The sequence below is a fragment of the Dermacentor albipictus genome, chromosome 1 (assembly GCF_038994185.2).
Source record: "Dermacentor albipictus isolate Rhodes 1998 colony chromosome 1, USDA_Dalb.pri_finalv2, whole genome shotgun sequence".
In the NCBI taxonomy this organism is placed as follows: domain Eukaryota; kingdom Metazoa; phylum Arthropoda; class Arachnida; order Ixodida; family Ixodidae; genus Dermacentor; species Dermacentor albipictus.
In genome coordinates this window covers 280,980,617-281,052,705 of record NC_091821.1, presented here as the reverse complement: position 1 = coordinate 281,052,705, position 72,089 = coordinate 280,980,617, and the positions used below count along the sequence as shown (strand labels likewise).

Here is a 72,089-nt window from a genome sequence, read left to right as displayed (position 1 = left end):
ATATGTGTTAAATGTCACAGCATTCGATATTATAGCATTGACATATATCAGTGGGGTGGGCGGTCCTCATCTGGATAGTTCATTTCTAATGCATACATTTTGCGTGGCTTGTTCGCGTTGCCAACACCTACTGTATTACTTTGCAATTAAAACCTTCACAATTGTTTTTCGCACAAAAATAAAACAAGCAGTCTAAAAATGTTCCTTTGTATCATGCAATATAGCGCTCCTCTCACCTAAAGCTGTATGTTCTCGAGACACAAGTAAACAGCTACATGTTAGCTGCAAAACCTCTTAAATTTGCAACAATATCGAATATATTGAGACAAAAAGAATATCTTGGTGAACATATTGCTGCAGATGCGGACCAGCACATGAGTAGTTCTTCTTTTATTACAAACATTTAATCACATTGCAGAGAGCATGTACCACTTAAATCACAATCATTTTATTGAGATATTTTTGTGTCATTTGCATGTGGCAGAAGCAGGAAATAGTAAGCTGACTCTGCATGAGATATGCATGAGAGGGCGCTTAAAGCATTACTTGTTCAAACCGAGGCTTTGGTGTCTAGACTTCACGACGAAGAGAGTAAAATGTGTGGTCACTTACCCTGTATTCTGAAACCATCTATGACTGGAAGCTTCATTCCACTGAGCTGAGTGCAGTGCCACCCCTCGACTGAAGATGACGCTGTGTTTCACAGTAATTGACATGAAGTTTAGTTTAAAGCTAAGCAACCGCCTCTGTCAAGGAGTGGGGCTGCTGTGCATTTGAATCCAGGTGGAGTGTTGAGTGGAGAATACGGGAATTAGTCATCTTTACCTATCCTCGAGCCTCTTAAGAGATTTCCTACAACATGTAAGCTCAGCCTTTCTGTTTTCTTACAGCATGGTTATTATAGGTGGTACAAAACATTCCATTGTGCAGTTTCTATAATTCTTTGGGAAAACATCCATCACCTCACTAAACAGGAATAGGCTCAATAGGTTCACTGGTATCATATGTAGTGTTTCCATCCAAGACCTATTGCTATTACAAGGCGTTGCAGACATTCAGTGACGTAGCCAGTAATTTATTTCAGGGAAGGATTCTCCACTGGCCACTACCACTCCCCCATCACCTCTCTCTCTAGCACTACATAAATGTGTGGAGCGTTTTACATCACACCAAGACAAACTCCTAGCACTCCCTGGACAGGAATGCTTTAACAATGAGGATGCACATTTTTACGTTGCCAAAACAACTTTGCTTAACTTCTGACAAAAGTTTTTCATTGCTAAGGCATGCAGCCACTACGCCTAAAATTATGCTATCATCCTTGTGCTGTTTTTAAAAATGACTATATTAAAAATAACATTTTGTTTACAAATTGATGTATTTATATAATGTATATTATGACCTTGTTGGTACATTACTTAGGAAAGCGAACTGTGCTAAAAACATGACAGCGCTCTGTCTTGTGTCTTCTTGTTCACAGCCCAGACTTGTCGCAGCCCAAGTAACAGGGGAGGTCAGCATTATTTTCTTACCAGATTTGCTAGTGAGTGGTTCAGCCATGGCTGTGTATGGAAGAGAGCGGGCACTATTTTGCAAGTCGCCTATTACTTAATTGCAGGCATTATGGGCATGCTTCCCTGACACCTGCCTATTCTAAAGACTGCAGAGCAGCAAGCACAGCACTTGCTATGACAGGGTAGGTGAATCTCGGCTAAGGCAACTGGCCACGGCTATCTGGTGTTGAGCGATCGAGCAGTGATGAGACAATCCCCCTATGTTCCATAATTTTTCACTTCATTCTTGATGCCCTTAATGCGCGTCACCACCCTAGCCCCCTTACCGTATCCACCTCCCCACTTCCTGGAGCTCTCTGAAACTCTTTTCAGCTAATCACTGTCCCACTTTTCAACATTCACGGGGTTGTTGACTGACGCAGCATTCTCTAGCATTCCTTTATTTATGTTTCTGTGTGGACATCGAAGCCATTCACCTAGCTCCCCTAGTTTGTTGTGGCGGCTTCTTAGCTTCCCTGGTCCAGCACCCCGTCCTTGATATAAATTGCCGCGCGCAAATCGGCATTCTGTAGGCTAGAAGTGAGGCGTGCAGACGGGACACAAGAGTAGAGAAGTGGACAACACGAACGCCGACTATCAACTGAAGGGAGCACTGAGGCAAAAAATGAAAGAAGACACAAAACTCATCTGCGCATGCTCAGGAATGGTAACACCACGTGTCAATCGGGTACACGTGCTGGTCTACGTGAGAGATAACTGTTAAGACACTTAATCTCTTCCTTATGTAAAGTAATCGAAGGCTGACTCACGCACGCACTTCCACCATTATAGATATGCCATGCCTCTACCATAAGACGCGTATCTTCATTCTTATGCCTGTACAGTATCGCGCATTCATCTAACTTTGGCTTGCAGTTACAATCTCGGCAATGTAGCGAAAGATTAGAAGGCGATCCACCGGTTAACGACCTTTTATGCTCCATTAGCCTCTGATTGATACACCGTCCCGTTTGCCCTACGTAGAACTGGCCACAGCTAAGGGGAATTTGATATACCACACCCATACGACATTCTGTAAAACTGTTGTTCTTATTGTGCTTCACTGGACAAATATCTGTTCGTTTTTTACCTCTAACCCGCTCCTTTTTATTCTGTACGGCAGCGCATATCTTACCTAGCTTATTGGGAGCAGTGAAAGCAACATTAACATCATATCTACTAGCAACTTTTTTAAGCCTGTGCGACACTGAATGAATATACGGAATAGCCACTACTCTTTTTTTGCGATTACTGCTTTCTGTGATTACGTCCGTCCCCCTGGAAACCGACTTCTTTAGGCGCTCAGCTACAGTGGCCACCGCTACATTAGGATAACCTGCTTCTAATAGGCGCCGGACCTGCGCATTAAAACTGGCGCTCATTTTGTGCGTGCAGGATCTTGTGAGGGAAGACTTAAGGCACGACATGGCGATTCCGTTTTTTACTAATTTAGAATGCTTGGATTGAAAGTTTAGCAACGGCTTCGAAGATCTTGGGGAATACTGCCAACAAACATGATTTTGTTCGAAGATCAAGGAAATGTCAAGAAACTGAATTACGCATCGCTGAGGTAATTCCTTGGTAAACTTTAATCCTCCCCCATAAAGTTTAAATTGCTCACTTACTGAGGTAGCAGCCGAGTCTAATTCTTCCCTATTGCAGAAAATCAGGTAATCATCAACGTAACGAAATATCTTGATAACGCTATCACCTAAGGCTTTCTCTAAGCAGTTGTCAACCTTACTCAGGTAAATGTTGCTAAGAATAGGGGCAACCTTTGAGCCGATGCAAATGCCTGATTTCTGCAGAAAAACGCCATCTCTCCACCCAATCAGCGTCGACTTCAAGTACATTGAAAGAATTTCTAGAAAAGCTCCCGTGGAAACACCGCATCTGTCAATAAAAGCCGACTCTTGCACTTGTTCTTTAATGCACTCATTTACGGAATTTAGCAACCCGTCATGCGGCAAGGAATAATACAAGTCTTCGATATCCATACTAAAAGCTGTACAATCACCCGGATTCTCCTCTCTTAAATAGTGAACTAGCGCCTGAGAATTACGTAGGCAAAAGGGATCTGAAAAAATTAGTGAAGCTAGGCAGTTCTGTAGGTAACTAGCGACACAGACCTGCCACGTCCCTTTCTCTGACACTATAGCACGAAAAGGAATTTCTTGTTTATGGGTCTTGGCCGAGAAAAACAGTTCTAATGTGAGGGATTTAGCTTTCTTGACATTACAAACAAGCCTATCAAGATTATGTCTTGACAAGAGGTCAACCGCACGTTGCTTAACTACCGAAGGCTTGAGTTTGACTGGTTGCAAATTCTTTTCTATGGCTGAAATCGCTTTTTCTGAAAACACGCCATCTGGCATAATTACGAAATAACCTTCCTTGTCAGATATTACAGGTCTAAGTTTATGCTCCACAAGGTAATCAACTAACGGTCGGACAGGGTCAGGCGTCTTAAAATGGGAATTAGATTGTTTAAGGCTAGCAATGCAATCCGAAATACAGCGTGAGCGTTCTTCTTCCGGAACGAACCTAGTAATGCAGCGCGGTAAGCTTAAAACTTCAACGGGTTTTATGTTTGGCTTAAAACAGTGCTTAGGGCCTAAAGCAAGGGTTCTTCTATGGTTATCACTTACTATGGCGTCTCCAAGAACCAGTACATTATTTGACGGTGAAATATTATCCTTACCAACTAGCTCAGCTTTCTGTCGTTCTAAGATTCTGTAGGCCTTTCTTTCTTGTCCCATTTTCTCTCCATTTTTTCATTCTTAGCAGTGTGTACAAACTAGCCTGAGAGCAAGCTCTTCTGAAGTTTGTTAGCATAATGAAAGTCAGAGTCAATGGAAAGTAAAATAAGAAAAAAAAAAGGTGGGGGGAGTGTTTTTTATGAGTTTTCTAAACAAGCAAGTTGTAATATAAGTAAGTTGTATAATAGCAAGCACCAAGTATGAAAGAATAAAAAACGCATTTGCACTTCTCGTCTGATTAAATTTACTGTGCTTTTACAGAAATGAAAATCATTGAAAAGGAAGTAAGTGTTTACGTTGAGATACGAGGATGTAATCTGTAAGCCTCGTAAGCTTATGTCAAGTAAAACAACATGAAATCCTGAGAGATTGAGCTTCTTAAGTACACGTGTTATAATAGGAACACCAACCTTCTTCAGGATGATAAAAGCACTGTAGATCAAGGTTCTCCACGTAGTGGAAACATTGTTAAATCTGTTAAGATGTGAATGTGGGCAAGTTGGTAACAAATTTCTAACTTGCTAAAGCACATTACTGTCCTCATCAAACTAATAACTATAGTTTCTTATACATGTGTCTTGATCACATTCAGCACAACATTATGCATTTTTATCTTTCTTTAATACATTCTGTAGCCCCTCAATGGATTCAAGATGCTAGAAACCTATGTTGAACTACAAAGTGCTTGCCATCAAAAAAGACAAGAAGTCAGTTCCTGTGTCAGAAATATCTATTAGTTAGAGAAAGGCTAAAATTTAGTATGAACATTAGCCATGTCTTGAAGTTTTCATCCTACTCATTTTACAGTTGAAGCTAGCTTGCTTCTCAGGTTACTTGTGCTTAGAATTAAAGCACAACAAACAGATGAATGGCTTGCCGGGGCGTTATTCACAGAAAGTGGTCACTTTTCTCACTCTCACCGTAGTGTTTGGGCTACTGCTGGTACTGTTGGCCGCATAGCAGCCAGTGCAGTGCCACTGAGTGTCGTGTGCCGATGTGCCAGTTTTTCTTAGCATGTGAACACTTCTCCCACGAGTTTCTTTGATGTTGTCTTGACGAGGGCCGAACAGTGAGTGAGCCAGTTCAACTTGAAATTTTATAATTGGCGTAGAGTTTCCTTCAAGCATGCCACGAATGTTCCACGCATTTATGATGGCACATCCAACAAGCAACTCAACAGCTACCTTTCTGTACCACTGGGGCCCTTTCGAAGGCAGTTGTGGTATAACAACATGTGGTCACTATAGTCAACGCCCTTTTTTTTGCTGCATTGTAATCGAGACCGGCCTGATGTTTCATGATTGGTGCGCCGTCCCTTGTTTTCTTCCCGCTGTCCACCCAAGTTGCTTCATATTTGGCGACAGATGTGAGTATCAGAACGGGCCTCTTGTCCATCCACTTCAGTGCCTTCACTCCATCTTTGGACTGAAGTCCTGTAACACTGCCATTTGCAACCTTTACTTCAGTGACATCATTTGGCAGCCCTTTCCTCACTGAGCGAACTGTGCCACAAATGAAAGTGTCTTCCTTTAGAAGGCGAAGAGTGAGCGGCAAGCTCATGTAGAAGTTGTCTACGTACAGCGGGCACACGACTTCCTTGTAATATTGCAGGAGTTTCAAGCATACATCTTCGGCATGTCCGATGCCAACTGTTCAGTCACACTTCCCGGCATATACATCAACCTGTAACTGTCTTTGGTACATGCCTTGAACAGCCTGACTCTGTAAGAACAAAAGTCTACCACGCCATGGCACTATTGTTTCATCTATCACAACCTCCTTTCCCGGCTCAAGCACAGTGGCAAAAATTTTGGTTCACTTTCTCTACCAGAGGATGGATCTTAAAGACATGATCCTGCAACTCTGCAACCAGTTAATTGTCCGCAAAATGCCGGAACCTCAAAAGTAGGGAAAAGGCGGTCACGGCTCATATTTTGACGAATGAGTTCAACACCATACAGGTTACTTTTTGCCCAGTAGTGACTCAGATAGGAAGATGGACGGGATTAATACAAATTGGTATTCCAACAAATGCTTTCGTTTGTTGGAGATTGGTTTCCATCCAATTTTTCAACTTTGATTTAGATTCGGGAGTAGGAAGACAGAGGAGACCAATACAAATCAGTATTCGAATAAATGCTTTAATTTCTTTGGCATTGGTTTCCGTCCAATTTTTCAACCGTGATTTAGATTTAAGAGTAGTTGACTTCAACAGTTGTTGTGTGAACCTGTTTGTTTCATTGACCATCATTTGCCAAATGTCATCCGTAATAAAGAGTGAACATAAAGATGGGGCATAACGGCTAGATGGCAACTGAATGATAGTGGGCGGCCTAGAGAGTGGTGTCACACTAGGCGAAGTGGTTGTTGCCGGTGTCCATTTCTCTAGAGATGGGCAGAGAGAAATGAGAGCATCGTATCCTGAATCATTCACCTCAGAATCATCAGTCAGGTCTGACTCTCCATTCGACATGCTGGCTGAGGTCTGTGATAGTTCGTAAGCACTATCTTTGTCACTGATTTCACTGTCTGTCCACTGCTGAACATCTGACACTGAAGCACTTGACTCATCCGCTGGTGATCGCGATGTTGCTGGTGCATTCTTCTGGTCCAAAACTAAGTTTATTTGTTTCCTCTGCATTGTGCTTTTTTTTTGCATCCGTAAGGGGCATGAGGATCTATCTATTAGACACGCTGAAAAGTTTGGGAGTAGCAAGAAAAATGCAGGTACTTATTCCAACGGCACGTATTTCAAAAACTGCGGCGAAAGTTTGCAAGAAACCCAACTGAGAAATGCGCCGCCACTCCACTCTCCGAAACAAACATGCCACCCCATGTCCATTAATGCAATAAAAATATATATTGGTTGCAATTTCAAACCTCAGATGGCAACACAAGAGCGAGAATTCTTGCGTATGGGTCACTGGTGAGTCACGCCGCACACATCATAAAAACATTTTCATTGAGTGCATTGTGGATTGCCAGTGGGTCATAGCATTTAACATCAGACAAGTAGTCTACTGGCTATCTACAACCTCTCACAACAAAAATCGTACCTCTGAGTACAAGTGTCATAATGTTATCGCAGCAGCAAGCAGATGAATGCCCCTAACTTTGCTGCTGCATAGGAGGAGCACAGGCTGTGCTGTGATGTCATTCAGAGTGACACGTGACTTAGATTCAAGGCAGCATCAGTTATTTGTTGAATCTGTTTCTTCAGTGGACTAATTAAAGTTTAGAGAAATAGTGAAAAATACAACCCGAACGTCTGGGTGCTTTTGTTTTACTTCGCACTGTAGCAAGAGAGATGAATTTCCGTTTCGTCTCCTTTTTCCGACGTTTGCACGCGCGCAGAGAACGAAACTATACGTCATTGTCTACTGTGTTCCAGCATTGCGATCATGCTCTTTCATCCTCTCGCGTTTGCCTCAGTGCTGGGGCACTGACTTATACCGCTAATCACGTGTTCTCGTGTAGAGCGCGCATTATCGTCCACTGCGGGAAACGAGACAAGCGCAACAGCTCGCGCGACACCGTCACCGGATTAAGTATGCCGGTGACGGTGAAAAAAAGAAGACGGCAGGGTATACCCGCCGCGCGACCCCTCGGCTCCGGTATGGGAGAACGCAGTGAAGGAAATTCGCTTACACAGGCGAAACGGGGAAAGTCGAGAGAGTGTTTATATAGGCGGCGACGCTCGCCCCCTGAAATCATGTGTTCGCGGCGCTTCAATCATTCTCTCTCTGCTGTTAATGAACCAATTTGAAAAATGCTTGCGGTAGAACACTTCTTAGAGGGCACGTAACAACTTTCAGCGTATAACCAAAATTTGTTATGTAGCCTGTGAGGAGCCCTTTAAAACAAACTCGGTAAAAATCGGGTGTACAGTGGGATGTTGTTACAGCTGCGTCGAGCTTCACAGCCCTCTACACAAGTATTGCTGTGAAGCCTGTAGCAGAAATAGAGTTTTATTAAATCAAAGGACTGCATAGAGCGCGCTCTCGTGTTGTGCTACGTGAATTAAATCATACGTTTCCTGCCTGCACAAACGTTTGCATCTCGAGTGATTTCGAGCACACCGTATAATAATGTGCAGTTCCGTCGTGCTTCGCAGCACTGCAAGCACTGCCGTAAAGCTAGTGGCAAAAGTACGATGTCATGAAACCAGATCAATGCATATACCACGCTCTTTTGGTGCTCTGCGTGAATGGAAATATTGCTTGCCTGCCTGCACAAACGTTTGCATCTCGAGTTAATATCAAACAAACCATATAATATGTGCAGTTTTGTCGAGCGCTTCACCGCACTGCATGCAAGCATTGCCGTAAAGCCTGTAGTATAAATAGGGTTTCATGAAGTCAAATGAATGCGCAAACCTCGCACTTGTGGTGTACAATTAAGGTAAACAAAGAATTCGTTGCCATGTCTCCGCAGTAGTTGGTCACGTTGATTTGTGTGAGCATATAGGTTCATGTGCCCCATCTACCTCTGTGATGAGAAAATAAGCAAGAATATGTATATGCTTTTTATTACAAGGTGTAGAAGCAGTACATCTTACTGCATGAGTAAACCACTCATGGAAACAGTACGTTCCTTGAACATTGTAGCTATTTAATAGCCTAGGAAGCGCGCTATATTGGAAGTTGCAATTTTTTTTTCTTTTCGCAAAATTCAATAACTCAATGCTTTTTCTAAAAGCGAATTTCGCACGTGTGCTGCATCAGTAAGTTAAGTATAGGCAGCACATAATTAGGCTAAACCAGAGGAATATCTGCAGGTAGGGATTTATACAAGTGTACAGAGTATTTTTTAAAAATGTTTTCTCAATTTTTTTCAGTGTGGACTAAGGAGTTGCATATGCGTCCAGCGCTGATTTCCAGCTAGCGCTTAATTTTTGTTGAACCTTGATGTAACAAAGACGTAACACCTGCAGCACTCTACTTTGTTACATCAAATTTTTTTTACAATGGAACACTGCATTCTGCTATTACAATGGAATACTGCTACTATTTTACAATGGAACTCTACTATTTTTACAATGGAACACTGCATTTTGGGGCGCATGAGCGTGCCGCTCATGCGCCCCAAAATTTTGGCCCCTCTAAGGAAGTCACTGTTTTAAGTCACTGTTCTCTAAGTTTCGTCCGAAACTTCGATATCGCTACTTCCAACACTCATGAAACCAGCAGCCACGTCGGCTTGCCGCCTTTACACCGTCCGCAATTTACATTTAAAAAATGTGGCACGCGCGGGCCGTGTTTATGCAGCCTGCGTCGCGCGCTCTCCTACCCTAGCGCGCGCTTGATCACGGGACGTGGACAGCGCGCATAAAGCTGCCATCCTTCTCGGCTCACCCTCGCACCCTTTCATTCGCAATTAACCCCAGCATGTGGGATGCAACGGGGCACTATAATTTTTGTCACACTTGGACTTTAAACATCAGGGCGATGGCGAAAATTCGCTTAGGGTGTCCAAAAATTGCTGTCGCAATAATACACTATGGAGAAAGGTATTATGGAAATTATCTGTGGATGGGGTCGAAACCCCCTAATTTCCCAAACACGCACCCATCCACTGGCACGCTTCACACATGGATCCCGCGCGGCACGCTGCATCATTAAGGCGTATCGTTCTGCTCTAGCTCGATGATCATTTCTGCAGTAGTCACTTGGCGAGAAGCTTAATTTCCAACCTATGCGCAAGTGTCGTACCTGAATTTCGAAAGTACACGGACCATATATATGTTGGCAAAATAATAGGAACTCCCTATTTAGACTCGCCAAAATTATACTTAGCTGCTCATTTGAACTCATAAGAATATACTACTCAGCCAAGCTCCCTCAGGCTCAAACTCGCCAAAATACTGCTCAGCTGGACACACTCAGACTCGTGGGATGATCTGATGGAGTTGACTCATCAGTGAGTTTGCCAGCGCATGATGTGTGCTGAACCACAAACCTGGCTTTCTTGAATAAAAACAGTTGTTCGCTGCAGCGTATGGATGCACATAAGCATAATTCAGATAACGTGGCATTGTAAAGGCTGCCACAGTTACCATGCCATGCTGCAGCTCATTTCAATCATGTCAAATGCAATACCCCTGCCAGCTTTTAGTCACTCGATCAAATGTGATTGCTATTTATCTCATCACAACACCTCATTTTCCTGCCTAAGGCTTTGGGTGAATTTTCCTTGGCATCCATTTTGTTACTCTAAAAGGTTACCAGTTATCTGTTGCCTATACGAAATTTGAAGTTGTGCACATGTCATGTGGACTCCATGCCAAACTCGTAGTACTGCATGCATTTTTGCAGTTACGTCTAGAGTTACAGAATCACATGTGGGAGTTACTTTAGTTAGCAACTGTAGCTTTGGAACAAACATGTGCATGAGAGGGTGCTTAAGTGTTACCTGTCAAGACTGGGAGCACCAAGGCAACTTGTGCGGTAAAGGCATGGGCAGTACAAGCCCACAGATTTTACTAAGTGTGGCTGAGGTGATGCGTCTAGACTTCACTATGAAGAGGGCCAAATAAAAGGTTGCCTATCCATCATACCTATTCTGGAGCGTTTTCTTGAGCTTTTCTAAAACATTAACCTCAGCGTGTACACTTTATCACAGCATAATTATTACATGTGATATAAAACATTGTATTGTGCAGTTTCTCCAACTCTTCGTGAAGGCATCTATCCATAGATTAAACAGGAATAGGCTCAATGTTGACATATCTCCACAGTAGCATCTCCAGGACTTCGTACTGTCACAATGCATCACAGACATTATTTAAGTGAACTCCAAAAGTGAAGCTCTTCGTTAACATTGGCTAAAATTGTATTTTTATATAGCAAAGTGATCATGCATAAATGTGTATGTCATGACAGAACACTTCGTTTCTTACGGACTTTAGTTTGCAATTGTTTTCAAGTTCAGGAAAATTGTGCAGTGGGCTAGTTGGTTCGACATACTTAACATTGTTGTGCGGAGTGACGAAGGGACAGGACTTCAGCGAGAAAACAACGCACGACACCTGAGCACAAACTATCAACTGGTGATTACCACAAGACAATGATTCTGCTGAAAAGTAGGAACCAAAGGAAAAGAGAAGTCGTGGAAACATACAACCTCAAGGTGGACCCACAGGGCTCATGTGCCAGCCCGCCGTCTATTTCACTCAGCAATAAAGAGATTAGCATAATCGCTGACAATAGAGGGTGTAGGTGGACCGGGAAGAGGACTCCTGTGCATGTGTGTAGGCCTTATGTACGCTTCACTTGCAGAAAAATAAACCAGTTCATAGTTTGCGCTCAGGTGTCGTGTGTTGTTTTCTCGCTCAAATCCTGACCCTTCATCGCTCTGCGCAACAGTGTTAAGTTTTCAGGTTGTTCACTATGTGATGTAGGAAGGGTTAAATTGATGGGAAATCCTAATATTATCGGGCATATTGCGAAAAATATGGCCCAAGTCAAGTGTCATTTTAGGCTTCACTGTCCCCTTTTATAGGGCAAATAGTAATAGTTTGAATTCTATGGATGCTGGTTGCTTATTCTGACTTAACCTAGGCGGTGCTCAGCTCTCAGTTGAAAGGAACAGGTAAACAGGAGGACTTGCCACATAAGCAGGAGGTAGCATTCCACACACACTTAAGCTTAATATACTGCATGCATCCACAGCCCTAGGGGGCTAGTCTGTAAGTGTTGACTAAGTGGACTGTCCATTCCAGTACACGCTGAATGAATAGAGCACAAGAGCCCGCAGTGATGATTGCCGCTTGCTCTACCAGCTTAGAGCTCTACCTAATCAGTGTGTGCCGAAATAGTCCACTTAGTGGATCCTTACAGAATCCTTCCCTAGACTGATGTTTGTGTTGGTAGGTTGCAAGTATTGCACTTTCTTTCCTTTCATGTGGGCAGTTCCCACATATGGATGCAATTTAACATATCGTATTCATATTGCCTTTGGTCTATAGATATCTAATTCATGCTTATAACCAGGCCTACCAGCTCTTGTCCTGCATATTTATATAGCCTTCTCACTTCTGCATCAACACTGCACATATTTATAGCAAATTGGAGTCATTCTCCATTACACCCTCAAGCACTTGAAGTAGACACTGCAATAACCCCAAGGGAGGGGGGACAGTAACGCAAAAACCTTATTGGGCTTGTAGTGCTGCTGAAGGATGCACACATACCATTTATGCTAAAATTCTCAGCAGACATTCCAAAGTTTCTACGAGTTCGACTTTAGCTGGCTAAACTGAATGATTCATATTGAAGGCAATTCTTGCAACACTTGGTCAAACTGAATGAAACTGGACAGCACAATTAGCTGTGTTCATCTACCATTTATACGACTGCTGCCCCGAGCATTTGGCCTGTTACTTTGCCTTTCGTTTCTGTACTATCAAGTTCAAGTACACATGTACTTTATCACTGTACAAGTAGAATGGCTTCAAGGCTTTTCCTGGGCATTGAACAGTCACTATTTGTTCCTATAAACCTTCCTGCATGTGAAGGCAAAAGAAACTTATTAATTCATGCTGGAAGTATAAAAAGACAGGTATTTGCACAGAAAATGTTTATTTTGAGCACCGAGGTTCTTGCTGATGTAGATATGGTGCTGGCTCCCTCCTTGCCCGAAGCATGTGCTTGCTGTACACAGATGATGGCTTCCTAGGTCAAAAGATCAAATTGAAATAAGAGGCATTTTGTTTTAGCTCCGGAAAGAGGAAGCAGGATTGAAACATTAACATGTATAAAAAATACTTGCCTAAAGAAAAATTAATACACAAGCAAATTCACTAAAGAGGTTCACTTTCAAGAGCAAAAGTATGGTTACGATGAAAATTACAAGGAAGCTTCACTGCTCATTGAGGTTTCGCTTCAGTAGTTGTTGAGCCACGAGGGTTAGCATCCTACATCTTGCATATTATGTTTTGTAGAACAATATTGCACTTTGAACAATGTAGTGCCTATTTAAATGAACTGACAAGGAACGCTGAAACTCCAGGCTAGTTTGGTCTGCACAAGATATGATACAGACACTGTACTGCATTCATTTAGTGTTTTTGTCACTGATCTCATGCACAAAGTTCATTCACACCTATCCTACATGAAATGCAGTTACTTCTTTGAAGCTTCATCTAGTCCTTGAATTTGCTGCATGCTTATGTCTAAGGGAGTTCGTTTGGTTCCTGTTAATGTAGTACATCTAAGCAACTGCTATCAAATGCCCATAGTGTTCCCTTGCATGTACAAAACATTTTTGGCCCTTTCAATGCACAATACTCATTACATTGACACTTGGGACTCGTGCAAGGCGCCATTTAGTATTATAAGCTTGTCCACATCTGGTAATACCTTCATAGCTGGGTCATTCCCATGCCAAATGCCTTGGTTATTACTGTGACCATCTCACATTTTTCCTTTAGAATCTTCTTGTCCACTTGTAAGGAAGCATCCCACGACACAATGTCTCCATCCTAGTGGTGCTATGGAGTTAACTTATGTGCTAGTTGTAGCAGATGACGTCAACTGAAGGCCACTGAAGATAAAACTCTCTGCGAGAATTCCTTTTGCACAAAAAATTCGAACAATACAGAATAGTCAAAATGTAGTTATCTGGCAAGACTGGCTGCATCCATCATCTTTGTTTGGTGCAATTCTGAGGTGGCTCCATGTTACAAGACCCTTGGCAATTATTGCCATGTGACTGTTCGGGACTCTATAAAACACAATTGCCTTACTCCGGCCTTTCTCTTTGTGCAGCGGCCAACGTTATTATTCGTCCAATCACACCGTGTACTGTTCGTGTGTCCATAGACTAAATTCTCCACCACATTGTTTTTGCGGTATTTCGTGAGTGACCCATGAACTCATTTTGGGGTGGGACTTCTTATCTTTGGCGTCCGCTTCTATCTCTTGTCGTCAGCGCCTCACACAACTGGATGCCACTGGCGATTCTCTTCCTAACCACTAAGATACATTCGTCTCGTCACCTCTTCCGGTTACATTCTTTGGCCACCTAGAGAAGAGATTATAGGTGTCAACTCCTGTAACATTGTGGATGGCGGCATACTCATTCTACCCTATGACCATACCCTATCTCGAGCAATTCTGATTACCCCTGGTCTTATTTGCTTCTCTGAGGGGTCTGCATTGCTTACTGCAATAAACCAAACTCTCGAACCCCAACTGTTGCCTCGTGGATCAACTGTCACTTGAGCTGTTGACACTCATGTCGTTGCAATTGTCACGAAGACAGCTCAGTGTGTTCTTGCATCTATTACCGTGCGCTGAACAAAATTGTGCGCAAAGATGTTTACCCCGTGTCACAGATGGATGATGCACTAGATTCACTCCACGGTGCTGAATATTTTTCTAGCCTTGACTTTAGACCAGGCTACTGGCAAATACCGATGTCCAAATCCGACAAAGAAAAAACGACATTTGCTACCCCTGATGGGCTCTACGAGTTCAGTGCGATGCCTTTTGGACTCTGCAATGTGCCTGCCATGTTCGAACGCATGATCGATAAGTCTTGTGTGGCTTGAAATGAAAAACCTGTCAGTGCTATCTCGACGACATTGTTTTTTCAACTATGTTCTCACAACATTTGCAACGCCTTGATGAAGTCCTTGCCTGTCTTGCAAATGCTGGTTTGCAGCTCAACGCACGCACAAGTACACACACACACACACACACACACACACACACACACACACACACACACACACACACACACAAACACAACACACACACAAATGCAGTTTCGCCAGCAAGGCCATCAAAGTTCTGGGGCACATAGTCAGCAAAGAAGGTATTCGACCGGACCTCGAGAAGCTTACTGCCATCCTCGAATTTTGTCTCCACTGCATCAAAAAGAAATGCACAGTTTTCTTGGACTTGCTTCTTCCGGCACTTCATATGCAACTTCGCTATGCTTACGTCCCTGCTCCATCAACTCCTCGCCAGTAATGCACCCTTTGTTTCGTCCGACGAATGTGAACATGCTTTCCTGCTTTTGCACCATGCCCCGACGTCTGACCCAGTACTGTGCCACTTTGATCTGACCGCGCCCACCATCTTTCACACCGACGCTAGCAGTCAGTCTCGGCGCCATTCTACTGCAATGTGACAACACATTCCGCGAACGAGTAATTGCTTATGCTAGTCGTGCACTAACCAGTGCAGAGAATTACTACACCATAACCAAGCAGGAGTGCCTTGTTGTTGGGCAGTGCAAAAATTTCGCCCATGTCTTCATGGCCGCCATTTCACAGTCATTACCGACCATAACACACTGTGCTGGCTTTCATCGCTAAAGAATTTATCAGGTCACCTGGGTTGCTGTGTGCTTCACCTACAGGAGTACGATTTCAATGTCACCTACAGGGCTGCAAAGAAGCATCAAGACACCGATGCTCTCTCTTACTACCCTCTGCTGAATCATGACGATTCACCATAACCTCTCCGTGATTGTGTACGTCCGGAGTCCTCTTCATCGGCTTTACCCATTGTAACCCTCGAATGGCTAAGACACGACAGCCCATCTGTCCTTGTGTCCCACCAACGCATCGACCCATACTGCTTAACTATTCTCCAACGCATGGAATATTCTTGGTCACCTCCAAACGCCTGACTTCGTCGACAACTTAATCAATTCATGCTGCACAATGGGGTTTTACATCGCAACATTTATCACATCGATGGCAACAAATGGGTCCCGGTCATACCATGTTCTCTGCAATGTGAGGTGCTTGAAGCCTTTCACGATCATGCGATGACTGGTCATCTAGGCTACCACAAGACTTACAACAGAATATGAAGTCGCTGCTCCTGGCCTGGCCCATCTTCAGCCGTTGCGAAGTATGTTGCACCCTGCATTCATTGTCAAAGCCGCAAACGACCAACAGCTCCTTCTGGCTCTTTACAACCTCTGCCTTGTCCCGCTTCGACTTTTGAAGTAGTTGGAATAGACTTGTACAGTTTTCTTCCCACGACCTTACATGGCAATCGTTGGATTGTAACGGCCATAGACCATCTAACACACTATGCGAAGACAGCATCTCTACCATCCGGGACTGCTGCTGAATTTGCCGATTTCTTTCTACCCAACATTATCTTACATCGCAGCGCTCCGCGCGTTCTCCTCAGTGGCCGCAGCAGTCTTCCTCTCTTCTATCCTTACCGAAGTTCTGTGCGCCTCTAACACAATTCGCAAGACGACTTCCAGTTACCATCTGCAGATCAACAGCTTGACGAAGTGTTTTCACCGTACCCTCTCTGACATGATTGCGATGTACAACCGCCCTCGCCACACGAATGGGAATGCAATCCTGCCGTTCATGACATTCGCCTATAACATGGCTACGCAACGTACTACTGGCTTTCAGCATTTTTTCTTCATCTATGGCTGTTCACCAAGTTTCATTCTTGATGTATCATTCCTTTCGACTCCTGTACCCCCATCAGTTCCTTTCTTGGAACAGTTTGCGTCTCGCCTCGCGGAGTGCAGTCGCCTCGCCCCGCTTAACACCGGCGTCTCCCAGGACGCTCGCAAGTTTCGTTACGACTCGACCCACTGTGATTTGACTTTTTCTCCTGGTGACAAAGTTCTTCTTTGGACTCCTGTGTGCGTTCCTGGCTTATGCAAAAGATTTCTCGTGTTTTATTCGACTTTCCGCGGTCACTGAGCAGACATCACCTGTCAATTACTATGTCTCGCTTGTTAGAACGCCACCCGATTCCCGTTGCTGTGGCACAGAGATAGTGCATGTCTCCCGCTTAAAACCAAATACTTGACGCATTTTATAGTACTTACGCGCAGCCAGGCGGCCGCTTCCACAGCGAGAGAGAATTAGCATGGGCACAACACATGCCTGACTTTCAACTTCATCATCTGCACATCTTTTCCATCTGCATATATTATCACCAGCAGCACAGTTTAATCCTTGAGGTAGTAGTCCGAGCTTCGCTGGAATAAAGCGGTTCCTTACGATACATATATATATATATTTCTTGCACTTCAAGAAACTTCGTTTGACCTCGAAGACTTGAGCACTGAAGTGACGGCACTAAGTATATACAAGACCTCATAGTAGGAGACAGTTCAATTTCACAGCCAGAGTCCCCTTGCTGATGTAATCTTCCTTCGTGTAATTGTCGCATACTTGGCTATCACTAACACTGCTTCGCCTTTCTGCAAAACTGCAGCCTCTCTCTTTTTTTTTCTGATAGTCTGAGCATAAGTGCTGCCGCACATGACTGCTGTTGATTCTGATTTCGAGTGAATCTGGCTTGGCCTCATTACGGTTACTGAGTGAATTATAGAGAGAGAGAAATAGAAGAGAGGAAAGGCAGAGAGGTTAACCAGACGCATGTCTATTTTTCTACCCTGCACTGGGGGAAAGGGGTATAGGGATGAAGAGAGAGAGTGTTCCACAGCTATCATGCACTAAGAATAATAATAAAAAAAAAAACAGTTCCAGTAAAATGTAGTAGTAGCCAGTAATTCTTTCGTTACTGAGATTTAATTTGGTAATTACAATGATCTAACTCGAGAAGTACTCTCATAATTTTCAAAGTGTCAATGAGGCATTTGTTGGCATCCCAAAATGACATCTAACTGCAGTGTTTTCAGCGACATACTAATTGCGTACAATTTTACCGACTGGAAAATAACCTCACAAACTATGAGAAATACCATGTGAGTGAACTCTCACCTGCATCATAAAGCAGTGCCCTCAAATAAGCTGATTGAAAGTAACTGCATTGCCTATCGCAAACCCGAAGAGACAGCGCACCACCTTGATAATGATAAGGAAGGAGCCCCAACAGCAGGTTTCACAGCTTCGCAGCTACTCCTTTCTCTCTACGTCACACTTATTATCCCTCTCTCAAGGCCGACTGATAAATGATAACAAAAGCACCTTGATAATACAGCCAAAGTGCAGCTCTGACCACACACGAATTGTGAAGAGCAATGTAATAGGCACAGAATGTTTCAAAATCCAGACTGCTCGCACCGCATTGAAAGAGTGCGGGTGAAGTTATATTTCGCACCAGAAACTTGCTTCGGACCAAAGCCAATATAAAGTGAGCGTTTTATTTTTCATGAAAGTGTATACGTGCTGCAAAAACAGGTTCGTGTCAACAAATAAAAGCGAAATAAACACACTGGAAAGCGACCAACTTGTAGAAAAAAGGCAAAACCAATGCGTTCACGAAATTAAATATATCACTTCTATGAGCCGAACTGGCAATCAGAATGTCGGCACACACACACACACAGACAAAAAAAAAAAAACTGTGTGCTCTTACTATCTATTAATTCGTAAGCTCTGTTGAACATCAGCCTAGAGGACATGTTCAAAGAGGTCTCCTTTTGCAGCTACGCAGTACTGTCTATTTTATCACACCTTTAGTGGCTTTCTTGATGACCGATGCCGTAATTCTATGGCAGACATCCGTTATCCTTACCTTGAACTAATCTGACGTCTGGAACAATCTTTCACATAACCCCAAAAGAAACTTAACGGAGAGAGGTCAGGTGACCTAGCCGGCCTATTTACAGGCTCGTGCCTTCCAATCTATTTGAAAAGTAGCACCCAACCAGTTTCGTGCTCGGCTGCTGCTGCATGCAGGTGGCCCATCTTGCTGATACAGCAGAAGTGGAAGATGTGACAGTGGGTCTTTGCTGAGAAACTCATCAACCACTCAGTCCTTCAAGGATTTCGTTCACATAACGCTGTCCAGTCAGTGCGTGATTGAAGATGGTACTGATTATTGCACTGGCGTAAATTCCAAACCACACATTGAGCGACCACTGGTACTGGCGCCGATTGCGCTGTACTTAATGTAGATTGGAGTCCCTCCAATAGTGTGCGTGAATGAAAATAAATGTATATATGATGGCACCTGCACTGTTCTTTTGCGCAAACTCATCATGCCACAGGTTCTTAGTGTCAAGATGTAAAACTTACCAGACCCAACTTGTCAGTTAACAATATACACTATAGAATTAACGTCTAAGGTTATCACTAAGATGAGTGCTAAAACCCCTTAATGTTTACATTAGGACCAGAATTCACAAGTGGCTGTAATATCAACGTGTAAGCGCTCTGAGGGTTCCTGAAGCACTGTTGAGCACATGAACATAACTTCCAGCCGGGATATAGACGTGCGATGGGAGACAATGTCACACTCTTAAAAGTCACACGTTACAAAGCAATACACGACACCCTTTCTCACAAAACCTTATAACACTAGTAAAATTTGTTGGCCAAGTTTCGATTTATCCTGCTTTGAAGCAAGCACATAAAGAGAACATCTCAGTCTTCATCCACGATTAAATCACCAGTATTAAATGGACCTACCTTAGGGGTTATTTGGCAACAGCATGTGTATATCCATGCTTGTATCGTTTTTTGATTGTCCCGCTTTAGTAGAACGGACGACCACGCAGCCTAACCATGCATTTTGTAACGAAGCTTTTTTTCTAGAAAATCACAAATACCGACCACACACACAACCTTTGTCACATCTGCACAGAGCACTCGAGCGTTACGCTGCGGAGAAAGGTTACCAGAGAATGGCTGTTGACAGCGCAGCGATATTGCTATGTAAAGGCTCATATTACTATGTAAACGAACGCTGTTTCCCGCGCGTGCAATGACGCCGCAAAGCACTCAATTAGCGACTTCATTCACTACCGCCCTTAGTCGGCGGACGGCAGACCTGAACCATGTGTCAGGAATGTGCGTTTACATTGCGAGATAAATGATGAATACTCTTTATTTTCTCTAAACAAGTGCGCGCACATGCCGCACTTGGGTCATCTGCCATTTACACATTCTGCCGTGTAGCAGCACCGTAACCACGTAATGTTACGTTTAAGTGATTGTGAAAAAGGCTCTTACAAGTTTGAAGGTACCTAAGATAAACAGTGTCGTCTAATATGCGTTCTCGGCGCTAGTACACTGTAGCACTGGCTGATCGGTGCGGCGGTCCGCGGGATGCGTCACAAGGAAAATAAGCTGGTAAGGAACCTGGAAATGGAGTATCAGGCAGCCGAAAGCGTAGGTTTGCATAGTAGAGGCACATCGAATGGAAAAGTGAAGTACTTACGATAGCTTACGCTAGCACAAGCCCCAAAAAATAAACGATCCACATCTTTGTCCAGTTGTTTGAGCGTAGCTCACCCATTGGCTCACCTTTGAGCTTGCTATTCTGTCGCCAAAACCAGACGGATGTGAGATCACGGACGTGAAAAACAAAGAATAAAGGTAGTGACTACAGTGACGGGGCCCGGCACTTTAAGATCTGTACTACAGTGACGGGGCCCGGTACTTTAACATAATCGTGCACTACAGTGACGGGGCCCGGCACTTTAACATCTGTACTACAGTGACGGGGCCCGGCACTTTAACATACACACTACAGTGACGGGGCCCGTCTCCTTAACCACAGACGGGACCGGCACTTTACGTCGACACTGTAGCGACGTCAATGGCCGCACTTCTTTCAAACATTCTATGCAAACAACTTCGAGCACTTCACGGCAGGCAGTGAACTTTATTAAGGTCCTGAGGAGCGACTCCGAAACCCCCTTATGAGGGAGGGGGCCGCCGCGAGCCGTTCCGACGTTGGGACGGGCAGGCCGTGCCTGACCGCCTCCTCCCACTCTTCATCCGTGGTGAGATGACCGTGGTCCCCGTCACCGCCAGAGCATGTGTTCTAAAGTGCAGAATGGATCTCCGCAATCCGGACACCTGCCCCGCACGGACGCGGCATTAGGTTGCCCCTGTGATCCACCACGGCCGCCGCGAACCGGTCGGACGAACCGTATTGGGCGACGTCGACGAACGCGACCGATCGTGGTTCGTCGGCGACGGATCCGAGAAGTGCGGCCCGGGCCCGGCGTGTGCCTACATTGCGTTGCGGGTGCACGTTGCGCGGGAACGGCGAGACCGTGACGGCCTCCCGCGACCACGCGTCGAGCACACACTGCCTTTCCCTGACGGGTTAAAGTCCAGCGGACTAACTTCTGTGACCCAACCTCATCGAAAGTGTTGTGGACCCCCAGCTGCATGAGCTTCTCGGTGCTGGCGCCTATGGGGATGCCAAGCACTTTACGGACCGCGGTATTTTATTCCAGTACTGTCCACAACACCACGTGAATTTCACGATGTCAGCAACTTCCGTGCAGTAATCGAATACATGATTGCACACATACGGATCGAACGACCGCAATGGGTACTTGTCCACGAATGTACAATCTTTTGCGTATGCACTGTAACACGTATGATGATTATAATAAAGAAAGTTCACTCTAATGGAAGGGGAACGGTAAAAACACATTTAAAAAGTCACGGCCCATGTTCCTGCTTGTGAGCACCTGACAATCAATATTCTACTGAATTAAGAAAAAGAAGCAGCGGGTAATTGCTCGCTTAGAAGACCGATAAACATGCAGTTCGATGAAATTTGAGAAATAATGATATTGAAGCTTCCAAGACTTTAGAAGAAAAGAAAAAGAAAATTAAGACTGAATCATCGCGACGGAACATCACAAGTCGCTGTAGGCGTCGAAGACCCCTGGCTATAACGAAATTATTTTTGAACAGCTCCGATAGTGTCCATGCAACAATGGTAGCTTGCGTACTGTCAAATGCTCATATGCTGCGGCATAAAGCTCACGGCACGGTGCGAAAACGTGCTCGGAGCGAAAGCGAAACATTGCGCGAGGACATGCATGCAGACGCGAAGTCTGTCACCGCGAACCCGTGCGATCGCTGCATTGCAACTTCATTCTGTTATGCTACATTTATTTACACAGACAGCCATCCCACTATAAGAACATATTTCACATAGTTTTCTCAGCGATTGCTTACGTTTCACGCAAACCGGTTCGGTGGAATCGATTGCGGCGACCGCTCGCAGTCCCAGCTTACTGTACGTAGTAGGCAAAGAGATAGCGTTTGTAAACCATTATGTGCTTTCTGTTTGTCCAACATGATTATTTTAAAGGTAAAATACTGCCATTTCGAGAGTACTTGCAAAATTGTTCAGGAGGGCTGCCGCGTAGTATGTTTATTTAACCTTTATTTAACGCCGACGCATATGAGGCGCTTCCGACAGATGGCGACTCCGTAAGTCGACCTCGCCCCCAATACCGACCACGACCTACTGAACTACAGACCTGCACAGATCTCCCTCCTCCAGCACGCCTGGTCTAGTTCGCCCCTTTTGCCGCTAGGGAAAGAACGTACGAGCAGAGTGGCGCTAGTCATAACCTGTTCACTGTCGTCTGCTTCTGCGATCTGTTCAGCGCTTGTCTTGCCATTTCGGCAGGCACAAAGCGCTTGTTTTGGCGGTAAATGAATAAATTCACAAATATACAAAATAAGACATATTTGCGAATGCTTTGCGTTTGAATAGTGAAACTAGAAGAGGATGAGCGGTGCAAGAAATGTAAACAACGAGCATAGGTGGCCGCTGCAATGCTAGATCAACGGCATAAATTTCCCTTTCCTAGCCTCCTTAAGAGACTGGAAAAATTGTTTAAAAAGATTCATAGGATAATCTAGCTTTCTTTAGTTGATTACAGACAGCCTAATGTCGTAGATGACATTAGGATTTACTACTGTGTGCCGTAGTGAAAGGAAGATGATCTGATAAAAGTATAGTAAAAGTATTCACTAGTAAGTCCTCCACCCGATATGTGCAATAGTCTGATTGATTCTGTTTCAAGGGAAGGTGAGCATATCTTGTTTTTAATATCGTTGGATGTCTAGCTCAGTAGAAAGCTTGCAAAAAATTAAGCGATCCCAGTGCTTTAAAACGTGCTGCAGTGCAGGCCTTAAAAATCGTGTCACGGAACTCTTTTCAAACTGTAAAGCTAGCTTTTCCGCCTAGTACGCGGCAGCATAACGGTGGTGCTGAAGATACGTACGCAGTGCAGCTGTGTGCGTAATTCACTTTTTGAACTCGTGACGCATTCACGGACAACTTTTAAGAGTTAAAATGAGTGGTAATCGTTCTGTCGTCGAACATTACGGTGGCTTCAAGTTTCTAAAGAGCGCAGACGCGAATTTTACAACGTGTACAATGAAACTGTTGGGTACGTTGCGAACTCTATACATAATGCGATTTATAATAATCTCCTTGAAAAAGGCAGTGGGAGCGGCTATTTGACGCTATTTTAGAGAGCAGCGGACTACACGCTCCGACATTTTTTAGGTTCGGGGAGTCAACTTTTGGAGCCAAGTGACCGATCAAAGCCTTGTGACATCTCTGTCACTGTGTTAGCAAAAATCGTCAACTAGAGAAGCAGTTCGTCGCAACACAACAGCTGCCGTACTACTTATAACGCCGCACAACCGCCCACCGCGTAGCAGACGAACAGGTTATAAAAGCGCCACCTATGGCAGTCGGTTGAACGAAAGTGGGCGCAAGCTGCTCCCATAGAAGCCGGATATCTGTGCAGGTCTGGAGTTCCAGTAGGTCGTGATACCGACATAGTGACGGCCCCGTCGGTGTAGTGTTGTTGTTAAAGCGACGGGCCCCGTCACCGTAGTGAGGATGTTAAAGTACCGGGCCCCGTCACTGTAGTGCAGATGTTAAAGTACCGGGCCCCGTCACTGTAGTGCAGATGTTAAAGTGACGGGCCCCGTCACTGTAGTCACTACCAAGAATAAATGCGACATCCCGGACGTGACGTTTGAGTGAACCTAACGCCTGCGTTCCACGACCTACTGGAACTCCAAGACCTGCACAGATATCCGGCTTCTATGGGAGCAGCTTGCGCCCACTTTCGTTCAACCGACTGCCATAGGTGGCGCTTTTATAACCTGTTCGTTTAGATGGCTTAGAACAGGATTTAGATGGCTATACCGACAATAACGGGAAGTCAATGCTAGACCTTTGCGAGCAACATAACCTCGTGATCGTGAATACAGGGCCTAAGTGTGAAGGACAGATCACGTGGGAAGTGGGAAACCGGCAATCGACCATTGATTACTGTCTGATGACAGAAGGAATTCATGATAAGTTGAGAGAAATGGTCATCGATGAGGAAGGGTTTAGCAGCATAGGGAGTGACCATAAACGCATCATTTTGAAAATGGGATATGTAGTTGGGAAAGAGAGCAACGAAAGCAAAATGGCCAGCCCAAATTTGAACGCTGAACAAATAGCAAATATAGTCACTAGAGTGGAGGAAGAAATTGGCAAGTCGCCAAGTAAGGGGTGGGAATATGGTGAGCTTCTAAGTGTAGTAACGACAGAAATACGGAAAGAGAAACAACACGTTCATTGGAAAGGAAAAAAGAAACCGAAAAGCTGGTGGAACAAGGAGATACGAGAAGCGATCGCCGAAAGACAGAAAGCATCTCGAGAGCACAGGCAGGCAAAGAAGGCGCAGTTGCCACAGGATGAAGTAACCGGTAAATGGGAAATATACCGGGAGAAAAAGTCTATGGTTCAAATACTGGTGCAAGCAAAATTAAAAGGTGAAAGTGAAAGTTGGTTGTCAGAAATACGTGAGAAAAAGAAGGCCGCACCTAGAATATTTTGGAATCACATAAAATTATTAGGCAGGAAATCAACAACAATACAACAACATATCCTAGACGAAGATGAAAACAGACTGGAAGGAGAAGCAGCAATAAATTACATCCAAACAGTAACAGCCGAATCTTTCCAAGGCAAGGACGAGGTTGTATTTGAAGAAAAAAAGAGCATGAAAGAGACCCAAGGGGGAAAGGAGCTAGTGCTTACAAATTTAAAGTGGAAGAAAGCGGAAGAGAAAATTCCTAAGCGCACAGCCACAGGGCTAGACGAGGTTCCCGTTAGGCTGATAAATGAACTGGGACCAAAAAGTAAGGAAGCTCTCGTGAAAGCAGTTGAAAAAACTTTAAAAGATAGACGAATACCAGACAGTTGGCGACAAAGTAGAATGAATTTAATTTATAAAGGTAAGGGGGAGAAAGACAGAATTCACTCGTATAGACCGTTGACCATTACATCGGTAAAATACAGGCTAGCAATGCAGGCAATCAAATTAAAGCTTCAAGCATGGGCACAAAATAATGACATTTTGGGAGAGCTTCAGAATGGCTTTAGAATAGGTAGGCGTTTGGATGATAACTTGTTTGTTCTTACTCAGTGTATTGAAATATCAAAAGCAGAAAGCAGACCGTTGTATGTGGCCTTTTTGGACATTACAGGAGCATACGACAACGTAGACCGCAGCATTTTGTGGGATATTCTGGAAGGGGAAGGCTTAGGTAACGATTGTATACAGCTTTTGAGAGAGATTTACCTAGAAAATACTGTTTGCGTTGAATGGGAAGGGATGAGGAGCGCGGAGAAAGTTCATATCAACAAGGGACTGAGGCAGGGGTGCCCTTTATCCCCGCTGCTGTTTATGATGTACACGGTGAGGATGGAGAGGGCGCTAGAAGGAAGTAATATCGGGTTTAATCTCTCATACAAACCGGCAGGTACAGTAATAGAGCAGCAACTCCCAGGTTTATTTTATGCGGACGACATATTGTGTTGCTCGCAAACAAGCAAAGTGATTTGCAACGTCTGGCTAATATCTGTGGACAGGAAGGCAACAATTTAGGTTTGAAATTTAGTGTTAGAAAATCTGGTGTTATTGTATTCAATGAAAACAGTGAACAGACAGTGGAGATACAAGGCCAAGAAATACCTCGGGTAACAGAATATAAATACCTTGGTGTATGGATAAACGAAGGCAACGGATATATGGAAACACAGGAAAAAACCATAACAGTCAAGGGGAAGAGAAATGCAGCCATAATGAAGCACAGAGCGCTATGGGGATACAATAGGTACGAGGTCCTCCGAGGTATGTGGAAAGGGGTAATGGTTCCAGGACTTACTTTTGCAAATGCGGTTGTTTGCTTTAAATCAGGGGTACAATCAGGACTCGACGGAACCAAAGGTCAGTGGGTCGCCTCGCATTGGGCGCTCACGGGAAGACTACAAATGAAGCTGTGCAAGGGGATATGGGCTGGACTAGTTTTGAAGTGAGGGAAGCTCGCAGTAAAATTGAGTATGAAGAACGGCTGAGGAATATGGAGGAAAGTAAATGGGCTGGGAGAGTGTTCAGGTATCTGTACAGGCAAAACATTGATTCACAGTGGAGGAAAAGAACTAGGAAGCTTACCAGCAAGTATGCGGCCTGTGGGGTGGGCAACACAGCAACAAAGAAGGTCAAGCGGAAAGTCAGAGAGGCTGAATTAATCTCATGGGTGGCGGCAATGGAAAAGAAACCTGCCATGAGTAACTACTTAAGGGGAAAAAACGAAATTAGGAAAGAAACCATTTATGATAACTCAAAGGGAAGCTCATTACTTTTCGAAGCGAGATCGGGATGCCTTAGAACACGCACGTATAAAGCGAGATATAAGAAGGAAGAAGAAGCATGTGCTTGCTGCGGTAAAGCTAGGGAAACGACGGAGCATATTTTATTAGAATGTGAAGACATCTATCCAGCGGTCGATTTAGGCACTACTGGCCTCCTTGAAGCCCTTGGGTTCAGCGGGAGCAGTGGTAAAGCAAACAGGTCCGCAATAGACATCAGTAAGAGGCGATTGGAGGATTGGTGGAAGAAAAGTAGGGAAACGACAAAGGACGGAGACGTACAAAAGCACACTTCGCAATAGGGTATCAGAAAATTTGGACGTGGTAGTTCATAGTGTGTTTTTTTTTTTCTCATTGGTTAACCTAGGTAGGATATTAGGCAGCATAGTAGCAAGAGCTTGGTGGCGCAAGCCACCGCCCCGTTCCAAAGGGGACGCTCATAACATCCATCCATCCATCCATCCGTCTGCTACGCGGTGGGCGGTTGTGCGGCGTTGTAAGCAGTACGGCAGCTGTTGTGTTGCGACGAACTGCTTCTCTAGTTGACGATTTTTGCTAACACAGTGACAGAGATGTCACAAGGCTTTGATCGGTCACTTGGCTCCAAAAGTTGACTCCCCGAACCTAAAAAATGTCGGAGCGTGTAGTCCGCTGCTCTCTAAAATAGCGTTAAATAGCCGCTCCCATTGCCCTTTTCAAGGAGATTATTATAAATCGCATTGTGTATAGAGTTCTCAACGTACCCAACAGTTTCATTGTACACGTTGTAAAATTCGCGTCTGCGCTCTTTAGAAACTTGAAGCCACCGTAATGTTCGACGACAGAACGATTACCACTAATTTTAACTCTTAAAAGTTGTCCGTGAATGCGTCACGAGTTCAAAACGTGAATTACGCACACAGCTTCACTGCGTACGTATCTTCAGCACCACCGTTATGCTGCCGCCGTACTACGCGGAAAAGCTAGCTTTACAGTTTGAAAAGAGTTCCGTGACACGATTTTTAAGGCCTGCACTGCAGCACGTACGTTTTAAAGCACTGGGATCGCTTAATTTTTCGCAAGCTTTCTACTGAGCTAGACATCCAACGATATTAACAACAAGATATGCTCACCTTCCCTTGAAACAGAATCGATCAGACTATTGCACATATCGGGTGGAGGACTTACTAGTGAATACTTTTACTATACTTTTACCAGATCATCTTCCTTTCACTACTGCACACAGTAGTAAATCCTAATGTCATCTACGACATTAGGCTGTCTGTAATCAACTAAAGAAAGCTAGATTATTCTATGAATCTTTTTAAAACAATTTTTCCAGTCTCTTAAGGAGGCTAGGAAAGGGAAATTTATGCCGTTGATCCAGCATTGCAGCGGCCACCTATGCTCGTTGTTTACATTTCTTGCACCGCTCATCCTCTTCTAGTTTCACTATTCAAACGCAAAGCATTCGCAAATATGTCTTCTTTTGTATATTTGTGAATTTATTCATTTACCGCCAAAATAAGCGCTTTGTGCCTGCCGAAATGGCAAGACAAGCGCTGAACAGATCGCAGAAGCAGACGACAGCGAACAGGTTATGACTAGCGCCACTCTACTCGTACGTTCTTTCCCTAGCGGCAAAAGGGGCGAACTAGACCAGGCGTGCTGGAGGAGGGAGATCTGTACAGGTCTGTAGTTCAGTAGGTCGTGCTGCGTTCCGTCGACCGGGTGAACGCAGACATTTGAGAACGCGTTATTTGCGTAGCCATATCCACGTTTTAGACGAAGCCTCTTACAACACCAGCCAACACGAGCCTCGCAGACACATATACCGTCATTCCCATGATGGCACGGTTAGCACGGTGCTCCCTTAAGAAACTCCCATAGACGGTGGCGCCAGATTACCCTCTAGGTGTTATAGTGAAAAACTCTATGCTATGGAGCTTATCTCATGATTGTGTATTGTAGCGACCGGCTTGGCTTCGTTATTTTAGCACCGTGGTTAACCTCGGGTGCTGCTTGTTCCAACCAGTGGCTGTAGCAAGTAGCACGTGCCCGCTGTAGTTGTTCAGTGGTAATATCAGTAATAGTTCCAACGATCCGACGGCGACAACGTTGACAGAGGCGAGACTTCACTGTGTCGTAGTAACGAGGCAAGAACATTTATTTGGAACGTCAAGTCGCGGCTACTCGTGACACTGCGCATTTGCAAAGCTACGCGTGTGCGCGGTAAGTGCGGCTGCCTTGATGCATAAGTAACGGGAACGGTTCACGCAGATGTGCGTCTAGCAAACGCGAGAAATGGCAGTAGCACTAGCCATGAATTACCGGTGCTGTGTCCGGGAGCTTATGCGGCTGCCTGGCCGGTGGAGCTCCCTGCCAGAGTTGTGCGCATTGCCTGCAAGAGCTTTGACAGATATGCGGACGTCGGCACTGTACATTCGCGGTAAGGAAGCGCGCAACAGGCGAGCGCTTCTGCTACCATACATTGAAATAGACAAAATAGTTAACGATCTTCCAGCACTGCAGAAGACTCTGCAGCTGAGGGACATCGGTTTGGACATATCTCCTTTGAGTACAAAACTGCCTTCTTTAAGAATTGTGAAGAATGAATTGAAAAGAGTCCAGGTGGAGATCGTACAGCTGACGCGTGCATTGGCAGACTACTGGAAGGCGAGCACTGAAGACCAGGAGCATAATAGCGAATCGGAACTCAAAGCACGGCTTCAAGCCCACTACATGACCGAGCGAGAAGTAAAGCAGTCTTTGTATGCAAAGGAGGAAGAAGTCATCCCCTTAATACTGCGGCTGCCCAACTTTGTCCAACCACCAAGTGAGGTGATGAAGTTGGAGTGCTCAGAATACGGCATTCGATCCACATTTCCGTTTCACCCAGCATCGCACGTCGACATCGGCAGCACCGACATCATCCTGCGGCACGAGCCTCGGCTGTGCTACCTAAAGGGCGCGCCGGCACTGCTACATCTTCAGCTATGCAGGTTCTTTAGTGAACGTTTGATGTCACTGGACAGCGCACTAATGAGTGGACCAGACTGGGTCGTAGATACTGTGTTAGAGGGCTGTGGCACCGATCCAAACAACCTAGACCACACCATGGCCATTGAAAACAAGGAACACAGTGGAGGTCACCACATGCACTTGGTTGGATCATCAGCGCTAGAGTCATTTGCAGCTTACCTGACCCGGCGCCAGCCCAAAGACGTGCCAGTGAGTTTCCACACAGTCGGCCGCCGTTACATAGCTAAGTGCGACGCACGCCTGCCTGGTCTCTTCTCACTCACCCAATCTACGAAAGTGGCTGCTTTCATGGCTTGCCGTCGTGAAGAGTTGATGCCCGCATTTGAAAACCTGCTGGCAGCTGTCAAGCAGTGGTACCAAGAACTGGAACTGCCCTTTCGCCTTGTTCTTGCTGAGCCACCAGAGCTTGGCTTCATTGAAAGCCTACGTGTGTCCATTGAAGTTTGGTCACCTGCACAAAACAGGTATATACCTAGTGGCTTCCTCAGCCTACATGATGACTTTGTGAGCAGGAGGCTCATTATGGTTTCTGGAACCAAGGCATCAGATGCAGAATTTTTGCACACCACTTATGCTTGCATTGCCAATGTGCATGTCTTAGTGGCATGCATTATGGAAAATACACAGACAAAGGAAAAGGCATTCACGTTTCCAGCAACTCTCAAGGATACCTATGGAAGCCCATTTACTTCTCATGGGTAAACCACAGGGGTGTAAAAGTAGCATTCAAGATTGAGAGCCAGAATAAAGTTGCATATATTGTACTATATAACCAGCTTGCCTATAATGTCCATATTAATCTGCCCCCGTCCGCTTCTCTGCATTATTCAGCTATTGTCAAAGTGTGATAAAGTTTTTCTGTCTTGATATAGTTGTGGCAACCAAGGTCATGTGACCTAGCATGTCATATGCCTTTTATATTCCGGCAAATGCATTGTGTCTCTCCAGTCAGGATTAGGAAATGTGGGCAACTGTAGGCACATTATGTTTTTTGATGGTGCTTGATGCTCCTGCACACATATAAAGCAAAATAGACTTCTTCATAAAAACACCATGGTGGCCGTTCAGCACAGTTGCCAATAGAAGTGCCATTCTTGGTGTCACAGGCATAGAAAGAGCACTTATGGCAACACCATCAGTCGCACTTCCAGGTCTGATGACTTATTTAGTAAGAAAGCTGTTGTCATTTTATGTAGTATTATAACAGGCTCACAAACTTTTCACTGGGGCACTTGGCTGTTTGCCAGGCCACTGTCAACCTGCAATTCTTGAACTAGGTTTTCACCAGGCACTGGTGGCAGAAAACTTGCTTGGCTTTTGTCAAAGGGATCCTCAAACATGTTTGCAGCCACCATATTTTGGTTGTGGGTTGCGTAGATTGATGGTAGGAGAGACAATTGCAGGGGAAGAATGGGAGCGATAAGGGTACACAGTCTGAAGTTATTCAGCTGAGAAATTTAAAAAAAAAATGCATGCCATCAATTCAAATTACGCACGGTCTTTCTCCATTTCTCTCACCCACTGATAGCCCGTCGCTACCAATGGCAAGAGCCGAAAATGCCTATGTAGCTGGAGTTCGCACTCCATGCTTGCCTACTTGTTCTCAGATTCCAGTTACTCCGGTGTGCTGGTAATGCTGGTCGAGCAACGTGTGACTGCACAACGGCTCTTTTCCTCAGTTCAGCGGTAATTCAGCGCTGCACCTTGAGCAGCAAAAAGGGTGTGGCAACAACAATGCACCAAGGTGAGGAACCTGCACCGTGAGAACAACGTAAAAAGTGAGGCAGCGAGACTACATGGCTGCTCAAGAGCATACAAAAGCGAGAAGCTTTCGTGTTCAGAGGCCAGAGGTATGCCACCATACCAGAGGCGAAAGAACCAGCATCCCTACCTAGTTTTGTGGTTATATTGATTTTTTTTGTGCAGCCATATTTGTTTGTGTTGATATATAGATTAGAGCAAACAAAAATAAAATCACCTGTTAATTTATTATGTTTTTGCTGCAGTGCAGTGGTTATCTGCAACATACGGTGAATTCCACTGGTAAATCTAGAGCGGGGTGTTGAATCCTTGAGAATGAAATTCGGCACGGAGCAACCCCATCCAGATTGGCCACTGAGAAATGAACATGCTCCGGCAGGGAGCACAGCAGAAGTTGGGTGCCTGCCATATGTGGCAGCAGTATCGCGATTTCATCATTTGCACCTTAAATACCATTTCCTAAGGCATATACAATTTTTTGTCATTGTTGCTGCTACTTTCCGAGGAACTAGAGCTGCTGTCAGAATCGCTCAAGGCAAGAAGCACTGCCACATGGTTGAGCAACACCATTTCGAGAATGTAAACAACTCCACAGGGTTACCAAACAACGCCTCAAAAAGAGCTAAAAACAGCCAAGCAACACAACCAATGCGGAAGTGATGCCAGCACATCGTCGATGTTCCGGAGAAATCTCTGCTCGGCGGATCAATGAGGAGCACTTTGTCGCGGAGCTGGTTGATCCCAGTTGACCAGTGGAAAATTCAAACTTTGCTTGAGTGATTAAAACATTAAATATTTCAATATCGCCACTTTGACCTACGCTAGAAGCAGCTCCAACCATCAGTCTATGCCAACAGAAATATGGTGGCTTGAAAAGTGTTCGAGGGCCCCTTTAAAGCCAATGCACCAGGGATGATATAGGTGGCGTGTTAGAGCTTTGACGATCAGCTGTGATGGGCCACAGAAAAGATGCTTGCGTGAGGTCAATGCTTTCCACTTGACTAGCTGGCTAGCTGTAGTGGAGAGCCTCTGTCACTAGGCAGGAGTGGAAAGGGATTGTGCATGCTTGCATTGCTGCACCAATAGTACGATGGGCCGCACTCTTGCACAAAGTTGTCAAAAACACTTCAGCAGCCTTGCATGGCCTCCTACAGCCATATGATTGGGTACTTACAATTCAAAATTTTCTTCATTTTTCATAACTGCAGCTTTAAAGGGACACTAAAGGGAAACATTATTTCACCTGTATTAGTGATTACCCTTCTACAATACCAAAAATGCCGCTCTTACCGTGAGAAGAGGCTTCGTAAGCCAAAAAAGGGCAAATAGGTGGCAACGCCGTCTTGAAGTTTCTGCACGAGATTGCAGTGATGTTCTGGATTTTGATGGTGTCAGCTAGGGCCTAGCTAATTGTTTATTGATAAAAGGGGACTACATTGTGTTCTCAAGGAGCCAAAGTTTTGAGAACTACCGAGCCAAGGCAGCCCAACTACAAAAAGATACTTTGAAATTTGTTACTTCACACTGGTGTACCGGCACTGAAGCTTCAGTGCGAAATTAAAAAAATGAAATTTCGCCTTCATTTTCTCTTGTAATAATCAACCTCTTATCACCAAAGTAACGAAAATTCAAAGAATATTTTGTCAGTGTAAACTGGTTTAGAAGCTCTTTAGTGTCCCATTAAAGATGCTTGTTCACTCAAAAGTTGAATGTGCAGCTTCTGTGCGGGATCCAGACTCTGAATAATTTACTTCCATGGATAAATGCATTCGGCACCATGCTGCTTGATTTATTCTTGTCAATTATCACTAAACTGCCAGCAAAGTTTAGTCATCTACCAAGTTCTGCATCTCAAATTGTAATACAATGCTTCTGCCTGCTTCACAAAATTTTTCATCGTGATGTTTTTAGCAATTTGCTTTTGGCTAGTCCATTGTAGACATCACAGGCCATATATCATCTTAATCTTAGACCAATTTTCTGCAGTACAAGGATATTCTATTATTTATTCCTACCATATAAATGATTAATGAGTGGAATTCCCTTTGTGAGTTGATGGTTTTCATTTCTGATAAATTTAAATCAGGTTTAAGTATTCACTTTAGTGGCCAAATGTAATCATGCCTAGAACCTGTGCTTTTGTGCCACATGTGTTGTTTTCTTGTTTTTCTTCCTCTTTCTATTTTGTGAACTATTTTGATATGTCACTGGATGTACTGGACTCTGTTGTTGATGTGCTCAGATTTTTTAGGTCTTTATTGCGGTTCAAGGACCAAGCAGGTGGGAGTACAAGAATACAAGAACACTGGAAAACAAAATACAGACATGTGAAAAAGAAAGGAAATGTGTTAACCCTTGAGAAAACATAACTTTGGTGAGACGCTCAAATACACCCGCCGTGGTTGCTCAGTGGCTATGGTGTTGGGCTGCTGAGCACGAGGTTGCGGGATCGAATCCCGGCCACGGCGGCCGCATTTCGATGGGGGCGAAATGCGAAAACACCCGTGTGCTTAGATTTAGGTGCACGTTAAAGAACCCCAGGTGGTCCAAATTTCCGGAGTCCCTCCACAACGGCGTGCCTCATAATCAGAAAGTGGTTTTGGCACGTAAAACCCCAAATATTATAGAGACGCTCAAATACAGCATAAATATAAAGGCTGTGTGGTGCAGCGCAAAGTGGGACACAGAAATGCGAAGCGCCAACTGAGAGTGCTGGTCCTCGTGTTACTGGGTCCCGCTTCGCGTTGCACCACACAGCCGCATGGAAAACTAACTAGTCCCAACCATCATCCCATCAATATAAAGAAAAATAGTTCAATAACACTTTTTCAAATGCTTTCACATCATCAATGATTAGCAGACTTTCAGGCGACACGTGCCAGTGTGGGATAGTGCGAGGGAAAAACGAATGCTGAAAAAGCATAGTGCGAGCAGACTGTGGTACTATCTGAAGATTACGAGTGTGACGTGTTGGTCTTAATAAACAGGGGCGAACATATGAGTTGGGGTTGATAGTAAATTGATTAATGAGCAATAAAAAGGATTTTATTCTAGCAATAGCTCTCCTCATTTTTAGACAAAATGTTGATAGCCATGAGCTGAGTTGGTGAATCCTTGCGACAATAGGAGTTACAATTGAAACAAACTGTCTTTCTTTTAATAATTTCAAGCTTTTAAATGTCTTTCTTTAAGTACGGATACCAAGCTATGCTCACATATTCTAGTTGGGGCCTCAAGAGCATATCATACGTGCGCATTTTTTATGAGATGGGCAGCTTTTAGTTTTCAAAGAAACCCAAGTATTCTCGAGGTGGATGCACAAAATTTATTACTGTGATGGGACCATGATAAATTATTAGTGATAGTAACCCCTAAATGTTTATGTTCATAAGCTTGGTTTTGTAAGTGCTTGTTAAATTTATAATCATATTACAGAGTATTTCTCTTTCTAGAGACCTGAAAAAAAAAAGATTATGTGTCATTTGATTTCATAGAACAAACCTGGTACCACTCTGAACAGTGTTAAGGCTAGTCTGTAAGCATTCTTGGTCGCTCAGCGAAGTGACAGTTTTAAAGTCAATGCAGTCATCTGCAAATAACCTCATGCCTACTGATGATTTCTCGGTTGTTGAGATAATATCATCTATATAGATAAGGAACAGTACTGGGCCAAGAACACTGCCCTGGAGAACTCCAGATGATACCTGGAGGACCCCAGATGAGCAGCTCTGCACCTGAAAAAACTGAAATCGGTTTGAGGTAAAAAATGAATCCATTTGACAAGAGTTAGAAGACCAGTATTCTGCAGTTTTAATGCAAGTTTGTTGTGTAAAATGTGATGAAATGCCTTACTGAAATTAAAAAATACATCAATTTCTTCGCCTTTGTGAAGCGCTAGTGCCAGTTCATGAATGGTTGTAACTAGTTGGGTGGTGGTAGGCAAATGGTTCCTAAAGCTGTGTTGGAAGTGAGAAATAATTTTCTTTTTATCTAGAAATGAACAATGTAATTGTAAACCAAATCTTCCATAAGCTTGGACAGAGAATGTTAGTGAATTTGGTCAGTAGTTAGAAGCATTCAGTTGATCACCTCTTGTAAGGTAATGGCAGAGGGCAGGAAGAAAGAGAAGCTTCTGGTTTGCTACCCAACACTGGGGGAAATGCAAGTGGGAAAGAAGGATGGAAGGAATAGCAAAGAAAGAAAGAAAACGTGTGAAACATACATGGGGTGGAGAATTCCTGGGAGTATCGAGGTGGTCTCCATTAGGCCACTCGAATGCAGAAACTTCAATAATGCCTTGCATAAGTGCCAACTACGTGGGGGCTCTGAGGCCTGAGCCCACTCCAAGATTTCCGAGGGGTGGGGGTGGGGCTCTCCAGCGATGCCGCAGCCTGTACCCTCCCCCCAAAGTGTTATTACTACAGTTCTGCTACCCACATCATTTGATGTTTCTTTTCAGTTGCCTCTACCTTTTCACTTGGAATTTTATTGTGGCTGAAAGCTTACTGCATCATTGTCGATGCGGATGTACACAGCTTTTAATTCATACTTTTGCTTTATTGTGCACATTGCTGCAGGGGCGTCCGCGTCAGCAGTCGTTTGGTGTGTTGTGACACCACGTACCCGAGCACACGAGGGTTGGACCCTCCCGCGTGTAGCCGAGCGTGGCTTAGCCGTGTCTGGGGAAAGGGAGATCCTGGGGGTTGAGCCAATGCTGGGTGTTTAGACCTTTAAGGCCCCCCCAGCGGGGGCAACACACCTCTTTGGCCTCTGCTTCACATAGACGGCACCTCCAGACGGACCCACCTGTAGGAAATCGGCAGTCGCCTTTTCCTGTCCTCCTCTTCAATCTTCGTCTTTCTCTCTAGCCTTTTCATCTTTCCTGTCTCCTTTTCTTCTTACTTCCAAATTTCCTGGCGGAAAGGGTTAACCATGTGTTTTATATCCAATCTTCGGTATGTACATTAGGTTATAGTGGCGGCGTATGGCTGGCGCCTGCAGGTTTTTTGGAACCTGCAGCATCCCTTTGTTGGGATCGGTGGTGGGGGGCTACCACTGCCGCCAAAATTTAAAACAATGTTATGACAGAAGCTTTCCCCGCCTTCCAGATCAGCCTCTGAAACGAGGTCGCACCAAAGTACCTTTCGATTTTACATTCAGAGTAAATACAGGCACGTTCATACGTTATCATGTCATGCACAGCGAAGGAACCACCCCAATGCGACAACTCTACCCTTTCTTAGTGGCATAATGCCCAAAAGAAAAAAATTGGAGAAAGCTACAAAGCCTCTAAAATGACAAGTGGAGACATTCTCCTGGAACTTAAAAAGAAAGAACAGTTAGAAAAGATCTCCGATCTCACCAGCATTAGTGACATCAAAGTAATGATCTCACCACACCAATCACTAAGTACATGCAGGGGCGTGATCTCTGAAGAACATTTCCTTAACTTAAACGACAAAGAACTGCTCGAGGGTTTCCAAGAGCAAAACGTAATCAAAGTGCAGAGAACTATGTGATACTTACTTTTGGCACCAGATTCTTCCCAGTTCACTCGAAGCAGGGTATGTAAAGATCAATGTTAAGCCATACATGCTGAACCCAAGATGGTGCTTCAAGTGCCAGAAGTTCGGGCATGCATCACAATCATGTAGATGTAGAGCAACATGCGCAAAATGTAGTGCCAATGATCACCCTTCGGACAACGCTAATGCTCCTCCACATTGCGAAAACTGCAAAGGAGGTCATGCCGCTTATTCGCGATCTTGTCCCCTCTGGAGGAAAGAGAAAGAAATAATTGCACTCGCAGTGAAAGAGAAAATCTCTTTCTATGAAGCAAGGAAGAGACTATCTCACTTACCTCAAACAAGCTATGCCAGTGTGGTGCGGCAGCACCACACTGGTTCTAGGGGTCTATAGGGGTCACAGCCAGTGGCCCCGTAGTACCTCCATCCTTGGTGGCAGCGGCCAGTGCTGCTCCAGCTAAGGCAGGCCCCCAGACTGCTGTGTCTCAGGGCCCAAGGCTTATTCAAGGCCCGAGACGAGCGTCTCATGGCCTCTTCGATCCTCCAGCACCTCGGAGAAGGCTATGGAGGTCGACCCAAAAACCACGGTGTTGTTGACGCCAAAGGACCAGTGCTCTCTGGAGCGCACTAAACAAGACAAACAGCTCATAGCTGCGCCACCAAAAGGCCAGGTAACCTGAATGGTTACCACCCTCGTTTAGACTAGCTAGCTTATCATTACATGTCACCTATAACCTTCTAAAACACACGCATATTAAAGTGAACAGTTCTAACTGCTTAACAATGGCTTTCATCATCCATTGGAACTGTAGAGGTCTGATACGTAATTTAGGTGACATAAAAGACATAATAAATAAATTCTCGCCAATGGCATTCTGCCTTCAAGAAACAAACCTAGGGCCCAAGAACAGTCAAATCCTTAATGGTTTTACCGTTGTCCGAAGGGACCGCGAACCGTTTGTCAGGAGGAGTCGCCATAGTCGTTCAGGGCGGCACCCCTACGCGGAATGTTCAGTTGAATACTTCTTTTGAGGCTGTCACCATCACCGTTCTATCGCATAAAACCATCGCCATCTGTTCACTATACATCCCACCCCATACTCATTTTACTACTAGACAACTAGAAAATCTAATACACCAGTTGCCGGAGCCTTTTATTTTAGTAGGAGACTTTAATGCCCACTGTACCCTCAGGGGCAGCGATAGTACAGACCAAAGAGGGCAAGTAATTCGAGGTTTTATATTGTCTACCAGCATATGTCTTTTAAACTCGGGTTCACTAACATATTTTTCACCAAGCTCACACAAATTTAGCTGTCTTGATTTAGCTTTCGGCTCACCGTCTGTCTTTAGTGATTTTAAGTGGGAAGTCCTCGCCACTTCATAAGTAAGTGATCATTTGCCGGCATTTATAAAGCTATCATCCAAATTACCTACCATAATCTTTAAGCCACGTCGCTGGAAAATACATCTTGCTGACTAGCTGTTTTTTGTGAAACATGTAAAACTTGAAGAAGTCTTTTCAAATGAACTCAGCTTGAATGAAATTAATGAAAAGTTTGCGGTTTTAATTTCAGTGGCAGAAAAGGCAATACCTCAAACATCTAGCCTTGTGCGAAAAAAAATTACCCCTGGTAGACTCCCGAGTGCACAGAAGCAAAAAAGCTTCAAAATAGGGCCTGGGCCATGTTACGAAGACACCCCACCTATGTTTTAAACAGGCCAAAGCCAAAGCACGATTTATCAGAAGGCAGGCAGAAAAATAATCGTGGAAAAAATACATATCTTCAATACACAGTTTAATCACATCTAAACGAATGTTAGAACAGGTTGGAAAGTTTTGGGGAGATTACTCATCTTACACAATGCCGTTACAAGCCCAGGCACACAAACAACAATACAAGAACAGGTAGATATTCTTGGCGAACATTTTTCTGATGTATCCAGTTCAGTGAATTATACAAAAGAATTTTTACAGTACAAACAGTCTGCTGAAAAACAGAAGCTGCCACTACTGGCGCGTCAAATGAGCCGTACAATTCCCCGCTCACACAACAAGAAATCAACAGATTCCTTTCTGCAGGGAAAGAAACGGCACCAGGTCACGACCGTATTCACTACGCCATGCTGGCTTATCTATTTCAAGCATCTTTAGGCGCTCTCCTTAAATTTTTCTACATAATCTGGGAATCTGGTATAATGCCGGAAGAGTGAAAAAAAGGCAATAGTAGTTCCATTTCTAAAAGCCGGTAAATCCCCAACATCTGCAAGCAGCTACAGACCCATTGCCCTCAGAAGCTGTTTGGCAAAAATCATATGAAAGCATTATCAATATAACACTCTCATTTTAGAATCAAGAAACATCATAGACCCCCACCAGTGTGGATATAAAAAGGGTTGTTCAACTACTCACCATCTTGTCCGTCTAGAACATGAAATTCAATATGCATTTTGACCCAAGCAACACTGCCTTGCAGTTTTCTTTGATTTAGAAAAAGCCTATGGTACCACATGGAGATATGGAATTTTAAGAGATCTGGCTGACCTTGGCATCCGTGGTAAAATGCTGAACTGCCTAGCTGATTTTACGTCTAATAGAACATTTCAGGTATGTCTGGGCTCAGTACATTCTCATACATTTACACAGGAAAATGGCATTCCACAAGGCTGTGTTCTCAGCACGACACTGTTTATAGTAAAAATGAACTCAGTTAATAAGATGACACCGTCGTCTCTTATGCACTCTGTATACGTAGATGATCTCCAAGTGGCTTGCCGCGCCTCAAATTTGCCAACCTGTGAAAGGCAGCTTCAAATCACAATAAATAAACTTACACAATGGGCTAGCAAAAGTTGTTTCCGTTTCTTCACACAGAAAACAGTTACTGTTTTGTTCTCTGAGAAACAAGGGCTACACAGCAATCCAGTCCTAAAATTGAATGACGCCATACTGCCGGTGAAACAAGACGATAAGTTTTTAGGAGTAACCTTTGACACCAAACTAAAATTCCTAGCTCACATAAAAGTACTAAAGATTAAAGCAAATAAAGCGCTAAATATCCGTAAAGTTTTGTCTCATAAGCATTGGGGTTCCGACTTCTGACTGAACGTGTCTTTTATGTATCTACCAGTCTCTTGTGCGCAGCATTCTAGACTATGGCTGCACGGTTTATGGCTCAGCCAGACAGTCTTACATTCGACAACTTGATCCTGTTCATAACCTGGGACTGTGACTGGCAAGTGGTGCCTACCGAACATCACCTGTCCAAAGTTTATACGTCGAGTGTAATGAACCTCCCTTACAGCAGCACAGAGCGTTACTCACTTTTTCCTATGTGCTCAAAGTTCAGTCCTCACCACAACACATATGCCACAACATCGTCACACAGTGCAACTCACGCTTACACTACACAAATAAAATGAACATGATTAGGCCGCTTGTCCTGCGATATGAGCAATATTGTTGGGAGTATGACATACCTTGCAAAGTCCTCCAGGTTGCCAAAAAACCACGACGATTGCCCCCGTGGTACGATTTTACGCAGTTATGTGACTGGACATTAACACATTTAAAGAAAAGAGACGCCCCACACGAACACATTATACAAGAATTCCGGGCTCTTCAGGACAAATATCAAAATAACATGGAATTCTACACTGATGACTCTAAAACAAAAGAATGCGTGGGTGTAGGGGCCATAACAGAAAATTGGGAAACAAGTATTCGTCTACCTAAACATGCCTCTATTTTCCCTGCTAAAGTTTATGCTGTATGGGTTGTAGTTAAAAAGATTATCACTGGCAAACCCAAAAACACACTCACATACACTGATTCCTTAAGTACACCGAATACTCTACATCTGAAATCTGAGTGTGAACCCTTGTTAGGAGATATACTAAACATGGTCGCGCTCAACAAATACGGAAGATCAATCCGCTTCTGCTGGGTACCAAGTCACATTGGGATACCGGGTGACGAAGCAGCTGATAGATATGCATCGATGGCAGTGTACAAAGACATAATAAACACAACACTTCCATATAAAGATAGTATCCGTGCCATCAGCAAGGCCTTAACGTCAAAGTGGCATCACGAATGGGACCAGTGTACAGACAACAAGCTACATCTCACTAAACCTGTACATGGTGAGTGGAAGTTGTGTAACCACTAGGAGCGGTTCTTTGAAGTAGTTCTATGCCGACTACGCATTGGGCACACACACATCATACACAATTATTTACTTACAAAAGAAGACGTACCAACATGCGAAAAATGCCAAGAGCCACTTACAGTTATTACTCACATGCACACATATTGAAGTACAAAGACGAAACCTTTTGCACAACCTATATCAACTGCACATACCTTTACATCCTGCTTTAATTTTAGGAGATGATTCGATAGTCCCATTACCTGACGTCCATAAATTCCTAGACAACACTGGCTTTTTACACAAAATATAGATTAACAGATCCTTTCTCCTATTAAATAGTATTATAAAACACCTCATGTTTGGCACAGCATAGCCTTAGCCACTTTTGCGCCACTAAACCTCATTTAACTAACTTTATGGTGTGCATTCGACAGAGTGCAAAGGTCCAAATAAGTTTCTCGCATCTTCTTTCCTCTCTGCTATGCTCCTTCCATGTATATACACGCTCTGAACCACCCCCAATGTGGGCAAACTTTCAAAAAAAAAGAAAACTTCGCTTTAAAAGAATGCTGATTTGCATGCGGAAAAATATATCAAGGAATGGGGTGCTGGGCCAGGGAAGCTAAGAAACCGCCACAATAAACAGGTGGGAGGGCAGGTATGAGAATGGCCTCGAAGTCCACGCAGAAACAGAAACATAGGAGTGTTAGCGGCCACCGCGCCGTTCAACCGGTGAATGTTGAAGTGTGTGACAGTGACTAACATGAAAGAATGGTAAAAAGGGGACTGGAGTGATGGATACGAGGAAGGGGGTATGTGCATAAAAGTGGTCAAGAATGAAGTTGATGGGTAATTATAAACAGAGGAAGAGCATCTCGTCACTGCCCGATCGCTCAACACCAGACAGCCGTGGCCAGTCGTCTACCTGAGGCTCACCTACCATGTGATAACACGTGCTGCTTGCTGTGGAGAGCGCATCCTAACTAAACATCTCGGCAATTTTCAGAATAGACGGGTGTCTGGAGACACGACGCTTTCAAATTTCTCAGAGCTAATGGCCCTTATTGTATTGCGAGCAACGGATGCTGTAATTTTCACAAAGGCTTCTAAACAGGAAGCAGCTCTGCTCGGACTGTCTGGCTTATCAGTTCCAGAGTATGATCAAATAATATGTGTTGACTAAAATACCATGATCGCAAGTTACTTCCAAACATCTCTTCAAACAAGTCAGACAGCAGGTCACCAAAAATGAATGAAGCTTGCATCATATGATACTATTGAAGTTCTAGCGCCAAGCTTCATTCCTTTATTTTTAAATCTAGAATAATATAGCATGCCCACAATGGTGAAAGCGCGATTGAGTGATAGGAAACTTGTAAAATAGTGCCTGCGCTCTCCTGTAGGAGCCGTGGCCGTACCATTCACTTGAAGGTCTGGCTGGAAAACAACGATGATCTCCATTGTTACCTGGGCTGCAACAAGTCTGACCTGCAAACGAGACGACACGCGATAGTGCACTGTCTTGTTTTTGTATGGCCCCATTTTTAGCGCTGCTCATTTTTCCATGTACCAGCTAGGTCGACATAGATTGTATAAATGCATCAATTCGTAAACGAAATTTTAGTTTTTTTTAATATCATCATTTTTAAAAATAGCATAAGGATGATAGCATAATTTGTGTGAAGTGGCTGCAAAACGTGCATTCACGTTAAAGCATTCTTGTCCGGGGAGTGCTAGGAGTTTATTTTTGCATGGTGTACAACCTCCATATATGTATATATATATACACTGTGTGTGTGTGTGTCTGTGTGTAGAGAGAGAGCGTGTGTACGTGACGGAGGGGAAGCAGTGGTAGTTGTCGGCGGAAACCACCCCTTCCCCTGAAATAAATTTCTGGCTATGCCACTGGGCTGCACCCATGTAAGGGCTGCATCCCCAACTTGACAGCCCAATATTTGAAAAAATACAACCGAGAAGTAATCTCATTTACTGCGCTGATTTCGATCATGCTCAAGAGCGAATTTTTGTGCATCGCTAGATGATGAGGCGATTGCAGTGGTTTACGGCGGATTTCATACAGTAGTTGGAAAAAGTGGGTCAAATGACCTGGTCCCATGTAAGGCTCGTCAAAATTGCGACAAAAAAAAGTGCGGTCCTTACACGAGTCTATGCATTATATCAGCCATATAAATGTAAACATTCACTTACTAATTAAAATTACAAGCATAGTGTAATGCACGGACCATGTAAACCTGTAAATATCTCACTGGATGACCACTAGCACTCCCCGTCAAAACACTGGCATTATGAAAAACGGCTGCAGCGGGGGCAAACGATTCATACAGCCGTGCGATTCTCTGCAACTCTGCAAATTAGTCATCATTATCATCTGCCTATTTTTATGTCCACTAGAAGGTGGTCCCTGTCAGCGATATCTCCAGTTACCACTTGCTCTTAGACTACGTGATCTGCAACACTAGGGGAGCGGAAAGAAAGCCCCAGAAGGAAGACAACGTGCATGAAGTTAGCAGGCATCCCTGCCACTCTTTATCATTGCACTCACCAATGATTATCAACGATTAGATACGGCCTGCGGGCCGTGTAAACATCAGCCACGCACAGTCATCTGCAGCTACAACAGGGATAGAGAAGACATGCGCTCTCCTTCCCAAGCGTGCGTTTGATCACATGAACTCCAACTAACCCGAATATTGAGCGTGTGCCCATATTGAGCATGTGAATATTGAGATAATGCCCATCAATCCGCCATCCTTTTCAGTTCACTGTTACTTGATTTTTTCTCACATTCACAATGTACGGGTCACTCATTGATATGGCTTTTGGACTTTATATGGAACATCAGGCGATGACAAAAAATAAAACGGGAAATAGAAAACATGCATCATGCTCGCTTCTACCGCGGTTGTGGACGTCGAAATGTGCACCGGCTACAAACACAGCATGAGCACCAATGACAAAGCCAACAGCGGGCACGTCGCTTATCGGTACTTCGCCAAAACACGTCTGACGTTGAAAAGGAAGTGTATTTTCCACCGTATAAGCACCAGTGGAAACACTAGCCGCACGGGGAGACAGCACACATGGCAGGACCAGCCATCTCTTATTGCGAGCTTGAAGCCGGCTCAGATTAGCTCCAAAATAAAGCGCGCCACCCGCATATGTAATAATCCTCAGGCGCACGGACAGCCAAGCACAGTCACTACAAACTAAGTGAAAATGTGCGCTTAACTGACTGCTTTGGCATAACTAACCAATTAGGAAAATTGTTCACTCTCGTTCTAATGGAGGGGTATGCCTTCATGAACGTTGAGTGGTGATATGTCTTGATAAAAGGAAGAAGTTGGGAGCTATAGCATAGCTCTGACATGTTCTGTACCAGGGCGCCAGTTTTACAGTGTGTTCTTTTTACAGTAATGGCATACATGAGGTATTCAGATAGCAAAAGTTACTAGGTGCTAATACGAGGCAAAGAAGCAGTGAGGGAAGCTTCAGGGAAGTGAGGCAAGCGTCAAGCAAACTACCTGGCTTAGAAAACAATGCAAAAGTTATCCAAAGGAACGAAAATGCGGTACATAACAGTGCAAGCAGGGTGAGGCCTTTTGGGTACGCCAAGTCGCTTGGTTGCGCTATTTGTAAAACACCATAATCTATGCTGTGCATTTTCCCTATTTTTATTTGTCATATGATTTATCAGCTGCTCAACAACGTAATCCACACTGTTCCTACTTGCTCTCTTGTCCTTTCATGCTTTTGAGATAACGCTGTGCCTTATTCATCATCATCATCATCATCAGCCTATTCATGTCCACTGCAGGACGAAGGCCTCTCCCTGTAATCTCCCATTACCCCTGTCCTGCACCAACCGATTCCAACTAGCACCCACAAATTTCCTAATTTTGTCGCACCACCTAGTCTTCTGCTGTTCTCTACTGTGCTTCCCTTCTCTTGGTACCCATTCAGTCACCCTAATGGTCCAGCGGTTATCTAATCTGCACATTACATGACCTGCCCAGCACCATTTTTGTCTCTTAATGTTTATTAGAATATTGTCTATACCCGTTTGCTCTCTGATTAAAACCTCTTTTTTTGTGTCGCTTAAAGTTATGCCTAGCAGTCTTCGTTCCATCGCTCTTTGCTTGGTCCTTAACTTGTTCTCAAGCTTCTTTGTCAGTCTACAAGTCTCTGCCCCATATGTCAGCACCGGTAAAATGCACTGATTGTATGCTTTCCTTTTCAATGATAACGGTAAGCTCCCAGTCAGGAGCTCACGATGCCTGCCGTATGCGATCCAACCGATTTTTATTCTTCTGTAAATTTCTCATGGTCAGGGTTCCCTGTGATTAGTTGACCTAGGTAAACGTACGCCTTCACAGACTCTAGAGGCTGACTGGTGATCTTGAACGCTTGTTCCCTTGCCCGGTTATTTACCATTATCTTTGTCTTCTGCATATTAATCTTCAACCGCACTCTTAGACTCTCCCTGTTAAGATCCTCAATCATTTGTTGTAACTCGTCCGCAGTGTTGCTGAATTATTTATAAATTTATTTGCTAATATGGTTCTTTATTTGTGCGCCTGATGAATTATTACCTGATAATACTTTATTCTACCACTGGGAAATAAATGAAAACGATGGCATAATGCATGCTTTGACAAACTACTGTGTTATGGAGCCACATTGCTTTATGCTAATAATTCTAGTCATAAGTTGTGTTCAGAAATTGTTATATATTGTATAATTTCTATATATATTATGTCTTATCTTCCCAAATGACCTTTCGTCAAGAAAAGATGTCTTGGTTGTACCTATTTGTATTAAAACTTTCTGAAGTCATTACATGGCTTTTTTTCATTGATGTGTATTTGTGTAACCTAATACACACAAAACACATGTATCTACCTAACGTCCTGAACTGAATCTACTTGAATGGCTCATCCAAGAGATGCCAGTCTCTTGGTGATGCAAGGAGACTCAGGCTGTGATATTGAATTGTCTCCTACTATGAGGTCTTGTAACTACTCATATAAGGCAGACACTTCAGTGAACAATTCTTTAAGGTCACACAAAGTTTCAAGTGCAAGTGCTATTAAAGGCCATATATATATATATATATATATATATATATATATATATATATATATATATATATATATATATATATATATATATATAGACACACACACACACATACATATATGGAGTTCGGAAAGCTGGTCGCCCTGCACAGAAGAATGATGCTTTGACTAACTGCTTACATGTGACGACTGTATAGGCCAGCATTCCCGGATTGTCTGCTTTGAAAGCAGAGCAGACAATCCTTACAAACACCTGTCTGCTACAAACCCCAGGCTTGACCACTTTTCATTGTATGAATGTTAGTTCTGTCAAGCAGTGTCACAGGTATCTGACAGAAATGTCCTGTATAGCTGCATCATTGTGTGTACTGAAGTAACCCAAGTTTTCCCTCCCAGAAATTTGAACAAATGAGAAATGGCCATTGGATGCTTTTTCACGTGGGCCACATGGGGCTGCAATAGAGGTCGTGATCAATGATTACTCCTAAGAATCTGTGCATTCTGAATATGAGATATTTTGTCTGCTGATGAATATGGCATACGAAGTCATTAGCTTTCAGCTAAATGTGGCCAGCGCACATTTTTCTGGCTACATCTTGAGGCTTGTTTACCAAGACATGTTGACATTGAAGCCACAGCTTTCTGAAGCCTCGTACAACATTGATTTCGTACATATGATTATGTGCTTGTACCGCTCCCCTCTATAGTGCTGCATTCTGGCCCTAAGAGGAAGCTTTAGCTTGGCCTTATCTAAATACACATATGGGAAAGGATACATTTTTTCTTGGCAATCACTACATTGATTTTGACTATGTCTGTTGCATTTAAAAGAAAACTTAAGATCTACTATCTGTAGAAAGCAGATTAGTCCATCAATTTAAAAAAAAAAGCTCTTGAAAACTGCAAAATTTCAAAAATTTGAATATCGTTTAACTACTCAGCAATGAAAAATGATATCACAATTTTGTAATCTGCACCTAATAATAAATCTAAAGTGGTCAAAATTGATCTATTAGACACTGCTCTGAAATATACCACTAATTTGTTTTAGCTCTTTTGCAAAATGTTTGTAAACGTCATACCAATGTCATGCAAGCTGTAAGTTTATATATCAGATTTGTCCACTTGAGATGTTCTACAGATAGTTTACAGAATGGCTATATCCGTTTTTGGTGCAGAGTTATGCATTCGTAAACTTCGTGCTTTTAGTATTATTTTTTTTCCGAGTCTTACCAATTTATGGCAGTTCTTATTCAAAATTTGACACCCTAAATCAAAATCCTGCTTCCTTGGGTTGCTTAATTTATCTTCATTAAATGCAACAAAATTTATTTAAATCAGTCCAGCAGTGGTCTCACAAGAATATTTCTGTGCTTTACATCTGTTTAATTAGGGACATGGGAGTTGGCCTCGAACCAACGCTTCCTCTTAAAGGTAACATAAGTATTATGAAGTACAGTGGATCAAGTAAGTAGTCTAGTTCCTCAATCACTGACCTATCCGAAAAATATTTTTTATCATCAAAATGGGCCAAAACAGCTCTGGATGCCTCAGCTCGTGCCTCTTTCTGTTCACTGTTCAAACATTTTGGCACCCACTTTACTGAAAGCTTGTGCATGTGTAGGATATTGGTAGTAACGAAACCAACATGCTCCCGGGAGATGTCGAGTAACTGGGTTATCTTTTTGGTGGATATTCCCCTATCCTCAAAAATCAGTTTAAGGACAGCATCGCTTGTTGCCGGATCTGTTGAAGTTGTTGCATTGAAATTAAGGTTGCAGGGTTCATCTTCAATGGTAAAATGACCGGTCTTGAAATGAGAAACCCAGATGTTTAATGTGTTGCAAGGACCCTTCTCCCCTAATATTTCTGACATCTCAGTGTAAATGTCCTTTGCACTTTCCCAGAAGAAACAAGAAGTTCATGATGCCCCGTAGCTCCACAGATGTGAAATAAGCTTCTGCCTTTGCCATTTCAGGTTCTATATGAAATTAAAATAGTTATGAAAAATCAGACACATCTCATACCTTCACCATTGCTTAAGAAAATATCAAGCTTTTATATGGTGCCAAGTTTGTTTTAATTCTACATGCAAGTTGGCAAAGCCAGGAACTTTTCAACACCCCCTAGTAGTATGTCCAGTGCAGGATGAAAGCCTCTCCCATCCATCGCCAATCACTCCCATCTTGTGTGAACTGACAGAAGAGTCTTCACGGCTATGTTTTTTTCTCGTGGCAACCATTCTGCTGCTCTATTAGCTCTGTGTACCACAAACTCCACTTAATCTCTCGCCAGCTGCCCAAGTTTATCCTCTCTCATTGTATCGTATCTATGCATTGTATCTGGCGCAGTGCTGGCTTCGCATCTACGGCACATATGGTGTGACCGATATCTGTATCGCACATAACACATGGTGGTGAGGGAACACCATCTCCCACTTTGTGTATATATACACGGCTGTTGAATAAATGGGGACGTTTTCCGCTCCCTTTGCTTGGAGCCCCTGGTCATGTCTCGCCTGCGGTACCACACGATACATGGTGTCAGAAGTGGGATTAGTGCCGATGTCGAGTCTTGGTAAACTGAAGATTATACTGCAAGACCAGCTCCATGGACTTCCTGAAGCCACCAAGTCCGCTGAGCTCGGTTGGTGAAATTGCCAAGAACTGGCAGGCATTCAAGCGAAGGTTCGAATTTTTTCTTCCCACATCAGAACAGCCAACCGGCAAGCCTCGAACGGAATCATGCAAGACAGCACTTCTGCTGAGCATTGCAGGAGAGGAAGCCATCGAGATCTTCAACACATTCAGCTTTGGCGAAGACGAGAGCAGGAATGACTACGCCACTGTCATTGCGAAGTTCGATGCATATTGTGCGGTGCAGCAGAACGAAGTCCATGAGCGCTACGTTGTCCGCACGCAAGTCCAGGCCCCTGGTGAGCTTTTCGAACCTTTTTTGAGAGACTTGAAGAACCAAGCACGAGCATGCAACTTTGGCTCCCAAATGGATGCAGTGATAAGGGACCAAATTGTTTATGGAACTAATGACGAGAAACTTCGGGAAAGGTTGTTTTGGGACATTACGCTGAATTTACTGAAGGCTGAGCAGGTTGCTAAAGCAGCTGAAGCGGCAGCAGTGCAACAAAAAGTTTGGGCTTGGGAGGAAAGCCACATTGACACGATGCGTAAGAAACACCCAAGTAAACGAAGTGAGTTGCCCAGACATTACAAGTGTCCTAAGTGCACACGTATGCACCCACCACGAAGGTATCCTGCATTCGGGAAAACGTCGCAAGTGTCAACGCCGTAACCATTTTGCTATCTGCTGCAGACAATTTGCCGATACTGGCAACCTTCAGGGCAGTGAAGATAACTTTGACATTCTGGACGTGTCAGGCTGCACAGCAAGCCAACATGACTGGACAGGTGTCGCCCAAATCAAGAACGTACGACTTGAATTCAAGGTCGATAGAGGAGCGCAAGCAAATCTACTGCCTTTCAGATGCTACTGTAAAATTCGCCCTAAGCCACCCCTGAAACCAAGCAGCGCGGTTATATTCGTTTGGCGGAGGGGGTTATCAAGCATGATGGTGTCATTCGTACAGAATTAGCACTAAGTGATCGTTGCGCCATCCTCGACTTCTTCATGGTATCCAGGGGGTATCAGGGCATCCTAGGCTTACAGGCTAGTGAAAATCTTGGACTTGTGTCATGCATACACGCAGTATCTCAAAACAGTTTTGAGGAAGTCGCAATGAACTTTCCCCATTTGTTCACAGGAACCGGGTGCGTGGAAAGGGTCTTTCGAATGGTTCTTCGTGACGACGCCACGCCAATCGTCCAAGCAGCCCGATGGGTATCGCTGGCTCTACAGGAACCCTTGCGAGAAGGACTGGGATGCATGGAGTGCGCAGGCATCATAGCCAAAGTCACCTAACCCATATACTGGGTAAGCCCATTGGTCATTGTTAGAAAAAAAGACGGGAAAATTCGAGTATGTATCGACCCCAGGAGGATTACCCATGCATCAAGAGAGAACATTACACAATGCCGCAAAGGGAAGGCATAGAAGCAGAGTTAGTGGGCACTACAGTTTTCACCCGTCTTGACGCGAACTCTGGTTTTCACCAAAATCCATTGGACAACGAAACCTAGCGAATTTGCACCTTTGCAATGCCATTCAGGCGCTACAGATTTCTGCACTTACCGTTTGGAATAGCTTCGGCACCTGAGGTATTTCAGAAAACACTAAATGAAATTATTGAAGGCCTTCCTGGCGTCAGAGCGTGCGTTGATGATGTACTAGTGGGGGGGTCGTCGAGGCAGGAGCATGACAGGCGCCTGAAGTCAGTACTGTAAGCAGCAGAATGCAGCGGGCTGACATTTAATCCCATCGGTGCTGGCAAAATCGAGTTTCTTGGTGGCGTCATTGACCAGAAAGGCATCAAACCAAGCCCGTCTCTGACAAAATCAATGGTACAAATTCCACCGGCGACGGACGAGCTCACAATATAGAGGATGCTAGGAACCATGAATTATTTCAGCAAGTTTATGCCGTCACTCCAAAGGACGACGCTCCTCAGAAATTTCATAAAGCAGAATACTGCGTTTGACTGGACGCCTAATCACGCTGAAGAGTGGAGGCAGCTTTGCGAAAGTTTAAGTAGAGAGCCTTTACTAGCCTTGTTCGATCAAACAAAAGCAACAAAGGTGTGATGTGATGCATCACGAAACGGAATCGGCGCAGCGCTATTGCAGTGCCACCAGGACACATGGAAGCCAGTCACGCATGCCTCGTGGGCACTTACAGAGTACGAACAGCGTTACTCACAAATTAAAAAGGAGCCGATGGCGGTCGCATATGGCTGCGAGAATTTTAACCATTTTGTCTATGGTGAGTCGTTTATTCTTGAAACTGATCACCACCCCTTGATCGCCATCTCGCAGAAGGCCATTGGAGACATGCCCCCGAGGTTGCAGCGGTTTTTCCTGTGCCTTCTTCGTTATGACGTAAAACTTCAGTTCACACCAGGGAAGCAACTGCTTCTCGCCGACATGCTGTCACCTGCAACAACCGGACCCATCACGGAAAACGACGTCATCAACGACGACACTGAAGTGCACGCAGTAAGTGTTGTCTCTTCACTTGTCACCGATAACACCTGGAAGAGGTTGGCTATGGAAACTAGGCGGGATGAAGAATTAAAGCAAGTTCTCGGGGACCTGGCGGCAGGAAAAGCACTCCAAGGCCATTGGAAGTCTTTTGAAGGAGAGCTTTCTAACGTGAACAGAGTCCTCTTAAAAGGGTGCAAAAGTGTAATTCCGGCTACCACGAGGAAATAAACTTTGGAACCCATTTGTCAAGGCCATCTGGGCATCAATAAATGCAAATCACGAGCCAGGCAACTCGTCTTCTGGCCAGGAATCAACCGTGACATAGAACCTTTCGCACAGGGAGTTCTGCATGCAAAACATACGCGTACAGACAGCCCCAAGAGCCATTAAAGTTATGCCCAGTACCTGATAAACCGTGGCATTATGTTGGCATCTATATTTTTGAGCATGGTGGACGGTCATACCTGTTTGCCTACGACGCATTATCAAACTTTCTTGAAGTAGAGCTGCTAAAAGATACTACCGCGAAGACAGTCATTGAAGCAACAAGTGCGATTTCTGCGAGCTATGGCACACCAGTTGAAGTTTGTTCGGATAATGGCCACAATTTTCTAGCCACGCTTTTGCTGCATTTGCCCGATGGTATGACTTCAACCACACCACTTCCAGCCCTAGGTACCCCCAGTCCAACGGTCTCGCGGAAAAAGGCGTACAAGTAGTTAAGAGGATTTAAAAAAAAAGCACTTAATTTAATCAAGATTTTTGGCTTGATCTTCTTGCCTACAGATCTACTCCATTGGAATCCGGAGCATTGCCTGACTAAGTACTTCGAGGAAGACGATTACGGACAACGTTGCCCGACGTCCGGCCATGTCCAGGTCGCAAGGTACAGAAGCATTGTCAGATCGACCATTCCAGCCAACAACTACCCCCGCTCAACCCTCGAGACACGGTACGCATCAAAGAAGGGGCATGGGCCACCAAAGGTCAAGTCATTCAAGCTACGACATATCCCCGGTCGTATAACATAATCACTGAAGACGGCACATTCCTGTGGCACAATCGGCGACATTTGCTGCCTACAAGAGAAGCTTTTTGACACAGAGGCCTTTGTGAGTCCGAGGAGGACCTCTGCCAAGAAGATGACGAAAGATCTTCAGCATACAGCAGCAACGATGCTGCAGAGTCACTGGCCACAACTGGCAGCATTCCTGCCTCATCCAATGCTCCTGCAGGCTTGCAGCAGAACTAAGAACCTGCATTCAGAAGGTCAAACCGAGAACGGAGACCCCCACAGAGGCTTACCTATAATCGAAGCTTTGTGCAGGTTCTCTAAGTCGCATTCTAAATGTTTGTTTCTACTAATGTTGTTGTCTGTTTTTTTTCACTTCTTTGAAAGAAAAGGGGATGTAGCGTATGTATGCATCGTAGCTGGTGCAGCGCTGGCTTTGCATCTATGGCGCATGTGACGTGACCGATATCTGTATCGCACATGACACATGGTGGTGAAGGAACACACCCTGTTCCACTTAGTGTATATGTACACGGCTGTTGAATAAACGAGGATGTTTTCCGCTCCCCTTGCTTGAAGCCTCTGGTTATGTCTTGCCTGCGGCACCGCAGGATACCACATATTGCCCTCTTCCCATATCCTAATTTCACACTTTCTGTTTCATTTTTGTTATTGTTAACTGGTTTTGGTGGATTGCACTGAATATTGGCAAGCTGCCAGTCATGACACGACAGTGTCTATCATATGTACTCCGACCCATTTTCATTCATCTGGAAATTTGCTTCTCGTGATACTCTTGTGATTAGCTGGTCTACTATATCAATATACACCGTCATAGCTTCAAGATACCGACTACCTATCACCAACTCTTGTTCCTTGTGAGGCTGTCAGGCTGTCGAACTGTACTTTGCTGCACATTAATTTTCGAACCTGCCTGACACAGAAATATTGTGCCCCATTTTGTACTATTTTAGGTAGTTGCCAACCCCACAATTAAGACATGGAGCCACAATTGCTTGAGCAGCACAAATAATTATTACATTATATTTTATGCAGCTAGTTTAAGATGTATTCAAATTGCACCATTATGTTATACGTCAAGCAAGTGACTATTAACATCACCGAAACCATAGTTGGAATTCAAGCGGTGTCACAAACAACTCGAGCACAAGAAAGTTGGCTCCACGCAGTAGTTGACGGTGATATAAAATGCAGGAGGACTCTCTCCCATTATCATGTCGAGTCTTGAATAATCTGTTTTCGCAGCATGGTCATAGTGTGTGTGCACCCGCCAATTGGGTGAGGCACCACGAGACTGTCACATTGAGTATTCGTAACATGAATAGACTTCTGTTTCACGTCCAAAGCTACACTACACTTCATGCATGTTTTGAGCTGTCACACGGCACTCTTAAAACAGTTGCTCCCTTTGGAGTGTATGGTAAAACCTCGTTAAACCGTACCCGCTTAAAGAGTATTTTCATTTTAAAAGTAGTAAAGTCAAATCCTCGACTCAGCGGTCATTGAACATAATGCGTTTTGTATCCACATAAACCGTACCAGATTATTGCGTACGCATCGGTTAACACGTAGTTGCCACTTTTCGCCGCGCAATCACGGCGGTGCGTCGTCCGCAATGGGCGGCCTGGCAGAACAACAGCCTTAGAGATCAGAACAAGGGCCTCTCCAAACGCCTTGTGTGTTTGCGCATGAAGCCACATTAACATCATTTCGGCGCCATGCCAGAGCTATTGGGGGTGAGGACTTACGGAGTCGCCATCTGTCGGAAGCGCCTCCCTTGCGTAGTATGAGGGATCACGCGGCGCGCTCCTCATAGGTTTCGCTCGGCCCTCAATAAAACCACGCGGCAGCCCTCCTGGACATTTATGTAGGTACTCTCAAAACTAGAAAAGTTTTTGACTGTGGATATAACAATTATGGGCAAACTGAAAGCACAGAATCATTTACGGACGCTATTTTTTTACCAAATACATACAGTGAACGCCACTGCGCGCGGTCGCCACGATGGAGTCTCGCAAACAGGCTTCTTATGTGAAAGGTAAGCAAACGCTGTGAGTAAACTATGTGAAATATGTTCTTATAGTGGGATGTCTGTATAACCAAATGGAGCATAACAGAATGAAGCCTCAATGCAGCGATTACACGGGTTCGCAGCGACCGACTGCGCGTCTGCATGCATGTCCGCGCACATTGTTTTGCTTTTGCTGCGAGTGCGTTTTCGCACCCTGCAGTGTGCTTTAGGCGGCAGCTTATGAGCATTTGACAGTACACTAGCCACCATTGTTGCGTGGACGCCATCAGAACTGTTCCAAAATAATTTCGTTATAGAGACTTCGACGCCTACGGTGATGTGCCGTCATGACGATTCAATCTTTTTTTTGCCTTCTAAATTCTTGGACATTTCAATATTATTTCTCAAGTGGCTCGCACTGTATGCTTATCGGTCTTCTCAGCGTGCGATTTCCCTCTACTTCTTTTTCGTAATCCAGTGCATTAATTCATAACACAAACATGACCATATGCCATATGCCTTTTTTTAATGTGCTTCTTACCGCTCCCTTTCTGTTCCAGTGAACTTGCCAGTATCTATCATCAACAAGTTTGTAGACCAAATCGTCATGACATTAGCCGGGCAGCGGGCACGGGCGAGCGTCTCAGTGCGCGTTTTCTGCTACTCACTGAACATCGCAGTCCCGGCGCCATAGCAAAAATCTTCCTCGCGTTTGTGCTTGCTGCATGCCAGAGTTGTAGCCGATGGCTGTCTGCCGGTTCTAAGTTTCCCGAGCTCCTTCGCGCAGCTCCTTGTCCTGCGGCTACGTGTAAATAAGGCTGACACCGGGCGCTCCGTTGCGTGCATCCGGCACCGAGCAGTAGCCTACCATGCTGCACTCCTCCAAAAGCAGCCACTGCCTATTATAGTGCTTTCAAACGCTGTCAAGCAGATAGCCATGGCGGGAAAACCTCACCACTTAATTAGAACCGCAGCGCAGGTGGGACTGTAAACTTTCGTTTTCAGTTCGCTTCGGCGCTTTGGAAGCAGCCGATGCGGCCATAACGGCCATAGAATAAAGAACCCACGCGGCCGCTGTGTCCACGTGATCCCTCATGCCACGTCACGCCGACAGTGGCGCCAGCTTTTCCAGTGGTGGAGCTCGCCCCCATTGTGGAGACGTGTAATATGCTCCCACGGAGGAAGGAAACTAAGGAGAAGCCCTGACGTCACTCTTTGTGAAGCAAAAGTGAAGCCGGAAGTCGGCGTTGCTCATGGCGATGCTCCGCCTTTTGTGCCACCCTCCTCTCTTGTTTACATCTTTCGCGAAACCACGCCGCGCTGCGCGTGGTTTCGCGCGCGGAGCGCACGCGCTCGCGCAACATCCGGCAGAGCACGGGGCACGTAACACAGCGCGACAAGACACGGTGACTAACGCAAACCCGCCCACACAGCGCCCTTGCCACGGCACGAAACCTACCAGAGCACGGTACCAGAGCAACACGTGTGAGCGCTCAAAATCAGAACAACGCCGCCATTGTGGCCCAAAAAACGTGGCCATACAGGAAAAAAAATAAAATAAAAAAGCAGCAAAAAAATGAGAACCTACTACGTCATTTCCGCCACACTTTTCTTCTAGCGCGCGGAGGGGGTAGGGCCTCTCCTTCCTTCCTCCGTGGGGTAGGGCCTCTCCTTAGTTTCCTTCCTCCGTGTATGCTCCCTTCAATGGTCAGGCGGCGCAGCGATCGGCTCAGCCGTCAGCGCCGCCGTGTCAGTTGCGCGGAACACCGAGGCGGCCACTGCTACGGAGGCGCTCGTTTGAAACCTGTCGGTCGTTCTAAATTGAGGTTTTAAGGCAATGGAAAACATCGAGGCCCATTTTGGACCACCGACGCTTGAGAGAGGATGTCAGATTTGCGACGGTGTATATCGTGTCAAAGAAGTAAACCGCACGCACATCACAGGAAGGTGCTTAAATTAAATTATGGTATTTTAGGTGCCAAAGTCACGATCGTATTAGGAGGCACGCCGTGGTGGGGAACTCCGGAATAATTTGGACCACCTGGGGTTCTTTAACGTGGACCTAAATCTAATTACACGGTTGTTTTGGTAATTCGAAATTCGGCCGCCGTGGCCTGGATTTGATCCCGCGACCAGGCCCCGCACACTCTCAAGTTCAACAAATGGCCACAGAGGGCGAAAAATCAATCGAGGCGCGTTTCAGCGTAAGCGCACAAGTGGAACTACTGTAATTTGGTCGAATACTTTAATTTATGCTTTCTCTGCTAGGGGCGCTGAACATGCTGAATTTTTTACTTTACACAAACCATTGACATAAACAATCGAGGTGTTTAAGAATGTTTTGTTACCTCAGGCAAATAGGCAGTTGATTTTTGTTTTAATTTGATTGTTGAAGCTGCTTTTTAGTCATAGCGTCAATGTTTTTGTACTTGATTAACCACCGACAGCCCACAGCCTATCGGTATCGATGTCTTTCCTGGCCGTTGGCGTTCGAATACTACGGCGGTAAAACCGGTAAAACATTTTCGAAAGCATGCTGGTTTCGTCTGCGAGTCATTACATAGACTTCCTGTAAAGAGGTCTACTCTTGGCAAGAAATAGTGCCTCATTTTGTTTAGGCGTTGATTATCATAATGAATGCGGCGGAGGTTGAGGGAGTGCGCTTGAAGGTACATTTTTATGCCGTTGATCTCCATAACACCGTAAGTATGCAAACCGATGTCACAGAACACCCGATGCATCATTGTGTGTTCTCCGTCATCGCTTGTTTGCTGTACGCCTACTAATTCTTCATTTCTTCAAATGTTGTACCCTCCTTTTGTCCTTGTTCTCTTGTGCTTCACTTACAGTATGTCGTTCCGTCAGCTGTAATGCGCATTTGCAAAACCAATACGTTTGATAAGACGCAGTGGTTATCATAAATTCACTACACATGTATTAAGCAGGCACATATGGTTCAGATACAGATGCCTGTATGCGGACTTGCACGACGTTGATGCGGATATTAGGATAATTATGACACCCGTAAGGAAGAGGCAGCTGACGGCCGTAAGCTGTTGCGTTCTTTCGGCCAAACTACCCGGCCTGGTAGTGCTGTAAACATGCTGTATAAAAGTGACACGCGGTGACAGGGAAATTATTATACTTAGCAGCCGACCGTACGTTTTGTAGCTTAGGTCTTCTTTCTTGTGCGCTTGTGCTACCCTTATTAATGAGCCATTTCTTGACTATGTTCTTGGCTATGTAACCGCGTTTGTGTGGATGTGTAGACGTGTGCTTTTGTTGTACTTGTAAAATGCAAATAAAATATTTTCAGGCTTACTCAATTTTTGGTGTCGTGTGCGTTTATTCCAGTCGAGGCCATCGTGCCACCTGGAAACCGCATTCTGTCAGTAGCCCTACACGAAATGCAACAGCTGGAGCGCGGCGGCACAACTCGGGGTAACGGCGGCGTAATAAACGAAAAACCGCTCGGGATGCCCTTAAAAGTCAGTTCAGAGTGTGCCTTAACTCGATATGACTCAGCGCGACATGTATTCTGCTGCGCCTCGATCGTGCTCCCGCCAGTTTGGTTGCTGTGTGGCAAACGTAGCGCCTACATATATGTGTAGACGCTACATTTGCCACACAGCAACCAAACTGGCGGGAGCACGATCGAGGCGCAGCAGCCAGAAACCACGGCCGCTCAATGGAAAGTGCGTTCCATTGAGCGTTCCATTGAGCGGCCGTGCAGAAACCCAGTAAAGCCACAGAACACCTGGTAAAGCGTGTGCAAAACCCCGTTTCCGTTTCCTGTTGTACAGCGCCACCTGTGGTCGCATGGATGGGTGGATGTTATGAGCGTCCCCTTTGGAACGGGGCGGTGGGTTGTGCCATCAAGCTCTTGCTACTATATTGCCTAATATTCTACCTAGGTTAAACAATGAAAAAGAAAAAAAAACACTATGAACTACCACGCCCAAATTTTCTAATCCCCTATTGCGAACTGTGCTTTTGTCGTTTCCCTACTTTTCTTCCACCAATCCTCCAGTCGCCTCTTACTAATGTCTATCGCGGACATGTTTGCTTTACCACTGCTCCCTCTGAACCCAAGGGCTTCAAGGAGGCCAGTGGTGCCTAAATCGACCGCTGGGTAGACGTCTTCACATTCTAATAAAACATGCTCCGTAGTTTCCCTAGCTTTACCACAGCAAGCACATGCTTCTTCTTCCTTCTTATATCTCGCTTTATAGGTGCGTGTTCTAAGGCATCCTGATCTCGCTTCGAAAAGTAATGAGCTTCCCTTTGAGTTATCATAAATGGTTTCTTTCCTGATTTCGTTTTTTCCTCTTAAGTAGTTACTCATGGCAGGTTTCTTTTCCTTTGCCGCCACCCATGAGATTAATTCAGCTTCTCTGACTTTCCGCTTGACCTTTGTTGTTGTGTTGTCCACCCTACAGGCCGCATACTTGCTGGTAAGCTTCCTAGTTCTTTTCCTCCACTGTGAATCAATGTTTTTCCTGTACAGATACCTGAACACTCTCCCAGCTCATTTACTTTCTTCCATATTCCTCAGCCGTTCTTCATACTCAATTTTACTGCAAGCTTCCCTCACTTCAAAACTAGTCCAGCCCATATATCACCCTGCACAGCTTCATTTGTAGTCTTCCCGTGAGCGCCCAATGCGAGGCGACCCACTGACCTTTGGTTCCCGTCGAGTCCTGATTGTATCCCTGATTTAAAGCAAACAACCGCATTTCCAAAAGTAAGTCCTCGAAGTATTACACCTTTCCACATACCTCGGAGGACCTCGTACCTATTATATCCCCATAGCGCTCTGTGCTTTATTATGGCTGAGTTTCTCTTCCCCATTTACTGTTATGGTTTTTCCTGTGTTTCCATATATCTATTCCCTTCGTTTATCCATATACCAAGGTATTTATATTATCTTACCTGAGGTATTTCCTGGCCCTGTATCTCCACTGTCTGTTCACTGTTTTCATTGAATACCATAACACCTGATTTTATAACACTAAACTTCAAACCTAAATCGTTGCCTTCCTGTCCACAGATATTAGCACTTTGCTTGTTAGCTAGCTACACAATGTCGTCCGCATAAAATAAACCTGGGAGTTGCTGCTCTATTACTGTACCCGCCTGTTTGTATGAGAGATTAAACCCGATATTACTTCGTTCTAGCGCCCTCTCCATCCTCACCATGTACATCATAAACAACAGCGGGGATAAAGGGCACCCCTGTCTCAGTCCCTTGTTGATATGAACTTTCTCCTCGCTCCTCATTCCTTCCCATTCAACGCAAACAGTATTTTCTAGGTAAATCTCTCTCAAAAGCTGTATACAATCGTTACCTAAGCCTTCCCCTTCCAGGATATCCCACAATATGTTGCGGTCCACGTTGTCGTAGGCTCCTGTAATGTCTAAAAAGGCCACATACAACGGTCTGCTTTCTGCTTTTGATATTTCAATACACTGAGTAAGAACAAACAAGTTATCATCCAGACGCCTACCTATTCTAAAGCCATTCTGATGCTCTCCCAAAATGCCATTATTCTCTGCCCATGCTTGAAGCTTTAATTTGATTGCCTGCATTGCTAGCCTGTATATTACCGATGTAATGGTCAACGGTCCATACGAGTGAATTCTGTCTTTCTCCCCCTTTCCTTTATAAATCAAATTCATTCTACTTTGTCGCCAGCTGTCTGGTATTCGTCTATCTTTTAAAGTTCTTTCCACTGCTTTCACCAGAGCTTCCTTACTTTTTGGTCCTAGTTCATTTATCAGCCTAATGGGAACCTCGTCTAGCCCTGTGGCTGTACGCTTAGGAATTTTCTCTTCCGCTTTCTTCCAGTTTAAATTTGTTAGCACCAGCTGCTTTTCCCCTTGGGTCTCTTTCATGCTCTTTTTTTCAACAAGTATAACCTCGTCATTGCCTTGGAAAGATTCGGCTGTTGCTTTTCGGATGTAATTTATTGCCGCTTCTCCTTCGAGTCTGTTTTCATCTTCGTCTAGGATATGTTGTTGTATTGTTGTTGACTTCCTGCCTAATAATTTTATGTGGTCTCAGACGCCGAAGGAACGGCGTTGCTCCCTGGAGCGCGCCAAGAAAAAAGAAATACCCCGCATCAAGGGGCCTGGAAAGGTTCCTTGCGCCAACCTAATTCATACCTCTTGACACACAGCACATTAACACAAACAATATGGATACACAAATATTACACTGGAACGTGAGAGGTCTGATCCACAACCTGGATGATATCAAAGAACTCTTCCACAAATACAATCCAAAGGTGCTGTGTGTTCAGGAGACACATCTTAAATCTACACAAACAAACTTTCTTAGGCAATACGCAATTTTCCGGAAGGACCGAGATGATGCTGTTGCATCGTCCGGCGGCGTAGCAATAATAGTAGACAGAGGCGTTGCTTGTCGGCAACTGCAACTCCGAACTCCCCTTGAGGCAGTTGCTATCCAAGCAGTACTATTCAATAAACAAGTTACTGTCACGTCCGTATACATCCCCCCAAGTTATCAACTCTCTAGCACAACATTTCAAAGCTTTATTGATGAGCTGCGTCACCCTTACATAGTCGTCGGTGATCTAAACGCGCATAGCACACTGTGGGGCGACTCACGCTGTGATGCGAGAGGACGGCTTATAGAAAGCATCCTATTCACTTCAAGTTCCTGCTTGCTTAACAAGAAAAAGCCAACATTTTACAGCTCTACACATAAAACATTTTCTTCGATAGACCTAAGCATAGCGTCTAGTACAATTGTGCCATATCTCCAGTGGGATGTCATTAATAACCCTTATGGCAGTGATCACTTACCCATCGTCCTAAACCTTAAAAAACAAAGTGAGTGTCCTGCACCTGTTCCTCGATGGAAAGTTGATTCAGCCGACTGGACGAAGTTTCGCGAACTAACGCAGCTGCCCTGGAATTATATCTGTGAACGTAGCCTAGACGACGCAGTAGCGTACATAACAGCATTTATTATTGATGCTGCATCAATATGTATCCCCCAAACAAAAGGGTCGCCCTCGAAACGACGTGTTCCATGGTGGAATGAGGAGTGTAGGGAAGCCAGGAAAAAGCAAAACAAGGCTTGGAATCTCCTCCGTAACTCACCAACCACAGAGAATCTAATTAATTTCAAGGCGATCAAGTCGCAAGGTAGAAGAACGCGCCGCCGCGCTAAACGGGAAAGTTGGAAAAACTACATAAGCAGCATCAATTCATATACAGACGAACGAAAAGCCTGGAACAGGGTTAACAAAATAAAAGGCCGCGAAACTCATCCCATACCTTTATTAAATACAGAAGGAGACACCCTGGAGGATCAGGCAGATTGTCTAGGAGCACATTTCGAGCACATTTCCAGTACATCCAATTACACAGATACATTCTTAAAATACCAGCGACTAGCAGAACAGATGAAATTGGGTCGGAACAGCTCATCCAATGAAGCATACAATCGTCCATTTGGAATGGCTGAGTTCCAGGCTTCACTGAACTATTGCAGCAAGTCCGCTCCAGGAAGTGACAGAATAATGTATGAGATGATCAGACACCTACACCCTGAAACCCAAGAAACACTACTGTCACTCTTCAATTCTATGCTCTCCGCAGGCTACATTCCGTTTGCCTGGAAAGAAGCAATCGTAATCCCTATTCTCAAAGAGGGCAAGGACCCTTCCTCACCCGACAGTTATAGGCCTATAGCTCTGACAAGTTGTATATGCAAATTATTTGAGAAAATGATTAACCGTTGCCTCATCCATTTTCTTGAAAGCAACAAGATACTCGATCCCTTACAGTGCGGTTTTAGAGAGGGTAGATCCACAACAGATCACCTTGTCCGCATCGAGACAAATATCCGTGATGCCTTTGTCCACAAACAGTTTTTCCTGTCCGTATTTTTAGATATGGAGAAGGCATACGACACAACCTGGCGTTTTGGAATCCTCCGTGATCTGTCTGAAATGGGAGTTAGAGGCAACTTGCTATGCGTCATTCAGAGTTACCTCTCGGATCGCACTTTCCGTGTTAGAGTTGGTAACGTTCTGTCTCGTCCATTTACGCAAGAGCCTGGTGTTCCACAAGGAGGTGTGCTGAGCTGCACTCTTTTTATTGTCAAAATGAATTCCATCCAGACTACCATACCACGTAGTATGTTTTATTCTGTATATGTAGATGATACCCAGATAGGTTTTAAATCATGTAATCTAAGTATCTGTGAGCGACATGTACAGCTTTGCATAAATAAATTGTCTATGTGGGCGGACGAAAATGGTTTTAAGCTAAATCCGAGAAAAAGTACGTGCGTCCTGTTCTCTAATAAGAGAGGTATACTGGCGGAACCCGTAATCAATCTCAATGGAGAACGGTTATCTGTGAGCTGTGAACACAAATTCTTAGGGATCCGTCTAGACAGTAAGCTAACCTTTGTGCCACACCTGAAGTATCTTAAGGCAAAGTGCCTCAAGACTATGAATCTTCTGAAGCTGTTGTCACGCATAGCTTGGGGAAGCGACAGGAGATGCCTAATAAAGCTGTACAAAAGTCTAATATTAACACGCATTGACTATGGCGCCATAGTCTATAATTCTGCAGGACCTAGTACTCTAAAAATGCTAGATCCTGTCCACCACTTAGGCATCCGCCTTGCTACAGGTGCCTTTAGGACTAGCCCTGTGCAAAGCCTGTAGGCCGAATCTAATGAATGGTCCCTATACTACCAAAGGAGATATTTAAGTCTTTCGTATGCCTTGAAGATAAAATCAGCTGTGGATCATCCATGTCATTCAATTATTCACGACTCCTCCATGGCCAGGCTGTTCCGTAACCGCCCAGGTGTCCGGCCTCCTCTGTCCCTCCGGTTGGAAGCACTCTCAGAAAAAACAGGGGTCTCTCTTTCAGAGAATGTCTTAATGGCGCCCTCTCGGCTTCCACCGCCTTGGGAGTGGCAAACCATCCAATGTGACATCTCTTTCTTAGAATTACCGAAACAAGCACCTGAGGCTCACATACAGTCACATTTTATTGAACTTAAAGAGAAGTATTCCTGCGACGAATATTAAACAGATGCGTCGAAGTCTGCTGCTGGTGTTGCTTACGCAGCTCTCGGACCCTCATTTTCAACATCTGGGCCGCTAAACCCACACACCAGTATCTTTACGGCAGAAGCATACGGCATACTTTCGGCTATTAAACACATGAGGCGCAGAAATGTCGCTAAGGCTGTTGTCTTTACAGACTCATTAAGTGTTGTGAGAGCCCTGATTAGCTTACGAAAGCATAAGAATCCCGTTTTGAACGAGCTGTACGCTTGTTGTGCGCCGCATATATGTGCAACCAAGCGATTATACTATGTTGGGTACCTGGCCATAAAGGTATAAAAGACAACGTAGCTGCTGACGAAAACGCTACGTCAGTGAGTTTTAGCGTCACAGATGGAAATATCCCCATTCCTGCCACAGACCTAAAGCCCTTTCTGCGCCGCAAATTGAGGAATCATTGGCAAGCAGAGTGGGATACAGAAGCATTGAATAAGTTCATCATCATCATCAGCCTAGTTACGCCCACTGCAGGGCAAAGGCATCTCCCATACTTCTCCAACTACCCCAGTCATGTACTAATTGTGGCCATGTTGTCCCTGCAAACGTCTTAATGTCATCCGCCCACCTAACTTTCTGCCGCCCCCTGCTACGCTTCCTTTCCCTTGGAATCCAGTCCGTAACCCTTAGTGACCATCGGTTATCTTCCCTCCTCATTACATGTCCGGCCCATGCCCATTTCTTTTTCTTGATTTCAACTAAGATGTCGTTTACCCGCGTTTGTTGCTTCACCTAATCTGCTCTTTTCTTATCCCTTAACGTTACACCCATCATTCTTCTTTCCATAGCTCGTTGCGTCGTCCTCAATTTCAGCAGAACCCTTTTCGTGAGCCTCCACGTTTCTGCCCCATATGTGAGTACTGGTAACACACAGCTGTTATACACTTTCCTTTTGAGGGATAGTGGCAACCTGCTGTTCATGATTTGAGAATGCCTGCCAAACGCACCCCAGCCCATTCTTATTCTTCTGGTTATTTCAGTCTCATGATCCGGATCCGTGGTCACTACCTACCCTAAGTAGATGTATTCCCTTACCACTTCCAGTGCTTCGCTACCTATCGTAAACTGCTGTTCCCTTCCGAGACTGTTAAACAATACTTTAGTTTTCTGCAGATTAATTTTCAGACCCACCCTTCTGCTTTGCCTCTCCAGGTCAGTGAGCATGCATTGCAATTGGTCTGCTGAGTTACTAAGCAAGGCAATATCATCAGCGAATCGCAAGTTGCTAAGGTATTCTCCATCAACTTTTATCCCCAATTCTTCCCACTCCAGGCCTCTGAATACCTCCTGTAAACATGCTGTGAATAGCATTGGAGATATCGTATCTCCCTGTCTGGCGCCTTTCTTTACAGGGATTTTGTTGCTTTCTTTGTGGAGGACTACGGTGGCTGTGGAGCCGCTATAGATATCTTCCAGTATTTTTACATATGGCTCATCTACACCTTGATTCCGTAATGCCTCCATGACTGCTGAGGTTTCGACTGAATCAAACGCTTTCTCGTAATCAATGGAAGCTATATATAAGGGTTGGTTATATTCTGCACATTTCTCTATCACTTGATTGATAATGTGAATATGGTCTATTGTTGAGTAGCCTTTACGGAATCCTGCCTGGACCTTTAGTTGACAGAAGTCTAAGGTGTTCCTGATTCTATTTGCGATTACCTTAGTAAATACTTTGTAGGCAACGGACAGTAAGCTGATCGGTCTATAATTTTTCAAGTCTTTGGCGTCCCTGTTCTTATGGATTAGGATTATGTTAGCGTTCTTCCAAGATTCCGGTACGCTCGAGGTTATGAGGCATTGCATATACAGGGTGGCCAGTTTCTCTAGAACAATCTGACCACCATTCTTCAACAAATCTGCTGTTACCTGATCCTCCCCAGCTGCCTTCCCCCTTTGCATCTTTCTTTACTTCTGCTGGCGTTACCTGTGGGATTTCGAATTCCTCTAGGCTATTCTCTCTTCCACTATCGTCATGGGTGCCACTGGTACTGTATAAATCTCTATAGAACTCTTCAGCCACTTGAACTATCTCATCCATATTAGTAACGATATTGCCGGCTTTGTCTCTTAACGCACATATCTGATTCTTGCCTATTCCTAGTTTCTTCTTCACTGTTTTTAGGCTTCCTCCGTTCCTGAGAGCCTGTTCAATTCTATCCATACTATAGTTCCTGATGTCCGCTGTCTTACGCTTGTTGATTAAGTTAGAAAGTTCTGCCAGTTCTATTCTAGCTGTAGGGTTAGAGGCTTTCATACATTGGCGTTTCTTGATCAGATCTTTCGTCTCCTGTGATAGCTTACTGGTTTCCTGTCTAACGGCTTTACCACCGACTTCTATTGCGCACTCCTTAATGATGCCCATGAGATTGTCGTTCATTGCTTCAACACTAAGGCCCTCTTCCTGAGTTAAAGCCGAATACCTGTTCTGTAGCTTGATCCGGAATTCCCCTAGTTTCCCTCTTACCGCTAACTCATTGATTGGCTTCTTGTGTACCAGTTTCTTCCGTTCCCTCCTCATGTCTAGGCTAATTCGAGTTCTTACCATCCTATGGTCACTGCAGCGTACCTTGCCGAGCACGTCTACATCTTGCATGATGCCAGGGTTCGCGCAGAGTATGAAGTCGATTTCATTTCTAGTCTCACCATACGGGCTCCTCCACGTCCACTTTCGACTAACCCGCTTGCGGAAAAAGGTATTCATTATCTGCATAATATTCTGTTCTGCGAACTCTACCAATAACTCTCCTCTGCTATTCCTAGAGCCTATGCCATATTCCCCCACTGACTTGTCTCCAGCCTGCTTCTTGCCTACCCTGGCATTGAAGTCGCCCATCAGTATAGTGTATTTTGTTTTGACTTTACCCATCGCCGATTCCACGTCTTCATAAAAGCTTTCGACTTCCTGGTCATCATGACTGCATGTAGGGGCATAGACTTGTACCACCTTCAATTTGTACCTCTTATTAAGTTTCACAACAAGACCTGCCACCCTCTCGTTAATGCTATAGAATTCCTGTATGTTACCAGCTATTTCCTTATTAATCAGGAATCCGACTCCTAGTTCTCGTCTCTCCGCTGAGCCCCGGTAACACAGTACATGCCCGCTGTTTAGCACTGTATATGCTTCTTTTGTCCTCCTAACCTCACTGAGCCCTATTATATCCCATTTACTACCCTCTAATTCCTCCAATAACACTGCTAGACTCGCCTCACTAGATAGCGTTCTAACGTTAAACATTGCCAGGTTCAGATTCCAATGGCGGCCTGTCCGGAGCCAGGTATTATTAGCACCCCCTGCAGCGTCACAGATCTGACCGCCGCCGTGGTCAGTTGCTTCGCGGCTGCTGGGGACTGAGGGCCGGGGTTTGATTGTTGTATTCATATAGGAGGTTGAGGCCAAGTACTGCACCAGGGTGGCCAATTCTGCTCTGGTGAGAGAGTGCGTTACCGGTTCTGGTCACCGGGATCAGGCCGCACTCCAGGCCTGTTTGTGCAATTTGCTCAACACACGGTTTTTTTTGTATTTTCCGGTGGAGAATTGCGCGGCACCGGGATTTGAATCACGGTCCTCTTGCATTGGAGACGGATACTCTACCGTCCCCGCAGGAGTTAAATTAAAAATTAAATTATGGGGTTTTACGTGACGAAACCACTTTCTGATTATGCACGCCGTAGTGGAGGACTCCGAAAATTTCGACCACCTGCGGTTCTTTAACGTGCACCTAATTCTAAGTGCACGGGTGCTTTCGCATTTCGCCCCCATCGAAATGCGGCCGCCGTGGCCGGGGTCCGATCCCGCGACCTCGTGCTCAGCAGTCTAACACCATAACCACTGAGCAACCACGGCGGGTCCCGCAGGAGTGGTACGCCTCATTTAACCTACAGTGGTGCCCTATTTGATCAGTCAAGGTGGACCAATCTGAGCTCGGTTATACCACACGGATGGCACTCGGCTAGAGAACCTGTTATTTATGACCTGCATATGTGGGGCCATACATAATTGAGGATATATGATTTTTTTTAGGAGGGTTTCCGTACAGCAATAAAATGAAGGAAAAGACATTAAAAAGAAAAAAAAAGAAAAAAAGGGGAAAGAAAAAGGAACATAGCATGTGATTCGAACTTGTGACCCTTCAATGTTGCCCGGAAAGGTAGCTCAGTCGGTTGGTTCGTCAAGCCACCGGTTACTTTCAAGCGCCATAGCTCCAGCTCCGAGCCTCATACTTATGTGGAAAGGGACTGATGATGTCCGCGACAGTCGATGAGTGGTTGGAAGGCATAATGTTTTGGAAAAATGGCCGCCAGAGGAGCAGCGTGAACTCGAGCGGCTTTAGAGACTAGGAAAACTGCCTTAAAATATTTAGACTTGAGGGGAAGCTTCGTTAACAAAGTATAACACGGCAATCAGCACTCGAATATAATTTTAACCCTAATAATAATTGTAAATATTCATCTCATCTATAGGATCTAATGCGCGCGCTTTTGCTTTGTCTCTGTGTGATTAAGAGAGCCAGTTTAAGGGCGGAGAAGAGGGAAGGAGAGGAAAGCAATATTGCAGCGGCGTGGTTTTAAAGCGCAACCGTGGTAGGGAAACGGAAGGCGATATAAGCATGCGTGTCCATGATACGCACACGACAAACTGCCTTACAGTATTTAGACTTGAGGGGAAGCTTCGTTAACAAACTATAACACGGCAATCAGCACTCGAATATAATTTTAATAATAATGGTAAATATTCATCTCATCTATAGGATCTAATGCGCGCGCTTTTGCTTTGTCTCTGCGTGTAGTAGTTAAGAGAGCCAGTTTAAGGGCGGAGAAGAGGGAAGGAGAGGAAAGCAATATTGCAGCGCCGTGGTTTTAAAGCGCAACCGTGGTAGGGTAACGGAAGGCGATATAAGAATGCGTGTCCATGATACGCACACGACAAACTGCCTTACAATATTTAGACTTGAGGGGAAGCTTCGTTAACAAACTATAACACGGCAATCAGCACTCGAATATAATTATAGCCCTAATAATAATTGTAAATATTCATCTCATCTATAGGATCTAATGCGCGCGCTGTTGCTTTTTCTCTGCGTGTAGTAGTTAAGAAAGCCAGTTTAAGGGCGGAGAAGAGGGAAGGAAAGGAATGTCTCTGAAGCAAACTTGCAGCGCCGTGGTTTTAAAGCGCAACCGTGGTAGGGAAACGGAAGGCGATATAAGCGTGTGTGGCCATGATACGCACACGACAAACTGCCTTAAAATATTTAGACTTGAGGGAAAGCTTCCTTAGCAAACTATAACACGGCAATCAGCACTCGAATACGATGAGAGAAATTATTGAGACGTGGAAAATTCCCTTGAAATAAATCTGGTTTGCGAGACAAATGCTTGAATGTATTGAACCTCTTAAAAGATGAGGGGGGAAATATGCGCTCACCGAGAGGGCATCGTCAGCACGAGACCACCACCAGACACCTTACCGAGATGTGGAGAGCTTCGCGGCGGGAACGAAGCCTCCCCTCTCCGCCGGCCAAGAGGGGAAAACGCGCTTTCCGATCGCTCAAGGTTGCGCGGGCATAGTATAGCTCTAGCGTCTAGGAAAAGCTTAAACAGGTGCGAGGGCGGCACGCATAGCGTGGGAAGCTAGCCGCCAGAATAGCTATCTCAATAAGTTACACATCATAAAACCAAAACTGCGAAACTGGATAAGTGAGAAAACAGCACGGTACAAAGAAGTACTTCTTTGCCGATTAAGAATGGGACACACTTACAGTACTCACTCCTACCTCTTGACTGTCGGGGATTCTCCTACTTGTAGTAGGTGCGGCGATAACTTGACAGTGATCCATGTTCTTATCCAGTGCCCTGCAACACAAACAGAGAGGAAAAAGTATTTATCTTGTGCATATCGGGAAAATATACCACTTCACCCTGCATTTTTTCGTAGTGATGAACCGCTTTTTGAACTGCAAATAGTTTTAGATTTCTTAGCTGAAACCGACATACTGAAAATAATTTGGCCAGGAAATTTTAACACATGATTAGCAGCCCTTGTATTTGAGGGCCGTCGTGATGATTTAGTGTAACTGTTTTCTCGTTTCCGTATGTTTTTTATCAAAACACAATTTCCATCGTCCACGTCCATAACAAATCAGTGCCATTATTTTACTAGCTATATATTTACGTCATTTAGAGCGAAAGTTTTTAGGCCCTTATACAGCGATGTCAAACCTACCATAATAAATTCACTGTTCACGCCATTCAGAATAAAACCTTTAAGTTACCATTTGTCATGGCGCTCTTTGGCCATAACTGGCCCTTGCGCCATTAAAAACCACATATCACCATCATCATCTGTCATCACGAACCACCACGCGCTCCGCTGGTTTTCCTCACTGAAGGATCCTACCGGTCGGCTTCGTCACTGGGCTTTGCGGCTGCAAGAATATTCATATGCGTACAAGTCGGGCCGATTACATCAAGGCGCAGACTGGTTATCACGCTATCCAGTGGACGAGCCACCCGCCGACCCTGACCCTCATGCCGACGCATACGTTTTCTCCGTCTCTCAGCTTCTACACGTTGCCGATGAGCAACGCCGTGATGTCACCTTGTGCGCCATCACTGATGGCTTGGAATCTTCGCCTTATGATTCATCCCTTCGCCTGTTTGTTCTCTGGGATGGTGTATTATACCGCCAAAATGTACGCCCCAACGGTCCTGCCCTACTCCTCGTCATTCCCTACGCACCGCCGGTCAGCTGTTCTCCACGAACTTCGCGATTTGCCAACGGCAGGTCGCCTTGGTGTCTCCCGCACGTACGACCGGATTTGCCGACGCCTCTTTTGGCGAGGACTTGCCTGCTCCGTCCGGAAATACGTTACGGCGTGTGAGAAATGCCAGTGCCGAAAAACACCATGGACGCTCCCTGCCGGGGGGCTTCAACCACTCGACTTTCCTTCGGAGCCGTTCTGTCGCGTTAGCTTGTACTTACTTGGCCCTTCCCCTCTATTCACGTCTGTTAACAAGTGGGTCGCTGTGGCGGCAGAATACGGCACGCGCGACGCCATCACCACAGCGCTTCCAACAAGCTGCGCCACAGATGTTACGCGACGTGATTCTGCAACATGCTGCTCCACACCAACTGCTCACAGACCCTGGTGGGACATTTCTTTCTCAAGTCATTGTCGACATCCTGCAGTCCTGCTCAACCAAGCACAAGCTGACTACGTCTTACCATCCACTGACTAATGGTCTCACAGAGCGTCTGAATCGCACCCTAACAGGCATGCTTGCAAAGTACGTCTCGGGGACCATACTGATTGTGACCTTGCCCTACGCTATGTCACTGTCACTTTTACATATAATTCTTTGTGTCACGACACTGCCGGTTATTCCCGTTCTTTCTGCTGTTCAGCCGAGAACCCGGACTGCCACTGGACGCATTCCTTCCATCCGCCGCAGCAGAGACCACCGAGTATGCACTTCACGCCATCACTAAGGCAGCCCAAGCACGCGAAATTGCCCGCGCTCGCCTCCTGACCTCGCAAGAGAAGCAACGGCGTTTGTACAATCGCCAACACAGAGACTTGCACTTTTCGCCTGGATCTCTGGTACTTGTGTTGTCCCCGACTCCTCATGTTGGCCTGTCAGAAAAACTCCTGTCTCGGTATACAGGCCCATATCGAGTGCTGCGGGCCGTGACTCCAGTTACCTACGATATCGCCCCAGTCAGTACCAGTGCCTCATTTGCCCCAAATTCCACTGACATATGCATGTCGCACGCCTCAAGTCATATTACTCTCCTGTTATCACCGATATTTAGACGCCCTGGGACGCAGCTTCTGCCGGCGGGCGTAATAATACATGCATACTGCGTGTTTCTTGTGGCTTATGCACGCGGGCGCCCCGACGAAGACGATGGTCGCTCTCTGGCTCTCGAGCTGTCGATTGAACTGGCCAGCGCTGCATTTACCTTTTGTAAATATATTTTGTAAATAGTCTCCAGCCTTAATCCTTCGTTCCCGTAACAATATAAAGGAAAAAAAAAGAATGTTGAGCGATAGCATGGTAGACTGCTGTTTTGAATGAATATGTATGTGCGATGTGAATTAGGAAGAAGGAAGGTGATTCCAGTCGACACTTGTGTGCGGTAAAAAAGGATCATGGTTCGTTTGGCCGAACGGGACGTCAAATTTATATCTGTGCTCAGATCGGGATGAAACGTAGAAAGGTGGGGTAATAAGCTTATTGTCGAGCGCGTGGTTAGAGTGATAAACCTTGTAGAATAGACAAAGGCGAGCACATTTGCGGCAGAATGAAAGATCTGGCAGATTAAGGAGTTTTTCATATATTTTCAGTGGTTTTCATATATATCTTTCACATATTCTCAAGCGTCAAGGCAATATAGAGGGGAATAAGGTATATGCGAAAAACAATAACAACGCTTACTACAAGTTTGTATAATGCGATCGACATGTACAGGGGACGTAATCATTAAGAACTCAAATACAAAGAATACAATGACATTTAAATTATATAAACCTAGCGACAAC

At 44.7% G+C, this 72,089-nt stretch overlaps 1 protein-coding gene and 2 long non-coding RNA genes across 3 annotated transcripts; 1 reads left to right on the top strand and 2 right to left on the bottom strand.

The window, feature by feature from the left end:
- Positions 1-12,874: 12,874 nt before the first annotated feature.
- On the bottom strand, positions 12,875-22,481 carry LOC139054404 (uncharacterized). The gene is made up of 2 exons (XR_011511189.1): positions 20,440-22,481; positions 12,875-12,984 (listed from the first exon to the last, which is right to left on the bottom strand). It is a non-coding gene; the product is annotated as an uncharacterized lncRNA (long non-coding RNA).
- Positions 22,482-28,545: 6,064 nt separating this feature from the next.
- Slimp (Seryl-tRNA synthetase-like insect mitochondrial protein) lies at positions 28,546-30,499 on the top strand. Its single transcript, XM_070531345.1, has one exon. The coding sequence runs from the start codon at positions 28,990-28,992 to the stop codon at positions 30,427-30,429; it is 1,440 nt and encodes a 479-aa protein (XP_070387446.1). The 5' UTR covers positions 28,546-28,989; the 3' UTR covers positions 30,430-30,499.
- A 5,571-nt stretch (positions 30,500-36,070) lies between these two features.
- Positions 36,071-57,714, bottom strand: LOC139054410 (uncharacterized). The gene is made up of 3 exons (XR_011511191.1): positions 55,090-57,714; positions 42,593-42,655; positions 36,071-36,401 (listed from the first exon to the last, which is right to left on the bottom strand). It is a non-coding gene; the product is annotated as an uncharacterized lncRNA (long non-coding RNA).
- Positions 57,715-72,089: the final 14,375 nt, after the last annotated feature.

Bases quoted from the DNA above. Each gene is read 5' to 3' on its own strand.
- Slimp (XM_070531345.1), top strand. From the start codon at position 28,990: ATGGCAGTAGCACTAGCCATGAATTACCGGTGCTGTGTCCGGGAGCTT.